The 72,089-nt window shown below is 35.5% G+C and overlaps 4 protein-coding genes and 1 pseudogene across 4 annotated transcripts; 3 read left to right on the top strand and 2 right to left on the bottom strand.

Moving 5' to 3' along the window:
• Nucleotides 1-4,121: 4,121 nt before the first annotated feature.
• LOC142847166 (olfactory receptor 8B3-like) lies at nucleotides 4,122-5,054 on the top strand. Its single transcript, XM_075967894.1, has one exon. The coding sequence runs from the start codon at nucleotides 4,122-4,124 to the stop codon at nucleotides 5,052-5,054; it is 933 nt and encodes a 310-aa protein (XP_075824009.1).
• A 14,101-nt stretch (nucleotides 5,055-19,155) lies between these two features.
• On the top strand, nucleotides 19,156-20,132 carry LOC142846677 (olfactory receptor 8B8-like; annotated as a pseudogene).
• Nucleotides 20,133-29,752: 9,620 nt separating this feature from the next.
• LOC142846676 (olfactory receptor 8B8-like) lies at nucleotides 29,753-30,712 on the top strand. Its single transcript, XM_075967522.1, has one exon. The coding sequence runs from the start codon at nucleotides 29,762-29,764 to the stop codon at nucleotides 30,710-30,712; it is 951 nt and encodes a 316-aa protein (XP_075823637.1). The 5' UTR covers nucleotides 29,753-29,761.
• A 23,709-nt stretch (nucleotides 30,713-54,421) lies between these two features.
• Nucleotides 54,422-55,348, bottom strand: LOC142847165 (olfactory receptor 8B3-like). The gene has a single exon (XM_075967893.1). It carries the CDS (start codon nucleotides 55,346-55,348, stop codon nucleotides 54,422-54,424), a length of 927 nt encoding a protein of 308 aa, XP_075824008.1.
• Nucleotides 55,349-60,905: 5,557 nt separating this feature from the next.
• Nucleotides 60,906-61,838, bottom strand: LOC142847164 (olfactory receptor 8B3-like). The gene has a single exon (XM_075967892.1). The coding sequence runs from the start codon at nucleotides 61,836-61,838 to the stop codon at nucleotides 60,906-60,908; it is 933 nt and encodes a 310-aa protein (XP_075824007.1).
• Nucleotides 61,839-72,089: the final 10,251 nt, after the last annotated feature.

Raw genomic sequence — 72,089 nt, 5'->3', positions numbered from 1 at the left:
AGTATTATATTATATTAATATATTTTAAGAACACTAATGACTGCACTTTACCCCCACTCCTCGCAAGTCTTTGGGGGAACTTCTCACTCTTAATAAACATAGTCTAAGAGCACCTTAGAGAATGGTTCAAATGTGGACTTATTTTTATTTTGGAGATAGACTGAGTACAATGGCAGAAACAATTTGTAGTTGAAGCTCTATGTAGGAAGAAATGTGCTAAGAAACATATAGGCAAAAGGCATGATATATTCTCTTTTCTTTTATAAAAGATCCTAAAAATATTTAACAATATGAGAATTTTATCGTTATCATAGTGACTGATGGTATGTAATATCAAAAAACTTACAAAACAAAAAATTTCTATGTGGCGATAATGCTTATACACAAGTAAATCACCATTTTCTTTGATGGATCTCATGTATTATCCGTATGTGCAATTTAAGAAATTGAAAGCTCTTGATTAAGGTCAAAGATAAGAATAATTTGAAAGTACATTTTTATGTATAAAATAAACTGACAAAATACCTCAGAGAGCAATGCAATGATAATATTTTCTTCTTAGAGAAATGGGCGAATATTTTAATGAAAAATTCATAATCTGATGTCAGGTGACAATTTTAATGTGTTATATGATAACTTTAGTGATTTTTTTTGTCTACTGTTCATTCAATTTTAAGTGCTTGGATGTTTGTTTAAAATATTTTTCCTTGCTTGTTTGATTTTTAGATGTTTTGAAGAAACACATTTATTCTTGGACCATTTGATGTCCAGTGACTCAAATAACAAATTTTGGCACATTTAGAAAACGTATTTACTTATTTATTTACTTGCTTTTGTGTTTATGAGTTTCTTAAATGTGTATTTATACATATTTTTGTATGTGCATCATTTTTATGCATTATCTTCAGAGGTCAGAATATGATGTTGGATGCTCTGAATCTGAAATTACAGATATTTGTCAGTTATCATATGGGTACTAAGTATGGAACTCTAGTTCTCTGTGGGAACATCAAGTACTTTTGACCAATAAGGAATTTCCATTGGGAGCAAATTCTTATGTTTTAATTAAAAATGTTCTGTTCTCACTGAAGAGCTCAGTTTGCTTGGCAACATCTTTTTTCCATTATGAATGGATTTATTATAACTAATTTTATGATTTTTTTCTTTTTATCACCACAACAATTCAACTGAAGACATGATTTTTTTATAATTTCTATTTTTAAAAATTACATAAATTAGATAAATAGCTAGTATCAGTAAATTCCTGGGATCAACACTCTTTCTAAAATGTATATAGACATGGTTAAACTCATCTATAAAGTGTTGCATCTAAGAACTAAACTAGAAACTAAAGGAGAAATGTCATGTAAGTATTGAAATGACTTAGAAATGTGACTTGGGATTCTACGGCTGTTGTTCGATGGGATAACTCACGCTTGGGTTCAGTAATATTCTGATCTTGATCTTGAACACAGAAAACAAAACACAGCAATAGATTAATTTTCGAAATTGGTGTGGGAACTCTCAGAATAGGCAATAACTTAGATATTTTGCTGGCATCCATGGTAAAAAAAAAGATAAAATAACAAGGAATACTGGGAATACAATCTGTGGGAATTTCCATCATGGATGAAGGAACAATGAGGAAAGAAAGCAAATAATAGATTTCCCTTAAGATATGAAGATTCTTGGAAGATGAGGCTCACTGTTGGCTCAAGCACAGTACAGTCCCTAAAGAGAAGTGCATGCGTTTCTTAAATGCCAAGTCTCTTAGGAACAAAAGATACATTCTGGTCTAGCATGTAAACAGTATCACCTCATATCTTTTTTTAAATATATATTTGGTGTCTGTGTCCTGAAATGAGATTGAGAAAACCTCTACTTTGTTCATAGCCAAGTACATCATGCTGGTGAACTATTCTAATTTTCTGGGATCTCATTTGGTGGTAAGTGTGATAAAAAAAAAGACAGTTCTTCAAATGATTCATAGGTATTTGATAAATTATGACAAATTATTGGTAATTCCAGGGTATAAGAAAATAAATTTGTGTTGTGTCTTTCTAGAATCAAGGTTTGGGGCTGGAGAGGTGGTTCAGTGGTTAAGAGAACTGGCTGTTATTCCAGAGGATCTGGGTTCAATTCACAGCATCCACATGCAACTTACAATTATCTGTAACTCAAGTTCCTAGAGATATGAAAACTTCATACCACTTCACACAAAAATATTTAAAAATGAATCAAAGTTTTGAAACCCTTCTAGAGACTCATAGAACCCTATAATCTCACATGGATAAAGAAATGAGATAAAAACTTTTCTCTCATGATAATGTAGGTTGAAATTTCTTTATGCCTATGTCTTCATTTTTTCTTAACACTATTATTGATATAGCTCCAAAATATACAAATAATAAATTATTGGGGACACAAAGGTTCTTGTATCACAGATAACTGGGAAAACCAGGAATGCTAAGAATGCAGAAATCTCTCTCCAGTGAAGGAGATAAAATAACTGTTTTCTGTTCAGTAGGCGGGGGTTTGATATTGTTAGTGACCTGGTGACGTTTTGGCTATCTGTGGAAGCAGAACACATCCACTGTTTGCTACGAATGCTCCAGAATGTTTATCCCAGACTCGTTCTTCCCTGTCTTTCAGTTAATATAACCCATCATTATGGGGGAAGTCACATATAATTTATAGCCTGCTGAGTTCTATACCATCTTGTTCACAGACCACACTAGATTTTAGACCTTTTAGCTATAGAACCCACCATCCTGGTCACAGGTACTGTGTAAAGGTGATTCTAAAAAGTCCTATTTTAAGCCTTGTTGTGCACATGAAATTTACATAATCATTAGCTAAAAAACAGGAGTGGGAATGATTGGTGCCTGGAAACTTTTTCCAAAATAGTGCTGTGTATTAAATATGCTGACAATAAACTGGCCAATCTGATCCAGGTGGACAATGTGAATCTGAACCAAAAGTTCATTCTCAAGTCTTTGTAGACAACTGCCTGCATTGTGACACTCAGCGTCCTCCTCAATAAAGGTACATGTTGTATTTGCTTTGAAACATTTATCAATTGAAAAGATCTCTAAAATAGAAGTTAATCAAACATGTCTTTTCCCTATATAGGCTTGAGTTTTGAACGTACAGATAGTGGCAATATATTTTAAAATGTTTTTTGAACAAAATTGAAGCATACAACATTCTAAATTATTTTAACTTCTTGAAAATTGTTGCTGCAGACTTAACTGGGATTCCCATTTGAATTATTTTTCAATTTAGCATGCAATGCTTGATTTCCAATTACCTGCACCCAACCCATGAGTGCTCTAGTCTCTCTTCATGAATGTAACTGCTTTTATTGCCCACACTGAGATTATAGCACTGTTTCCATTTGGTGTCTTGAGTTTTTCACTTAGGGAATATCTTGACAGTGAGTCCAAGGATCTCATGAATGCACTTTCATATCAAAGTGTGCAATTCTAAGAATCAATGACATTCCAAAAGAGTATCCTGGAAAAGAGAGTATAGGTTATTACAAAAGTTTCAGGAGACAAAAATATTGCAATGTCTCACTGATTAGGCTTCATCTTGATGGCCAACTCTCAAATATTTCTAGATTAATACATTTTCTTATAGCAACCATGGGATTTTAATCATTCCAAGACTCTAATTATATCTAAAGTTTATATTGGAAACAATGTTGCAGGTCCTGATGCCACCACAGTTATATCTGGATGAGGTTAGATCCAGGTGGCAAGAGCTTCTCCACTTATCCACCAATGGCTGAAACTATGACAAAATGATGAGATGAGGGTTGAGAATACTCACATACATTTCCTGCACAATCTGATTTGAATATCTGAGCAGTCATGATAGAATATGACAATAATGATGACAGCTTTATGGATTGTTGGTAAATACTCTGTCTTTTAATAGTCTAGTATGGGTATATCATTTCACAACACGGTTGCATGAACCTTAATTTCTGTGAACTTGGATATATAGGGATTCCCATCATGTAATTCACAAATATGATAAAACTTTGGGCAGTAGTTGTTTTTTGTCTCATATTGTCACAATATTCTTTTGTGTTTACAGATTATCTTAAAGAAAAAATGGGTCTGGAAAATGGTTCTTTGGTGAATGAATTCATTCTACTTGGATTGACAAATGACCCTGACCTGCAGTTACCACTGTTCTTACTGTTTCTATTAATATATATTATCACAGCACTGGGGAATTTGGCTTTGATCATTTTAATTGTGCTTAATTCTCACCTTTACACCCCCATGTACTTTTTCCTCTTTAACTTGTCTTGCATTGACCTCTGTTATTCCTCTGCGATTACACCCAAAATGCTGATGAACTTCTTAGTAAGGAAGAATGTTATCTCCTACAATGGATGCATGACCCAGCTGTATTTCTTCTGTTTTTTTGGCACCTGTGAATGTTATGTTCTGACATCAATGGCCTATGATCGTTATGTGGCTATCTGTAATCCACTCTTGTATAACGTTACCATGTCCCCCAAAGTTTGTTCTTATCTTGTGCTTGGTTCATACATAATGGGATTTTCTGGTGCCATGATTCATACTGGATGCACTTTAAGACTGATCTTCTGTGATGGTAATAGCATCAACCACTATTTCTGTGATCTTTTCCCTTTGCTTCAGCTTTCTTGCACAAGCACTTATGCCAACGAAATAGAGATTCTTATTGTAGGGGGGAAAGATATCATTGTAACCTGTATCATCATTTTTACCTCCTATGGCTTCATCCTCTCTAACATCCTTCAAATGAGATCCACTGCAGGCATATACAAAGCCTTTAGCACCTGCAGCTCCCACATTCTTGCTGTTTCTCTATTCTTTGGATCATGTGCATTTATGTATCTCAAACCCTCATCAGCTGGATCTATGGATCAGGGAAAAATATCTTCTGTCTTTTACACCATTGTGGTTCCCATGATGAACCCTTTAATTTACAGCTTGAGAAACAAGGATGTCAAAGTTGCCCTGAGAAAAACCTTTCACAGGAGGAGTCTTTGAACAAATTAAAATGTTTGGAACTATAGATTTGTTAATGAGCATTTTTATGGCTATAATCACAACCACTTTTTTAATCTATTTTTTAAATTGATCATTAGTAGAATATTGGGATATTTTTTTTCTTCCTGATGATTTTGGTATACATTTCCTTGATTTTTTGTTATTGGCAAAACTTGCTTTCATCATTTTAACTAACAATAACAGTAATTAATTAAACCTCTTTTATCATTGTCATCATGTGATGTATCGAAAACCAATCATCTGCCAATAGTTATACAAAGTACTCTTTCATTTTCCATGTATCTAGTGCCAAGATGGCTCTCATTCGTCAATGTAATAAAGCATGAATCCGATTCATTATTACTCTTTCATGGGCATCATTGTGTCCTTTCTTAATGCAAGTGCTTGATTACCCAGGTGTTTTCATTAACTGGCTATTAAATAAAACCTACATTGCATCTGTAAATACTATGCAATTGGCATTATTATGTCAGTCAGTTATGTTATATTGACTTCATAAATATTATCCAACTAATATTATGACTAATGTATTATATATATATATATATATATATATATATATATATATATATATGCCATTTATAGCCTTAGGGATTATAAATCCTCTCTACTCTTCATAAACTTTGATATAATTTTTATCCTTTAATAATGTCATCAATCAACAAGTTGGAGAATATTTGAAAATGTAAATCAACTTTTATTTTCGTGAGTAGAGTGAAGACAACTTCAAAAGCTATGTAATGAATAGTAATTGAAACATAATTGATGGATTCTTATGCCAATTCTAGAATGTGTAATGATGAGCAGTGCTACAAAATTATGAATGAATCTCTATCTTTGTTTCTTGTAAAACTGGGTTCTTTAAGCATCTTAAAACCATTTATTTGTAACTGCATTTTTATTTTTTGAAAAATCTCTCCACTTTTTTCCATAGTTACATTTCCTGTTGTAGGACAGATTGTTGTTTTTTAATCTCAACTTTCCTATTTTTTATTCTTTATTTTTCTTTATTATACCCATTATTGGTTAGACGAGATTGTATAACAATGTAGTGATTTGGATGATGGCTACAGGTATTGAATTGTGTTTGTGTGCATGCGTGTGTGTACTAATCTCTGACACATATTATTTCAATAAGTTTTCAGTTCATTTTCACATCATGACTATATTACTTCTTTCAGCAATTAGCATGTTTGAGATCTTTAATATATTCTACTTACTGACTTCCTGTTAATAGATGTGCTGGTAAACACATCCCTCTATTTTATTCATGTTACTTTTGCTGTGTAGCAATATTTTTGATGCAATCCTATTCATCATATTTTTGCTGTTGTGGTGGTGTGAAAGAAAATGACCCCATAGACTCATAGGAAATGACACATTAGAAAGTGCAAGCTTGCATTGTAGGTGTGGCTTAGGTGGAGGAAGTGCTTCACTAGGTAGGAGGGCTTTGATGTCTCTGGAGCTCAAGCCTGTCTTCTACTCACAGTCTCTCTTCCACCTGTCAAACAATATGTAGATTCCCAAGCTCCTTCTCCATTACCATGCCTGTTGCACACTGCTATGTTTTGTTCCAAGATGATAATGATCTAAAAATTGCTAGTTATTGAATTATTAAATACCTACTAATGAAAAAGTGAGACCATGAATTGGAAAGAAATCAAGGAGAATATTTGGAAGGGTTTTGTAGAGGACAGTGATGGGGGCAATGATGTAATTATGTTATAATTTCAAAATAAGTAGACAGCATAGAATAAATTCACCGCTGTAAACAAAATATGTACTATTGTTCAGGGTCATAGCAGGGGTCATTCTTGTGGATTCCTGGGAATTTCTCTAGTCCTAGGTTTCTTGCTAGCCCCATAATGGGTCCGTCAATAAAGATATCTCTTTCCTTGTTCTCTGTCTCTGTCCTTTCCCCATCTCTACCACCCTATTACCTCTAGATCTTCTTTCACATCCCTTTCCCCCATCACTCTCCCTTTCCACCTTCGCTTTTTCCCCCACACCCACACTCTCATTGTTCTCAGGAGATCTTGTCTATTTCCTTTTTCTTTCTTTCTTTCTTTTTTTTTCTTTTTCTTTTTCTTTTCTTTTTTTTTTTTTTTTTTTTTTTTGGTTTTTCAAGACAGGGTTTCTCTGTGGTTTTGGAGCCTGTCCTGGAACTAGCTCTTATAGACCAGGCTGGTCTCTAACTCACAGAGATCCGCCTGCTTCTGCCTCCTGAGTGCTGGGATTAAAGGCGTGAGCCACCAACGCCCGGCCCCCATTTCCCTTTTCATAGGGATCTATGTATGTTTCTCTTAGGGTTCTCCTTAATACCTACCTTCTCTAGAGTCATAGACTATAGTCTTTGCTTTACACCTTGTATTCTCCTATGAGTGGGTACATACCATGCTCATCTTTCTTGGGTTGCGTTACCTCACTAAGGATGTTTTTTTTTTGAGTTACATACATTTGCATGCAAATTTCAAGATGCCATTGTTTTATTACCTCTGAGTAGTAATCGATTGTATAAATGTACCACATTTTCTTTATCTTTCTTTCAGCTTAGGCGCAGTTAGGTTGTTTCCTGGCTCTGGCTATTAGGTTATAAAGAGAACTAATTGGATCTTTCTTTACTTTGTATGGTATAGAACTGTAGTTCTATAATATGCAAATAAATCAGGAATGGCAGATTACAAGTGACAAAATTTAAGTAAAGTGGATCTGACCAAAAGAGAGAATTAAATGCTATTCTCATAGTACTAAAGGATTTTAGAGAACATCTCAACATAGTTACAAATTCCAAATATGCATAAAAAGTTGTTTTTTATATGGAAACTGCTGAATTTATACCATGTGACACAGAATTGCCTTCATTATTTATTCATTTACAGGATATAATGAGGGATAGACATAACCCCATATACATAACCCATATCCAATCCCATATGGGTCTATCAGGTCCTCTAACATAAAATAATGTAGAAATTAATCAATTTTTGATTGGCAATATGCTGGAGGCTTCAAAATTCCATTTAAAAATTATGCTAATAGCAGAATGTTAAAAAAAGACTTTTCCATCATCTACCAAAAGACCAAAGAAATATAAGAAAATGTCTCACCTGTTCTTTATACTACTAAATATCATTACCTGCAGCAAGTATCCCAAAGAGTACTCAAAGGAATAAAATCTGGCATATGGTTTCATTCCATATTGTAGCCTTTGGAAAGCTAATATATATATATATATATATATATATATATATATATATATATCACTATTTATACATATTTAGGTTTTCAATGGGAAATTACTCTGAGTTCAGAGAAGGCTGATTTTGTAATTGCACATTTGCTACAAGGTATGACCATCATTGGTATACCTGTACAAATATAGACAATGCTCCAGAATATGTCTTTAAAAATTGAAACAATTTTTTGCTTATTATTACATAAAGCATATCACAGGTATTTCATACAATCCTACAGCTTAGGCAGTTATAGAAAGTTCAAGTCAAACTCTATAAGATATGTTAAATAAACAGAAAGATATTATAAATATCCCCAAAATAGATGGCATAATGCTTTATTAACTTTGAATTTTCTAAATGCTAATGAAAAAGACACAGCAGATGCAAAGAAACATTGGATAGTAGAAAAATCTAAGGAATTAAATCAACAAATATACTTTAAATATGTACTGATCTCAGAATGGAAATCAGGACATGTTTTATGTTGGAAAAGGGGTATACCTTCAAAATTGATCAAGATTTTATTTGAAGAAGAGACACCTCTTAATTAGGAGAGATGATAGTTCATTAAACACTATGACTGTTTAATCTAAACCAACATATAAAACAAACAAATGTTTTAAGTTTATCAAATATAACTTGCCAAAGAGAATCTCCCGAACATTAGGGTTGGGGAAGGGTTTTGTTTTTTGTCTTTTTCAGGAAAATGAAGACATCAGGCTAAGGAATCTGAAGACTACTGGACAAATGTGAGATCTGAAGAAAAATGTCAAATCATCCAGGGAAAATATCTCAAGAAAAAAATGAAATTGGCCAATTGTTACATCAAATTTCCAACAGTATAATTTCATGATTCCTCCCAAATGTTTGTTTCTGCTGTTCTCTACAGATATTTAATGCAAATGGGCTTTTTGTAGTACCAGTTCAGTTAAAGATTAAAGCTAGATTTTGGTAGGATTATGGCTCTCTCCTTCTTTAAACCCAAGCATCCTTATTAAAGTGAAATCCAAAGTCTCTGTCCCATGTCAGAAAAGTCACATGCAATGGGATAGAATAAAAACAAATATTTAATTACTATTTTATAGCTACTAATCTCATAATTCTTTAAGTTTATATTGATTATGTAACATCTTTCAGCTTTTCTAGCCAGCCAACAGGCAAGTGTTCTACAAGTATGCTGCCCCAACACCTCTATCCCATCCATCAGTCTCTGAAAACTACAAATCCCACTCAACCCACAAGCCCTCCGATTCCCTCTACAACCTCAGTAGACCTCTGAAACACAGCTTGCTAATATGCAGAGAGTACCAAAAGGTGAATGGTCTCCCACCTGACACGACACCCCACTCTTCAGGCCCTGCGTACTTGGGAAGAAACTCTAAGCTCCTCCCACACATGCCTTGTTTTCTCTAGCCAAACAGATGATGAGTTTCCTGCATACAGATTTCTCCAGTACCCCTGTTCCATTCATTGGACCCTGGAATCTAGAGGTCCCAAGGTGCCTCCAAAACCTTCTATAACCCTGCAACCTCAGTGGAACTCTGAAAAACAGTCTAATACTTTACTGAAAAGATCAGGATTGAAAACTCGGCCACTCCCTAAGCCCTCCCATACCACTTAAAAACCCCAAGCCCCTCACCTGCCTTCTTGGGATTCCCTAGCTAACCAACAGGCAAGTTTCATACAGGTATGGTGCTCCAACATTTCTATCTCATCTATCAGACAATAAAAGCTACACATCTACCAGAACTTCAAAGAAGAGCAAATACATATATTCCTCAATGTGTTCCATATGATAGAAACAGAAGAAACATTGCCGAACTCTTTTTATGAGGTTACAGTTACCTTGCTAACAAAATTACATAAAAACTCAACCAAGAAAGAGAACTGGAGAATTATCTCACTCATGAACATAAATGCAAAAATGCTCAATAAAATGCTGTCAACCCGAATCCAAGAACACATCAAAAGAAATCACTATGATTAAATCAGCTTCATCCAAGAGATGCAAGGATGGTTCAATATATGGAAATCTATCAAAGTAATCTACTACATAAATAAACTGAAAGAAAAAATCTTATGTTCATCTCAGTAAATGCTGATAAAGCAATCAACAAAATTCAGCACCCCTTCATGATAAAGGTCTTGGAGAGATCAGGAACACAACATATCTAAACACGATAAAAGCAATATACAACAAGCCAACAGCCGACATCAAATTAAATGGAGAGAAACTCAAAGTGATTTCACTAAAATCAGGAGTAAGACAAGGCTGTTTACTCTCTCCATATCTATTCAACATAGTTCTTGAAGATCTGTCTAGAGCAATAAGACAACAAAAGGAGATCAAGAGGATTCAGATTAGAAAGAAGTCAAACTTTAACTCTTTGCAGATGATATGATAGTATACATAAGTGACCCCAAAACTCTTAATAGGGAACTTCTATAGCTGATAAATCCCCTCAGTAATGGATCGGGATACAAGATCAACTAAAAAAAAAATTAGTAGCCCTCCAACATACAAATGATAAAGTGACTGAGAAAGAAATCAGAGAAAGATCACGCTTAACTATATTTACAAATTCCATAAAATATCTTGAGGTAACACTAGCCAAAGAAGTGAAGGACATATTTGACAAGAACATTAAGTTTTTGAAGAATATACCAGAAAATGGAAAGATCTCCCATGCTCTTGGATCATTAGGATCAATATAATAAAAATGGCAATCCTACCAAAAGTAATTATAGATTGAATGCAATATTCATGAAAATCCCAATACAATTTTAAGAGACCTTGAAAGAACAATACTCAACTTCAAATGGAAAACAAAAAAAAAAAAAAAAAACCAGGATGTCCAAATGAATCCTATACAATAAAGGAACTTCTGGAGATATCACCATCCCTAACATCAATCTGTATTATAAAGCTACAGTGATGAAAACAGCTTGGAATTGGCATGAATAAAGACAGACTGATCAATGGAATTGGATCAAATACCTACATATTAATCCACACACCAATGAGCATCTGACATTTGACAAAGAAGATAAAATTATATAACAGAGAAATGAAAGGAACTTCAACAAATGTTGCTGAAATACCTGGATGCCAACATATAGAAGAATGAAAAAATATAAATCTATCTCCATGCGCAAAAGTCAATTCCAAATGGATTAAATACCTCAATATAAATCTGACCACACTGAACCTGGTAGAAGAAAAAGTGGGAAGTAGCCTTCAATGTATGGTCAAAGGGGGCCACTTCCTAATTATAACACCAGTAACACAGACATTGAGAACATCAATAAGTTAATAGGACCTCCTGAAACTGAGAAGCTTCTGTAAAGCAAAGGACAAAGTCAATAAAACAAGAAGCCTGCCTACTAAATGGGAAAAGATGTTCACCAACCTCACATCAGACAGAGGACTGGTCTCCAAAATATATAAAGAACTCAAAGAATTAGATATCAAATTCCAAATAATCCAATAAAATGGGGGTACAGAACTAAACAGAGAATTCTCAACAAGAAGAATCTCAAATGGCTGAAAGACACTTATGGAAATATTTAACATCATTTTCCATCATGGAAATGAAAATCAAAATTACACTGAATACCATATTATACCTGTGAGAATGGCTAGAATCAAAAACACCAGTGATATCTTATGCTGGAGAGGTTGTTGAATAAGGGGAACACTGCTCCATTGCTGGTGGGTATTCAAACTTGTACATCCACTTTAGAAATCATTATGATGGTTTCTCAGAAAAATGGGAAACAACCTACCTCAGGACCCAGCTTACCACGTTTGGGCATCTTCCCTAAATATGCTCACTCAAACTATAAGGATATTTGTTCAGATATGTTTATAATAGTATTACTTGTAATAGCTAGATTCTGAAAACAACCTAGTAACCCCTCAGCTGATGAATGGATAAAGAAAATGTGGCACATTTACACACTGGAGTACTAGTAAGCAGTAAAATGTAATGACATCTTGAAACTTGCATACAAATTAATGAAACTAGAAAACCCATCCTGAGGGAGGTAACCCAGACCTAGAAAGATGAACATGATATTCATTCACACATAAGTGGATACTAGCTCTAAAGCAAAGGATATTGAGCCTATTGTTCATGAGAAGCTAAGTAACAAGAAGAACCCTAAGAAAAACATACATAGATACACATGTAAAGAGAAAATAGACAATATTGTCTGACAAATTTGGAAGCATGGGGGTGAGGGGAGTAGAAGGAGAAGTGGAGGGGGAGAAGAAATTGAGGAAATTTGATAGTCAAGATGGAGGAATGAAAGAGATGAGTAAAAGGAAAGATATGTTTTGATTGAGGGAACCATTTGGGTACTAACAAGAAACCTGGCACTAGAGAAATTTTAAGGAATCCACAATCCACCAGGATGACTCCAGCTAATACCCTATGCAATAGAGGAGAGAGTGCACGAATTGACATTGCCCTGTAGTCAAATTGATGAATATCTTAAATGTCACCATAGAACCTTCATCAAGTAACTTACAGAAACAGAGATAGAGAACTACATTGGAGCACTGGATTGAGTTCCCAGTGTTCAGTTGAAGAGTGAGAGGAGTGAGAATATGAGCAAACAGGTCAATACGATAATGAGGGCACACTCTGAAACAATTTACTTGGACTAATGAGAGCTCCCCAACTCCAGCAGGACCGGAAAAGAGCCAGTATAGGTCCAAACTAGTCCCTCTGAATGTGGGTAGCAGTTGTATGCCTGGGCCAGACTTCAGGGTCACAGGCATTGTCACCAGAATTTATCCCTACTTGTACTCACTTTTTGGGAACCTATTCTCCTTGAATAGATACATTGCGCAGCCTAGATATATTGGGGAGGGCCTTGGACCTTCCCCCCAATCAAGTACCTTACTTTGAGGAGTGAATGGGTGGGAGCATGGAGTGGAGAGGTAGGTGGAGGTAATGGGAGGAAGGGGAGGAGTAGAAACAGTTATTGATACGGAAAATGAAAAAACTTAGCTTGTCTTCTTTTTAAAAAATAAAGAAAAAATATAAAAAAAGAATAATAAGGAAATTCTTGTTAGTGATTAGTAACCTATTACTATCAGACTTGTAGTCACATAAGGTATTTTTTTCAAGGTCACATAGAGATGTAATTCAAATAGGTCATCTTCAAACACCTTAGAGGTATACAGAATATGGCATTTAAAATGTTTTAATAACATAGGTTCCATTTTCTTTTTTATATCATTGAGACATGTCTGCTCCTGGGAGTACCAGAAGCATTGGAGAAACCCCACTTGGAGTTTCTTTTGTTGGTGGCAATAGTAAGACACTGGGCAGGAAAATGTCCTTGCTTCAACTATTGACAGTATGCTGTCATACTGGGAGAAGCAGAAGAAATTGACTGCCAAACCATGCCCAGACAAGGTAGTAAAGTCCTTCAAAAACCCTATTTCATAGAAAAGTCTGTCATATATTCTAGGCTAGTAGGGTGATGATGGATGTCCCAACATTGCAGAGGAATTTTGTGTGACTGCCCAGGAAAATGGCTGTTTCTGTCTCTTCTCACAATTTTTGGAAGTAGCTTGCTTGCACTTCCTGATTACTCAGTGCATATTATTTCCTTTTTGCATCTCTGAAGTAGTTGAAGACTAGATACTTATGGTTACAGTTTTCCTTGTTTACCAGATGCAGAAAGCAAGTTATTATAGAAAACAAATTAGGTACAAGACTTTGAATTCATCAAGATAGCATAGATAATAGAGTATTTTCTCTGAAGTTGTCAAATGAAAATGGACTAGACATTGTTGACATATTTAATGCCTATATAAATTTTATATAGTCATCGTATTTATTGTATATGATTTTCTTATATGAGTTATAGTCTCCATTTTTATTTTAGACAATAGAGAATTATAGTTATATATTATTTATGTTTTAATAAATAAAACTTGCCTGAAGATCAGTACAAAGAAACCACACTAGTCAGCCTTACAGGCCAGGAAGTGGAACCACACAGTTAGGGTAATCACCAATCTGATTATAGGGAAATGACAGTTCGGGTACCCTCTACACTACTGTTAACAGTCTTAGTTGGGGGTCATCCTTATAGATTCCAGGGAATTTTGCTAGTTCCAGGTTTCTCTTTAACCACATAATGTGTCACACTATTAAGATATCTCTTTCATTGCTCTCTCACTCCATCCCTCCTCTAACTCAACCATCCCGTTCTCTCATGTATTTACCCCACATTCCCTTCCTCTTATTGTCTCTGCCCCAGTTTATTCAGGAGATCTCATCTGTTTCCCCTCCCCAGGAAAATTTATGTATCCTTCTAGAGTCCTGTTTGTTACTTAGTTTTTCTAGGGCTATTCACTCTCTTCATATCTATTCAATATTGCTATCAATTTCTTAATATCTATTCAATATGGTGCTTGAAGATCTAACTAGAGCTATAAGACAGAAAAAGAAAATCAAAGGGATACATCTTGGAAAGAAAGAAGTCATATTTCTGCAACTTGAAGATGATATGATAGTATACATAACTGATCCCAAAATTCTACCAAGTAACTCCTTAAGTAATATAGCAGGATATAAGATAACTAAAAAATAAATAAATAGCCCACCTGTATTCAAATGATAAACAAGCCAAGAAAGAGGTCAGAGAAACATAACACTTTACAATAGCCACAAATAACATAAAATATCTTGGGTTAACTCTAAGCAAACAAGTGAAAGAACTATATGACAAGAACTTTCCGTGTTTAAAGAAAGAAATAGAAAATGATATTAGAAAATGGAGCGATATTTCCTACACTTGGATAGATTGGATTAACATAATAAAAATGACTATCTTATCTAAAGTAATCTACAGATTCAATGTAATCCCCATCAAAATCACAACACAATTCTTCACAAATCTCAAAAGAACAATATTCAACTTTATATGGATAAATAAAATCTCAGCATAACCAAAATAATTGTGTACAAGGGAAGGAACTTCTAGAGGCATCACCATCTCTGACTTCAACTCTACTATAGAGTTACAGTAATAAAAAAGAGCTCAATCTTGGCATAAAAACAGACATGTAGTCCAATGTAATTGAATTGAAGAGCCTGCCATTAATCAACACACCGATGAAAACCTGATTATTTTACTTTTCAAATAATATTTTGATGTCCCTATATTATGGCCTGATTGTGTAGTGCAGTTTGTCCTGGGAGTGGCAGGACAGGCCATGCCGACATGACACTCACAGTCTTCTAGCCCTAACATCTGGAAGGTTTGCCTTACTGCGTCATGACACTTGATGGAATTTTAAAATATTTTTTCAAACACGCTGAAATGCTGGAGAACCTGGGTGATCTCATGCAACCCCTAAAAAGATGTGTGGGTCTAATATCTGAGCACACAGGTACTGAGAAAAAGTAGCCATATCAAAGAGTGACAGTTAGATCAGTGTTCACAGAGGCATATTGGAAATGAAAGAAACAGATAATCATATATAAAAGTAGAATTTTTCCTTTAATCAGAATGACCGAGGGGCCAATTTCTCTGTGTGGGTAATGATTGCTGGCACACAGCACAGGGACACTGATGACTTTATGCAGTGGAAATCCGTTTTTATAGAAGATTCCATCTGCAGGCCAGTTCCACAGCAGTGTCAAAGTAATAGGAACCCATGGAGGGAAGCTCCTTTGACTCTGCCAGTCCACAGGGGGACATTGGTGAAATCAACTTTCCTGTCCACCTAAGGTTTTCAGTCATTCACACTTAAGTGACAGTGTCTTACGTGTGTTTCCTATGCACTCCAGATGTTGTAAGACTGTGTTTTAATCTGTCTCATTTGAAAGCTAAGTATAGGGAGAGTTAGAGAAGGCATCTCACTGGTTCATAATTAGTTTAACTTACATGCACACATGCACGGAGTTATAATGAACAAATATACAAAAGAAATATAAAACAAGGAGAAATATATTTAAAAAACATATTTGCAAGAAATTCTTGCAAGAATACCTGAAGTGTGTTATGACATAATATGAAAATCTTTTACCTAGGGTTAAGAAACCCTGGGGGTAGACTCTATGAAATATTAACATTAAATACATGGTTTAAAAAGAACCTGAGACATAACCAAAATAGATTTCCCCTAAAGAGGAAGATAGCTGGAATATGGGAGTTACATATTGACTCAACTATGGAGGATGTATAATCCCTGAAGAGAAGAATACAGCTTACTATTAAGTCCCTAAGGAAGTAAAGGCACATCATGGGTAAGAGTTTAAATGCCATCACCTCATCTCCGTTTACATCTCCAATATATTTGCTTGGAAGAAGCTATGAAAGACTCTTGTTTATAACTAATTTTTTATGCAATTGATCTTACATGAGATGTTTGGGGTTCCTGTAAGAGTCGAGGATTACAAAAATAAAAACTGTTTGATTTTTCTTATTTCTTTTTAGTGGATCATGGCTATGATTATTAAATATCAAATCAGCCGGGTGATGGTGGCGCACGCCTTTAATCCCAGCACTTGGGAGGCAGAGGCAGGTGGATCTCTGTGAGTTCGAGACCAGCCTGGTCTACAGAGCTAGTTCCAGGACAGGCTCCAAAGCCACAGAGAAACCCTGTTTCGAAAAGTAAAAAATAAATAAATAAATAAATAACTGAATGAATGAATGAATAAATAAATAAATAAATATAATAGCAAATCAAAAAGGTGACCAGAGAACCCCCAAAAAGTATTTTTATTCAGCATCCTTTTCAGCATAAAAAGAACTCTTTCTTTGGAGCATGATACTATCTTTCTGGAATAAAAGGTACAAATACCAAGGAAAGTGTCTGTAAGATTTCTCTTTTAATCACAGTCCAGCTGACCTTGGTGAGCTCCCAATAGATCAGCTCCACTGGGACTGTGACTGAAAAAGCATGGGATAAAACTGGACTCTCTGAACATGGCGAACAATGAGGGCTGATGAGACGCAAAGGACAATGGCACGGGGTTTTGATCCTAAGTAAAGTGATGGCTTTGTGGGAGCCTAGCCAGTTTGGATGTTCACCTTCCTAGATATGGACAGAGGGGGGAGGACCTAGGACTTACCACGGGGCAGGGAACCCTGACTGCTCTTTGGACTGGAGAGGGAGGGGGAGAGGAGTGGGAGGAGGGGGAGAAGGGTGGGAGGAGGGGGCGAACGGTGGGAGGAGGGGGAGGGAAATGGGAGGCTGGGAGGAGGTGGAAACTTGTTTTTTTTCTTCTTTTCTCAATAAAAAAATAAAAAATAAAGATTTCTCTTTTAAATAAGGTAAGTTTGAAAACCTATTAATACTAAAATATTTAATTTTATTGCGTTGGGACCAATTAAGTCCTGGCTTTCAGCTGGATGTTGGGACTAATTGAGTCGTGGCTTTCAGCTGCTCTACCCTGCTAGAACCTTCTAAGTGAAGTTACTAGAAGCTGTGCCTAGTTAGAGGATCAGAGGATGGGACCTGTGGACCATTGAGTGCAGTGTATCTAAGTCTACATGGTGTTAATAAAGGGGCGGGGGGGGGGGAGCTTTGGTATCAGTGTTAAAAGGTCTGCGTGTCGGTCTGTCTCTGCGTGTGTATTCTCAACCCCCAGCCCCTTGCCCAAAGCTCGCGAACTAGGTTCTAGCTCACAGAACTTAGACACGGAGGCGCGGTGCGTGGCATTATTAAATACACACTAAAAATAAATCACATGTTAAAGGGTTTAAGTGTACAATACTCACGTAGACCACAAATTCTTGGTGAAATCACCAAAAACTCAGACTAATTCACATATGCTTCTCCTCTATGTTGATACACATTGTTGTGTTTGTGGAAGTATACCTATAATGAGGAGATAGCTTAAGGTGTATTTTCTTATCAAATTACCTTTAATTGATGTTAATATGTTGAGTATTAAATTTCTAAATCCTTTATATTTTGCAAAATCAAGCTTTCTTCCTTGAGAATTTTTCTTCCCCACTACCTCCATCAACCAAAATTCTTCTATGGATATAAAAATGTTAATAGAGGAGATGATGCAATATCTCTTCTAAAGTGAGTTAATTTTTGTTGCTGTTATTTTTGTTTTTTTTATATCTGAATAGCGGCTTTGTACCAAAATGAGTCCAACAATCAAATGTGTACTATTATGTCTATTATAAGTAATTTTAAGGCTCATAGGTTTCAAGAGAAATTGAGAGAAAAATATCCTAGATATATACACAGAGAACATTTTGAGTCATCAGAAGTGCAAGTTGTAGGGTCTTATTCAATATACGACATTTCCATTCCACATGGCAAGTTCTCAAAACTAGGAAGTTTTGTGACAATATCTGTATTATAACTAATAACAGACTTGATTTCTTCTGCTTGATACTGGAAATGATGGTAACAATTCAAATTATAATGAAGGCCAATCTGGTTTTAGGTTATCACCACATTGCTAGAACTTTTCCCTCTGTCAAGAAAAAACAGAAGCAACAATGAATGAAGTAGAAGAGAAAGGGAAATTTAGGTCCTTGTGCATTGATTTTTCTTTTTGTCCTTGAATTTTCAAAGAGTCAAATTAGCATATTAGGGCTAAGCTCTGAGGTGTATTAGTGAAACTCTCTACTATATTTTACCTCCTATATTTTACCTCTGAGATGCTAATAGAGGAAGACAATGTTGTTCCTTAATGTGGTAGCTCGAAAGGTGGGTTTAAAATTTTGAAGCTGCCTGGCTATTGACATTCAAACAAAAACTGACATTTGAAGAGGAGATGTGTTTTCAAATTCTCCTTTTCCTGAAATTTCACTTATTTTTCCTTCTCCACAGGATCTGGGAGAGAAGAATGGCTTGGGAAAATGATTCTTTGGTAACTGAATTTATTCTCTTGGAGAGAACAGACCAACCTGACCTCAAAACACCATTGTTTCTCCTTTTTCTGGTAATATACATGATCACTGCATTGGGGAATTTAACCTTAATCATTCTAATACTTCTAAATTCTCACCTCCACACCCCCATGTACTTTTTCCTTTTTAACTTGTCTTGCATTGACCTCTGTTATTCTTCTGTAATTATACCCAAAACGCTGATGAACTTTACACAAGAAAAGAATGTTATCTCTTACATGGAATGTATGACCCAGCTATCCTTCTTTTGTTTTGTTTTGTTTTGTTTTGTTTTGTCATTTCTGAGTGTTATGTGCTGACTTCAATGGCCTATGATCGCTATGTGGCTATCTGCAATCCACTCTTGTACAATGCTACTTTGTCTCCAAAGGTGTGTTTCTATCTAATGCTTGGTTCATATTTGATGGGATTTTTTGGTGCCATGATCCACACTGGCTGCATCCTGAGACTGACATTCTGTGATGGGAACATCATAAACCACTATTTCTGCGATGTCCTCCCTTTGCTGCAGCTCTCCTGTACTAGCACCTATGTCAATGAGATTGAGCTATTCATTGTAACAGGAAAAGATATCATCATGCCTATAGTCATTATCTTTATATCGTATGGCTTCATCCTCTTCAGCATCCTCAAAATAAAATCCACTGAAGGCAGATTCAAAGCCTTCAGCACCTGCAGCTCCCATATGCTTGCCGTTTGTCTGTTCTTTGGATCAGGTGCATTCATGTATCTCAAACCTACCTCAGCTGTATCTTTGGGTAAGGGAAAATACTATTCTGTTTTTTATACCATTGTGGTTCCCATGCTGAACCCTTTAATCTACAGTTTGAGGAACGAAGATGTTAAAATAGCTTTGAGAAAAACCTTGACTGTATTATTCTATAACTATCTATCTATATATATTATTCTATAACTATGAATCTATCTATAACTGTAAAACCATGGAGAGATTACCTGTTTGCTATATTTTAAGACGATATTTTTGGTGTAGGAGGTTCTTTTGTTATGTGTTGCTTTTATTGGCTAATATGTAAAGAAACTGTTTTGGGCCTGATAGGGCAGAATTTAGGTAGGCGGAGAAGACAGAACTGAATTCTGGAAAGAAGGGCAGAGTGAGAGACACCATGGATCTTTCTGCCTGAGATGGACGCTGGTTAAAATCTTGCCAGTAAGTCACAGTCACGTGGCGACACAGAGATTAATAGAAATAGGTTAAATTAAGATGTAAGAATTAGCCAAAAAGAAACTAGAGCTAATGGGCAAATACCTGTCTTAATTAATACAGTATCTGTGTGGTTATTTTGGGTGTAAGTTAGCCAAGTGGCCTGGACAAAAGGCGGGCCCTCTACTTGTAACATATTTTTATACTTAATATATTTCCTTGTGATATATTATATTTATTATGTTCTGTTTAAAATATTTTCACTTCAGTACATTAGTTTTCTCTCTTCTTACATTCATTGAAATTGGAAATTGTCTTATTTGAATTATTTTATATAGGCTTTGTTTTCTCACTGTGTGTAAAATTGATCATTTTATTTCGTTCAGAATAGCACTAAGTAGCACTTCCACTTCGTTCTTTGTTATTATAGACATTATCACAATACATATGTAGAAACTGAACAGTTTTCCCATTGACCAAAAAATAATAATAAGTTGTCTGTATGGCTATGTAAAGAACTGGTCATATTTGCCTTAGAAATGAAATATGGAAGCCTTTTTATGTCTCTGTGTTCTTTTCTTTTGATTCTCTACTGGAGAAGAATGTATTACCCTCTATTGACAGTATTTTATAGGTATTGATACTTACTTCCACATTGACCATTGTCTATGATTTATATTGCAGGTGTACTTAAAGTACGTAGAATACTATTCTAACCACATGTCTGATTTTTACTTTGTAAATATAAACAAGCACCTTTTTGCTAAAATATACTATTACAAACACAATATTGAAGCTCTGGAGATTAATAGTTTACCTAATTTCATAGAATTTTTAAAGAAAGTTCATGAACCTTTGGACTTTTTATTTCAAGCCTACCATCTTTTTAAATATACCTTCCACCTAAAATAAAATATGATGCCTCATTTAATCTGTGCTTGTTTTCTTTGCTGATGATTTATAAATTCTCCTATGCATTTTTTTGTGGCAATAATATTTATTAAGTCAAACCGTTGGCTCTTTCTTTTTTAAAAACAAATGATACATGTTTGCTGGTGAAGTTAAAGATGATTGATTTTATCAGGGGCCAGAGCACAAAGTGTATTAAGATAAGGTCAAAGATACAAACACAAAAAATATGAAATTTTTGTGTAAAATGTTAAGTAAGATTAAATAGCAAGTTGATCAGATTGTGTCTGGATTTTTAGATGGAGTTTTATATCTGATTATTTTAAGACTTACTTAAAAAGTTTTGCTTTATCATTATCTGTGATGAATGAAGGTGTGAAACTAATCTTTGCTGTCAATTTGACACATTTGAGAAGAAGCATCACCTAAAGAGACATTTAAGACTGACTGACCTTTAGGCAAATCTTTGTGAGTGTTCTTGATTGTTCCTTGATGTGGGTGGGCCCAAATCCACTGTATACATTACTACCCTTGTGCAGGCCGTGGGAAGTATAAGAAGGTGATTGAATGTGAGCCTAAAGAAGACAAATACTGAGCATCCCTCCACAGCCTTTGCTATAAGGTCCCTGCCTTGAGTTCCTGCTTTGATTTCTTTAAGTCATATATTAAGGTCCCAAGAATTCTAAGATGAAATAAACCCTCCCACTGCAAGCTGGTGTTGTTCTTGGTCTTTTATCACAGCAGAAGAAAGCAAAATAGCATAAACTAATAAGATTTTTAGAGAATTATTGAAAATGTAAATATTTTTGTGCAATTTTTTATGCAACAGCATTAGTAGACAAAATACATTGCAATAGAAATGTGATTTAGTGAAATTGAACCTAGGGGAAAAAATGGAAACACTTACTACTAGAGAAATATCTAGAAATACAAAGAATATACGAGTTTCCTGGTAATGACATTGACTTATGTTATTTAATACTAAAGAAAGCTTACGTCTGAAGTAAATTAAGAACTAGTGGGAGCCTAGGCAGTTTGGATGCTCACCTTACTAGACCTGGATGGAGATGGGTGGTCCTTGGACTTCCCACAGGGCAAGGAACCCTGATTGCTCTTTGGGCTGATGAGGGAGGGGGATTTGATTGGGGGAGGGGGAGAGAAATGGGAGGCGGAGGCAGGGAAGAGACAGAAATCTTTAATAAATAAATAAATAAAGAAAGAAAGAAAGAAAGAAAGAAAGAAAGAACTAGATAAAACTAAATTAACTCTGCATTTCTTGTTTTTTTCAACATTCTCATATTGAATTGACTTTAAAATCGTACTTGAAAAGTAAAGCAAATTTGAAAGTATGTATATGGAATAACTTATTTTATATTGTAGAAAAGTTCTTCTGGGAGAATATTTAGAGTTAATGAAGGAACATTAGAGGGACATAGTAAGACCAGGAAAGCGAGAGCATTACCCTAAGAAAGCATCTTCTTTCTCTCAGGAGACATCACAAGGGGAATTTGCATATGGAGATCTCATAGGAAAAGCTTGAGGACCAGAAATCCCATAAAAGACTCAGCCAGAGTGGCGTCCCACTCCTAGTGCTTTTCCTATCTGGAAGGGGAAAAGCTGTTATTATTTTTGCTTCTCTAGAGCCTATCTGTCTTTGCTAGACTTCAATTCTTTGTCTGTGCCAGGAAATAAGCTCAGACATCCCCCCTGAGATGATAGCTAGCACCCCAGTTACAGTTCATTTTCCTAACAAGGAAATGATAGGAAATGACTAAGATAATTTTTTTTTCATCTGCAGAATGTCACAGTTTAAATACTTTCCAGAATAATTAGAATAATTTCCTACTAAGTTTAGTGTTTTCTGCTTTACATTAAGAATTCCACAAGAAACAATAAAGTATGTATATAAAAATTGAATATGGATGGTATACTATCTCAGTTACTTCTATTTGCATCATGGTTAAATGCCAGACTTCGGCTCAACACAACTCAATTCCCATTGGAAGTTGAGGTTGTCCTCTGTAGAAGTAAGGAAAGTCCTTATTTTTCTTTTTTTTAAGATACAACAAATATTGCTCAAATTGTGTTTTGAATAAGGATGTATTGAAATAAGAAAATACTATTTGTAATATTTAAAACACTTTGCAATTCCTAAGGGTTGTGTCCACTCCTAAAAGTTTGCATTACAACTCAAAGCTAAAGAAAGTGAATTTAACTACATCACTTATCAGTCATTGGAATGCAGTTAAGTCTGATACATCTTCAGAAAGAACCATTTTCTTGCATAACTTACTTCTATACTTTATTGTTTCTTGTGGAATTTATTTTTAATAGCAAAAACATACTTTGCAAAATTTAAGAGAAGCAAAATTGGAGAGATTGAAATTAATTAATTAATTAATTAATTAATTATTTTAATCTGTTTATACACTGGGAGTTTTCCAAAAGTGTAATAGACCTGCTGACTATTTCCAAACATGTTGGAAAAAGGGATAATTCTTTGTTGTTTGTGTGTTAAGGAAAGTATAGATACTGTGAGAGAAAATATAATTACATTGACAGTGTTACAGCTGAGAGCTACAGTGGTAATGGCAAGTTCTGATTTGTCTTTATTCTGAAAAAAATGATATTTACACTTTAATGGGTAACATAATAAATTTAGACTATAGCAAAAATATTATTACTTACAGGTGGGATAAATTACATAACTATATTTTAAATGTAATTAATTAAGCATTCGCAGAGCAGGCTGCTGCTGGTCTGGGTTGATACTGCAAGAACATGACCAGTTGCACTCTGCTGGGAATCTGGGCAGTCAGATGTAAAACAACTGTGAGGTCTTCTTTAAGACTTAACTTTCATTACTGAGTTACCTACATGGTGAGCTTACCTAGATTCTGAAGGATTCTCTTTGTTACCATGTGTGTCTTGTAGTCCCCACCATGAAAAGCAAATAATTATTTGACACACACACATTCACACACACACACACACACACACACACACACACACACACACACACACACACACATATTTGTAATTATATATATGGATGAATGTATACACATTATATATACATATACACATGTGTACATATATAAAATGTGTTTGACAGACTTAATAAAAATTTCATTTAAAATTTGTATATTAATAATACTCCTGACAAAGAAATTAATCAAGAAAAAGAGGGCATGAATTTGAGAGTAAAAATGGTGGTACATGGGAAGGTTTGGAGGGATGAAAGAAAATGTAGAAATAATATAATTATATCATAATCTCAAAAATATTATAAAAAATAACACATAAATTGATTCATATATGCTATTTATTTCTCCTTTCTTTAGCCTTTGTTAAGAACATTTTACTTCTGTTTTTATTGAACCTAGAAAAATACATGTAAATATTCATGTGCATATATATACATTTGTACATATTTAGACACATATATAGACACAAACACAGGAATACATACTTAAAACCTTATGCTTATATGTAATAGATATGTAACTTCAACCATATGTCTGTCATAGGGACTTACTTCTCTGTCTTAGCTCACTAAGGTGAAGAAGACACTTCTCGTATTTAACCTTGGGTTCCATACAAACCACATGCTCACTACAAGAATAAATATATATTGACTCAATTGATCACTCTCTCTGCATACATATTTCTATAAAAAAACAAAAGTGTACACCATTTCAGAATTTTTAGAACATAAATAACTTTGAGATTCTACCAATATGCTATATACACCCACCAAAAACTACGCACAACATGTAGCAATATGTAAGTTAATTTGAGTTTTGGCATGTAGGATATTTACATTCCATATTATATAACTTCAAATGATGTAGTTTAAAATTAACCCCAAACTAATTATGTAAACATGTTATCGAGATCATCATGGAGTTTTTCCATCAGTTCACAGATTCATTTTCTGTCACTGTCACTAGTATGCTTCATCATTAATTTACATGAGGCCTCGATAAGGGAAGGGACTTATGGATTGTGCTTTTTGTAGAAAACATGCCTTCTGAACACAGAAATCACAGTAATTATAGGCAGCTGAGCATTTATCTCTCAAAGTGAGTTGGAGACTAGTGAATCATCAATATTAGAAACATTTTTGCTGAGTAGTAGAGTCAGCACTGTCCAAGATAAGTGTGGAGATATATGATAATGGTATGATAAAACACAGAAAAGGTGGTTTGCAGTTTTCCTCACAGTGTCTTATGTATTGGTCTTTCTGTTTCTCAAAAACCAATTGGAAACTCATGAGAGGAATTTCCTCCTTCATAAAATGCTGGCTCTCATACTTGGAGATGTTTACAATTAGCTTGATATCACAATTATATTAAAAGTGGTAGAATCAACTGAGAAGACAGTTTCACGTAAAGATAGTCTAGATCAAGTTGGCCTGTGGGCATAACTGGAGATCAGCTTGACTAAACTAATTGATGTGTGTGCCACTTTGGGCAGCACACACAATTCCTTAGGTTTGGGTCCAGGACTATGGAAGTGTGAACAAAATGAGATGACTATAGAGGTATATGCATTCAGTATTTCTCTGCTCTTATCTGTGATAATGACCAGCTGCCTCTAGTTCCTGCTTTGACTTATCCACAATGATAACCATTTGGTAACTTAAATTTGCTTTTCTAATTATGCTTTATCAAAGAAACAGAGAGTACATAAGGACAAAATGGCATAGTGACTTGGATAGAGCATAAGCTATAGAGAACAAATTTTATGTGAGTGGAGACTGCCATTCAGCTCAGTGTCTCAGAGTATTATTTGACATTCAGAATCAAGGAGTGCAGACATTACAAACTTCTTGACAAATAAGTCAATTTGTGATGGTTTCCAAAGTTTTGGCATAACTCATAAAATCAGAGTAAAACCTGATGTTGTATCCACAGTCTCATGGCTTTTGAGAACTCAAACAATGACCTAGGAGAGAGGATAAAATCTTTTAATGCTCCCCAACTTCAGAGAATCACTAGCAATGAGTACAAAAGCTTCAGCCTTCACCTTGACCTAGGAAAGCATCCAAGATGAGATCTTAAGTTTCAGTGCAGTCATCAGAAAGTGATTGGCAGTGTGGGCCAAACTCTTGATATATTTGCTGATATTCACATCTTGTGTTTTAATATATTTACCCACCCTTATTATTTGAAAAGCTAATAAATTCTGTCACTAATAAAGTAAAAGTAATGTGAAAGAAGCATGAGAAATGAGTTCAAGACCCCAGCCCTCACATGAAAAGCCAGCTATGGCTGTGTGCATATCTCCAAGATTTGGAGAGTCAGGCACTAGTCTAGCTCCATGATTAATATGTGATCTTGTCTTAAAGAATAAGAAGAATAGTGATAGAAGTGGTTTTTCTGTGGCCTTCATGCATACATACAGGCACACAAACCAAATATATAACATGACATACCCACTTATATCTATACACACAAAATTTAAGTAGTAAAAAGTTGAGGTAAATATAATTACACCATTAATTGATTTAATCTTTCTCCTTTTATGACCCTACCACTTTGTGTTCCTCATTTATCCCCAGGCTCCATTTGTAATGGAAAATACTTACATAACTGTGGTATAAACTAAATATATAAAAGAAAAATGTGATAGTTTTCCAAACTTCTTTACTGTTTGATAAAAACAGACGTTTCATATAACATTGTCCTACAGACCATAAATTATATATTCTTTTGCAGAAAAAGTTTGACAATACTTACTATACTGTGGGAACTATACTTTAATTCAACTTTAAATAATTTTCCTTTTCCAATTTGTAGGAAGGATTACAATTTTGATAATGGGTCTGACTGTGCAACACAGTTCATCATGAAAGCAAGCTTCTGGATAAGACAAGATGGAATGAAATTCATAGTTGTTTCCTGGTGATCTCAAAAGATTCAGTATATAATAATATGCTTCTTTACCAATATTTAAATGATTCATAATATATTCTAATAAATGAATTTACATATAGAGACAATATGAATATCTACATGAAACCCATGAACAATATTTAGATAATGTGAGAATATTTTACTAGAGCATAAAACAGAGACTCAATGACCACAAGATATGTGATATCTGACTTATTTACTATGAACAAATATAAATCAAAGGAACAAGATAGAATGACATTGCACTGGTTATTTTTTTTTTTTTGCAACAGGAAAGATGTAGCAACAATATTTCCACAGTAATCTCATCTGTAATCTATTACTAATACAACATAATGAATGATACCTGGCAAATTGTAGTTTGAACATTTCCACAATTTCTATGTCCAGTATTCTTAGCAGAACCAACTTTATATTTATGTATAGGTTTAAATATATTTTGAAATTAGAGTATTTTAAACTCATCATGGCATTATCTGGCCATAGCATTTTATATACCAAAAGCTCATTTATATGTGAAATTTCACTATTTCTCTTGTGCAGGGAAATATTTCATCCAATATTTTGACACAATAATCCAAGAAATTCCACAGTGTGTTTATCCTCCATAGGTTAACAAGAAAAACCATAGGTCACGAATCATAAAGTAACTTTTCCAAATTTTTATATTAGTGAGGAGATATAGGCTGAGAATTCAAACACAGAACCGTGCAAGAATGAGACTGTTGCTTTTCTTAATCTAAAGGTATAATAATACAGTAAATTAACACTCATGTAAAAAATATGAAATTATACAACATATAAATAGTGATTTTGGAGCCTGGAAAGTAGCTTGGTGGTAAAGCACTTGTCTAATATGTACAAGTTCCTAGGATACATCTAAGAGGACAAACAAAGGTAATTGGATTTTTTAAAAAAATGATTAAGGGAGATAATGCATTAAGTGTGTTACTATATTTATTTGATTTTTGAAAAAGTTATAAATCTTAGGAAATAGATTTTTAATATTAGAAATAAAGCACAAACAGAGATAAAGAAACATGCAATAAATTTATTTATGATAAGAAATTATTGGAAGATGGGATTTTAATATTGGCATGAAAGAAGTAAAATCCCCATAGAGATATTCAAGTCTGGTTAAAATATTCAATCTCTAAGGAGATAAAGGTGCACCATAGTCTAGCATATAAATGTATTCACCTCATTTTCTGCTTTTTTGATGTACTTATTGAGAAGATACTGATAAACTTTTTACCTTGATTATTTCAAGTGGAAAATGAAATGAAACCCATGTGAGTTTTCTGGAGTCTCACCAAATGACATGTGTGAAAAAGTGAGCACTAATAATTTTTCTTCTGACATTTCCATAGCTAGAGAGCAGTTTTATGAATTATGAGCAATGGATCAGAAGGCATTCTGGAATATAATTAATTTTTATTTTACATCATCCTTTTAAAAATCAAAAGAACTAAAGGCTCAGAGCCTAATATTACCCTTCTAGGACAACTGATGAATAACAATGATTAAGTTTTATCTCTTCAATAGGGTAAGTATTAAAATCTATTCTGGGTATTATTTTCTTTTTTATTGAAGATATTGGTTATCATTAATGTGCAAAAATGAAATATATGGTAAGTAAACATTTTACATTTAATTTTTATCCTTTAGCAAGCACTATAACATCCTTAACTGTTGTAATCACGCTGAATTCAGACTCTGAGAATCTGTTTATAATTTGCAATGAAATTTCCTTTCCATTTAGCCCATGTGCCTGACTTTTACTTCACGGGGCCATTAGTCATAATCCTACTCCATTTCTGTTTCAAAAACTTCTAGATTATACATATATAGTGGAAGATTATGGAGGATTTTTGTCAACTGTGATAAAAATTAGGTTTACATATGGTTTAAGGTTGAGAAGAATCATAGGATCCCCTTTTTCAAACTGTGTTCAATCTAAAGATACAAGTACAGTTCCTGGAGAGAAGATCAGGATGTCCAGAGACCGGGTAGTCACTCCATTTTTGGTGTCTTAGTGATATACATCTCCACTGATATATCTCATATTCCTCCACATTTATGAGGTTTATTGAGACACTGGCAGTAACTTAAACTCTAGTTCTTTCAAGTTTTTATTGGAACAGATTTCTTGACATTAACATCACACAGTTCAAACTGTGGTCAGCACCAAGTTTTTAAAATTTCTTCCATTATTAAAAGCAACCTTGGGGATTAAAGGCAAGATAGTAAATGGAATTCTATCCTGGTGCATTCCATTTCACCCTTCTCTCCTACTAGTTAATTAATCATATTAGCACAAAAGATATACAGGCTCAACAATGTACAGAGTTATAAATATTTTCAGCTTTATTTAACTAGATTCTAACTTGGAAACTGATTGTCATTTCACTTCATGATGGTGTGAGGTGGTTTCACTGATATCAGCTTATTCTTTGCAGATACCCCCTACTTATATCTCAACTTTGTAAGAAAAAAATTTATTGGAAGACCTGTGAGATTCTATTATGTCTACAGATTCTTGAACAAAGAATGGCTCTGGTAAATGGTTCTTCAGTAACTGAATTCATTCTCTTGGGGTTAACAGACCAGCCAGACCTCCAAATGCCCCTTTTCCTAATTTTTCTAATAACATATGTGATAACTGCATTTGGAAATTTGGCTTTGATCATTTTAATTGTGTTAAATCCTTACCTTCACAAACCCATGTACTTTTTCCTCTTTAACTTGTCCTTCATAGATCTCTGTTATTCATCTTTGATCACACCCAAAATGCTAATGAACTTTATACTAGAGAAGAACATTATCTCTTACATGGGATGCATGACCCAATTCTACTTCTTTGGCTTTTTTGCCATTTCTGAATGTTATGTGCTGACAGCAATGGCCTATGATCGCTATGTGGCTATTTGCAATCCACTCTTGTATAGTGCTGTCATGTCTCCAAAGACATGTTCCTATCTAATGCTTGGTTCATACTTCATGGGACTTTCTGGTGCCATGATCCACACAGGATGTGTCCTGAGACTAACCTTCTGTGATGCAAACACCATCAATCACTATTTCTGTGATCTTCTCCCTTTACTGCAGCTGTCCTGTACCAGTACTTATGCCAATGAGATAGAGCTATTCATTGTGACAGGAAAAGACATCATTGTGCCCACAGTCATCATCTTTACCTCTTATGGCTTCATCCTCTCCTCCATCCTCAAAATAAGATCCACTGAAGGCAGGTCTAAAGCCTTCAGCACTTGCAGTTCCCATATAATTGCTGTTTCTATGTTCTTTGGATCAAGTGCATTTATGTATCTCAAACCTTCTTCAGCTGTATCTATGGGTGAGGCAAAGTTCTCTTCCATATTTTACAGCATTGTGGTTCCTATGATGAACCCTTTAATCTACAGCTTGAGGAACAAAGATGTCAAAGTTGCCTTGAAAAAAACCCTAAACAGAATGTTTAGTCACAATCTACTGTTTTTTTAAACACAACACAGACAGGTTTTCTAAGTTTAATTTGGTGACAGCTTTATTTCATTGTGATTTCTTAATATGGGGAGTAAAATTGGATATTGATATTGACTTGTTTGTAACTATTTTACAATTCTTTTTAGCATATACATTTTATCCTAATCATTATACCTCCTTAAGAATAACATTTGATATATTTTAATTTGTTAATTATAATTATAGATATTAAACATAATTATGTTATAATTATACTTTATTGCCATTGTATATTTGTGATATTTATACTTCATTGCAAGACCGATCATATTTGCTACTTGAAATAGTTACTTAATGTCACACTCTGCCTGCTTTCTTGTCTTTGTTTGTCTACTGGGTGAGAAAATATCCCTTTTAGATTTGTATGTTGAATATATGTACCTTTCCATACTGACTTTTGAAACACTTGCACCTCATATGAAAATACTATTTAATAAACATTAACATGTGAGATGTGTAACATTAATTTAGAAATATAAACCTACACATTTAAATTTTAAAAAATATCTTCAGCATGTGATGGACTACTGAAGCTCAGGTAAGTCAAAAATTTACAAAATCATACAAGGATCCTTAATCAATCTTCCAGTCCTTGATTTTATGCCTCCCCCTTTACCCTATATTTTTAGTTTTATTACACTGAAATAAAACATAAGGTAACATGTCTTCCTTGGGGTTTTTCTGTTGAGTGTTGCTATAGAATCTCTTTATTGATTGTGGTTTTGTTACATTATTATTTCCTTATGAAACAAGTTGAATACTTGTTTTTGTGGGAAAAGAAGATGCCCACTGTGTTAGTGGATGATTGACTTAAGTCAGAATATTAGTTATCATACAAAAGAGTTCCAACCAAAATGATTCAGGTGCCTTTTAGCTGAGCAAGCAGTTTTTTTTTTTTTTGGCAGAGAATAGATTGTACAAAGTTTATATACTGTGAAAAACAAACTCTATCAGGATAGACAGTAATTTGGGGGAACAAAAGTACTGAAAACAACTTGGAAGAGCTAAATCCTAAACTAAGAAAAAATCTAGTAACTATCCTCAAAATTTTCTATTTTGTAGGTTTTTTTGGTTAACTAGAAATTTTGAATGTATTTATAACTTCTGCTGCTCCACACAATAAATGTAAAAGGTGCCTTATGTCATGTTTCTTGATTTTGATACCTTTACAAGTCTTCAGTTGAGCAGTGGATTCTTCGATACCATATCTGCTTTAATTGCATGCCATGTGTATTGCAACAATAAGATCAGGTCATTCAGGCAGAGTAGGCAGTTGCTCCACTCCCCTAGTTTGTGTTCAATGACATTGCCTATGGAAGATCCAGACATTAAGAGAGTATTCCATGCCTAGTTGTACTCTTTCTACTTTCTTTTTTGTATGTGTGGGTCAAAAGGAAAATAACTAGGACCATTTGATCATGAATCTATAAGGTAAATGCAGAGGCTGCTTCCAACAGAATCATAAAGGAGACAGGAGAAGTAGGTAAAGCCACATTCACAGAGAACAGAGAAGGCTCTGAGGTGCTAGTGGTTCTCAATTCATAGAAATTCATGGTGTCTCTAAAATAATTGCTCTACACACATGGAGGTATACATTATTAATATCTACATTTTTAAGGGTGACTAAAAGACTCCAATAAGGTACCAAATTTGGTCAATACTCTCTATCAAGCATACGATATATTAATTTCCAACCAAAGATACAGAATAACATTTAAGAATTTTGGAATGTTTTCCAAGTATAAATGTCTCATCTAGGTAATGACCCATTGAGGAAAAATAGGCAATCTAGATCATAACAAGGAATGAACTATTCTTTATTTTTTTATTGAAAGAAAAAAAAAGAAATTCCCGCCTCCTCCCAGCCTCCCATTTCCCTCCTCTCCTCCCACTCTTCTCCTCATTCCCCCACTCCTTTCCCCCTTCCCCCACTCCTCTTCCACTCCCTTGCCAGTCCGAAGAGCAGTCAGGGTTCCCTGCCCTGTGGAAAGTCCAAGGTCCACCCCACTCCATCCAGGTCTAGGAAGGTTAACATCCATACTGGCTAGGCTCCCACAAAGCCAGAACATGAAGTAGGATCAAAACCCAGTGCCATTTTCTTTGGCTTCCCATCAGCCCTCATTGTCCGCCATGTTCAAAGAGTATGGTTTTATCCCATGCTTTTTCAGTCACAGTCCAGATGGCATTGGTGAGCTTCCAATAGATCAGCCCCACTGTGTCAGTGGGTGGGTGCACCCCTTGTGGTCCTGACTTCTTTGCTCATGTTCTCCCTCCTTCTGCTCTTCATTGGGACCTTGGGAGCTCAGTCTGATGCTCCAGTGTGGGTCTCTGTCTCTATCTCCATCCATCGCCAGATGAAGGTTCTATGGTGATATGCAAGATATTCATCAGTATGACTATAGGATAGGGTCATTTCAGGTTCTCTATCCTCAGCTGCTCAAGGACCTAACTGGGGACATCGCCCTGGGCACCTGGGAGCCCCTCTAGGGTCAAGTCTCTTGCCAACCCTACGATGGCTCTATTAATTAAGTTATGTGATTCCCTGCTACTCTATCCAACCTTCCTTTCTCCCAATCATCCTGTTTCTCCAAGTTCTCCCCATTCTCCCCTTCTAACTTTTCTCTCCCTATCTCCCCTTACCCCCGTCCCACTCCACACCCAAGTTCCCAAATTTTTGTCCGGCAATCTTGTCTACTTCCCATACCCAGGATAACAACTATATGTTTTTCTTTGGGTTCACCTTCTTATTTCGCTTCTTTAGGATCATAGATTATAGACTCAATGACTATTATTTGTGGCTAGAAACCAATTATGAGTGAGTACATCCCATGTTCCTCTTTTTGGGTCTGGGATACCTCACTCAGGATAGTGTTTTCTATTTCCATCCATTTGCATGCAAAATTCGAGAAGTCATTGTTTTTTACCACTGAGTAGTACTCTAATGTGTATATATTCCACACTTTCTTCATCCATTCTTCTATTGAAGGACATCTAGGTTGTTTCCAGGTTCTGGCTATAACAAATAATGCTGCTATGAAGATAGTTGAACAAATGCTTTTGTCATATGATAGGGTATCTCTTGGGTATATTCCCAAGAGTGGTATTGCTGGGTCCAGGGGTAGGATGATCCCGAATTTCCTGAGAAACCGCCACACTGTTTTCCAAAGTGGTTGCACAAGTTTGCATTCCCACCAGCAATGGATGAGTGTATCCCTTTCTCCACAACCTCTCCAGCAGAGGCTATCATTGGTGTTTTTGATTTTAGCCATTCTGACGGGTGTAAGATGATATCTCAAAGTTGTTTTGATTTGCATTTCTCTGATTGCTAAGGAGGTAGAGCATGACCTTAAGTGTCTTTTGGCCATTTGAACTTCTTCTGTTGAGAATTCTCTGTTCAGTTCCATGAACCATTTTTTAATTGGGTTAATTATCATTTTAATGTTTATTTTCTTGAGTTGTTTATATATTTTGGAGATCAGACCTTTGTCTGTTGCAGGGTTGGTGAAGATCTTCTCCCAGTCAGTAGGCTGCCTTTTTGTCTTAGTGATAGTGTCCTTTGCTTTACAGAAGCATCTCAGTTTCAGGAGGACCCATTTATTCAATGTTTCCCTTAATGTCTGTGCTGCTGGGGTTATACATAGGAAGTGATCTCCTGTGCCCATTTGTTGTAGTATACTTCCCACTTTCTCTTCTATCAGGTTCAGTGTGTTCAGATTGATATTGAGGTCTTTGATCCATTTGGACTTGAGTTTTGTGCATAGTGATAGATATGGATCTATTTTCATTCTTCTACAGATTGACATCCAGTTATGCTAGCACCCTTTGTTGAAGATGCTTTAGTTCTTCCACTGTATGCTTTTAGCTCCTTTATCAAAAATGAGGTGTTCATAGGTTTGTGGGTTAAAATCCGGGTCTTCTATACAATTCCATTGGTCGACTTCTCTGTTTTTTAATGCCAATACCACACTGTTTCCATTACTGTAGCTCTGTAATAGAGTTTGAAGTCAGGGATGGTAATGGCTCCAGAAGTTCCTTTATTGTATAAGATTATTTTGGCTATCCTGGGTTTTTTTGTTTTTCCATATAAAGTCGATTATTGTTCTCTCAAGATCTGTGAAAAATTTTGATGGGATTTTGAGGGGGATTGCAATGAATCTATAAATTGCCTTTGGTAGAATTGCCATTTTTATTATGTTGATCCTCCCAATCCAAGAGCAAGGGAGATACTTCCATTTTCTGGTATCCTCTTCAATTTTGTTCTTCAATGCCTTAATGTTTTTGTCAAATAGATCTTTCACTTCCTTGGTTCAATCTGTTGATTTCATTGGTTAAGCAATAAAGAAACTGCCTTGGCCCATTTGATAGGCCCACTCTTAGTTGGATGGAGTAAACAGAACGGAAGGCTGGGAGAAAGAAGCTGAGTCAGGGAGTCGCCATGATTCTTCTACCCCACGCAGATGCAGGTTAAGATCATTCCTGGTAAGCCAGCTCGTGGGCTACAGCAGATTATTAGAAATGGGCTAGTCCAGGTGCGAGGGCTAGCCTAGAAGAGGCTAGATAGAAATGGGCCAAGCGGTGTTTAAAAGAATACAGTTTCAGTGTAGTTATTTTGGGTAAAGCCAGCCGTGGGGGCGGCCGGGTGCCAGGGACGCAGCCCCACCACTCCTTACTACTACAGTATCCTCTTCAATTTTGTTCTTCAATGCCTTAAAGTTCTTGTCAAATAGATCTTTAACTTCCTTGGTTAGAGTTACCCAAAGATATTTTATGTTGTTTGTGGCTATCATGAAAGGGGATGCTTCTCTGATTTCCCTCTCTCCTTCCATATTCTTTGTGTATAGGAGGGCGGCTGATTTTTGGAGTTGATCTTGTATCCTGCCACATTACTAAAGGTGTTTATCAGATGTAGGAGTTCTTTGGTGGAGTTTTTGAGGTCGCTTATGTACACTATCATATCATCTGCAAATAACGAACGTTTAACTTCTTCTTTTCCGATACGAATCCCCTTATGTTGTCTTATTGCTATTGCTAGAATTTCAAGCACTATATTAAAGAGGTATGGAGACAGTGGACATTCTTGTTTTGTTCTTGATTTTAGTGGGATGGCTTTGAGTTTTTCTCCGTTTAATTTAATGTTAGCTGTTGACTTGCTCTAAATAGCTTTTATTATATTTAGGTATGACCCTTGTATACCTAATCTCTCCAAGACTTTTACCATAAAGGGGTGTTGAATTTTGCCAAATGCTTTTTCAGCATCTAATGAAATGATCATATGGTTTTTTTCTTTCAGTTTATTTATGTGGTGGATTACCTTGATAGATTTGAATATGTTGAACCAGCCTGGCATCCCTGGGATGAAGCCTACTTGATCATAATGGATAATTTTTCTAATATGTTCTTGGATTCGGTTTGCCAGTATTTTATTGAGAATTTTTGCGTCGATATTTATGATTGAGATAGGTCTGTAATTCTCTTTCTTGGTTGGGTCTTTGTGTGGTTTTGGTATCAAGGTAACTGTAGCTTCATAAAAGGAATTTGGCAATGACTCTTCTGTTTCTATGTTGTGAAATACATTAAGGAGTATAGGTATTAGGTCTTCTTGGAAGTTCAGGTAGAATTCTGCATTGAAACCATCTGGTGCTGGGCTTTTTTTTGGAAGGGAGATTTTTGACTACGGTTTCTAGTTTTTTCGCGACTAACAGGTCTATTTAGATCATTCGCCTGGTCTTGGTTTAGCTTTGGTATATGGTACTTATCTAAAAAAATGTACATTTCTTTTGCATTTTTTAGTTTTGTGGCATACAGGCTTTTGTAGTAAGATCTAATGAGTCTCTGAATTTTTTCTGCGTTTGTGTTTATGCCCCCCTTTTCATTTCTGATCTTATTTATTTGCGTGTTCTCTCTCTGTAGTTTAATTAGTTAGGATAGAGGTTTGTTGATCTTGTTGATTTTCTCCAGGAACCAAATTTTTGTTTCATTGATTCTTTGGACTGTTTTCTATGATTCTATTTTGTCGATTTCCACCCTCAGTTTGATTATTTCCAGTCTTCTATTCCTCCTGGGCGCATCTGCTTCTTTTTTTTTTTTCTAAAGCTTTCCGGTGTGCTGTTAAGTCTCCGATGTATGCTTTCTCCATTTTCTTTAAGTGGGCACTTAGTGCTATGAACTTTTCCTCTTAGCACTGCTTTCATAGTGTCCCATAGGTTTGAGTATGTTGTCCCTTTATTTTCATTAAATTCAAGGAAGACTTTAATTTCTTTCTTGACCCAGGTGTGGTTTGGTAGTTGACTCTTCAGTTTCTATGCGTTTGTAGGGTTTCTGGGGGTAGCATGGTTGTTGCCTTCTAACTTTAATTCGTGGTGATCTGATAAGACACAGGTGGACACTGATATTTTTTTGTATCTGATGAGGTTTCCTTTGTTTCTGAGTATGTGGTCAATTTTTGAGAAGGTTTCATGACCTGCAGAGAAGAAGGTATATTCTTTCCTATTTGGGTGGAATGTTCTATAGATGTCTGTTAAGTCCATTTGCTTTGTTACCTCCAGTAGTTCTCTTACTTCTCTATTAGGTTTCTTTCTGATTGACCTGTCCATTGCTGAGAGAGGTTTATTGAGGTCTCCTACTACTAGTGTGTTTGGTTTGATGTCTGCCTTGAGTCCTAGTAATATTTCTTTTACATAAGTGGGTGCTTTTATATTAGGGGCGTAGATATTCAGAATTGAGAATTCATCCTGATGAATTGTTCCTGTTATGAGTATAAAGTGTCCATCTCGATCTCCTCTGATTGATTTTAGTTTGAAGTCAGTTTTGTTAGAAATTAATATGGCCACACCTGCTTTATTCTTAGGACCGTTTGCTTGAAAGACCTTTTCCCAAACCTTTACTCTGAGTAGATGCCTGTCTTTGTGGTTGAGATGTGTTTCTTGTAAACAGCAGAACGTTGGATCCTGTTTTCGTATCATATCTCTTAGCCTGTGCCTTTTTATAGGTTAATTGAGACCATTAATATTAAGTGATATTAATGACCAGTGGTTGTTTACTCCAGATATTCTTATCGTTTTTGGAAGTAGAATTTGTGTCTTCCTTCTTTGAGTTGTGCTGGTGAAGGGTCGCTAGATGCCGCAGTTATTATAGGCAGTGTTGGCAATGTTGGATTCCTTGGGTTGCGGTTTTCCTTCTATTACTTTCTGTAGGGCTGGATTCGTGGCTACATATTGTTTAAATTTGTTCTTATCCTGGAATGTCTTGTTTTCTCCATTTACAGTGAACGAAAGCTTGGCTGGGTATAGTAGTCTGGGCTTGCATCCATGGTCTCTTAGCTTCTGCAGTACATCTATCCAGGAACTTCTGGCTTTCATTGTTTCCATAGAGAAGTAAGGTGTAAGTCTGATCGGTTTACCTTTATAAGTTACTTGGCCTTTTTCCTTTGCAGCTCTTAATATTCTTTCTTTAACCTGTATATTTTGTGTTTTGATTATTATATGGCAAGGGGATGTTTTTCTTTGATCCAGTCTGTTTGGTGTTCTGTATGCTTCTTGAATATTCAAAGGAATATCTTTCTTTATGTTGGGAAAGTTTTCTTCCAGAATTTTGTTAAAAATATTTTCTGGGCCTTTGAGTTGTGACTCTTCTCATTTTTCTATTCCTATTATTCTTAGATTTGGTCTTTTTATTGTGTCCCATAATTCCTGAATGTTTTGTGATTGGAATTTGTTGGCTTTGCAGTTTTCTTTGATCAGTGCATTTATTTTCTCTATGGTGTACTCTGAATCTGAGATTCTTTCTTCTATTTCTTGTATTCTATTGATTGTGCTTGTTTATGTAGGCTTTGCTGGTTGACCTAGATTTTCCATATCCAGCTGGTCCTCAGTTTGTGTTTTCTTCCTTGCTTCCATTTCAGTTTTCAATTCTTGAACTGTTTCCATTACCTGTTCGATTGTTCTTTCTTGGTTTCCCAGGGTATTATGTACGTATTTACTCATTTCTTCAAATTTTTGGTTATACTTTTCCTCCATTTCTATAAGGGCATTTTTCACATGTTGTTTAAGGGACTCTATTGCTTTCATGAAGTCAATTTTTTCCACTTCTTTTGTGTTAGGGTGTTGAAGACCTTCTGTTGTTAGATCATTGGGTTCTGGTGTTTTCATGCTGTTTTTCAGATTATTGGGTGAATTCTTTCCTTGGAGCCTGCCCATCTCCTCCTATCGATGCTATCTAAGTGGTCTGTTAAAACTGGTTCAGGTTTCCCTGCTGGCCAGGGGCTCCTCTTACAAAATGCCCTTGTTCTGTTTCCTGGTTCCTGCCGGGGGGCCAAATCCCTCTCACCCCTCAGAAGAGTCTTTAGGAATAGGGCCCGGCTCCTCCTTTGCCAGGGACCTCGCCAACCAAAGGCCTACCTCTTTGATTTAATTGTAGTGGGGCGATCTACTCTCAGTGTTGCGCTTGGTCCCTACAGCCTGTGTCTGCTGCCACGATGGTTCCTGCCACCTGTGGCCTGTTTCCTCTGCTGCCACTCGGGTCCCAGCCTGTCCCCACCTGCTGCGGAGCATGTCCTCCATCCACCTAGGCCATCCGGGTTCCGTCCGCCTCCGCCGTCCAGGTTCTGTCCGCCTCCGTCGTCCGAGCTCTGTCCCTACATTGATAGATTTTCATATGTTGAACCAGCCCTGCATCTCTGGGATGAAGCCTACTTGATCATAATGGATAATTTTTCTAATGGGTTCATGGATTCGGTTTGCCAGTATTTTGTTGAGGATTTTTGCACCGATGTTCATGAGTGAGATTGGCCTGTAATTCTCTTTCTTGGTTGAGTCTTTGTGTGGTTTTAGTATCAGGGTAACTGTAGCTTCATAAAAGGAATTTGGCAATGACTCTTCTGTTTCTATATTGTGGAATACATTAAGGGGTATAGGTATTATGTCTTCTTGAAAGTTCTGGTAGAATTCTGCATTGAAACCATCTGGCCCTGGGCTTTTTCTGGTAGGGAGGTTTTTGATAACAGCTTCTAATTCTTCGTGACTAACAGGTCTATTTAGATTGTTCACCTGGTCCTGGTTTAACTTTGGTATATGGTATTTATCTAAAAAAGTGTCCATTTCTTTTGCATTTTTTAGTTTTGTGGCATACAGGCTTTTGTAGTAAGATCTAATGAGTCTCTGAATTTCCTCTGTGTTTGTGGTTATGTCCCCCTTTTCATTTCTGATCCTATTAATTTGCATATTCTCTCTCTGCCGTTTGATTAGTTTGGATAGGGGTTTATCAATCTTGTTGGTTTTCTCCAGGAACCAGCTTTTTGTTTCATTGATTCTTTGGACTGTTTTCTGTGTTTCTATTTTGTTGATTTCAGCCCTCAGTTTGATTATTTCCAGTCTTCTACTCCTCCTAGGTGAGTCTGCTTCTTTCTTTCTGGAGCTTTAGGTGGGCTGTTAAGTCTCCAATGTGTGCTTTCTCTTTTTTCTTTAAGTAAGCACTTAGTGCTATGAACTTTCCTCTTGGGACTACTTTCATAGCGTCCCATAAGTTTGAGTATGTTGTTTCTTTATTTTCATTGAATTCAAGGAAGACTTTAATTTCTTTTTTTATTTTTTCCTTGATCCAGGTGTGGTTCAGTAGATGACTGTTCAGTTTCCATGATTTTGTTGGCTTTCTGGGGGTAGCAATTTTGTTGAATTCTAACTTGAATCCATGGTGATCTGAAAAGACACATGTGGTTACTAATATTTTTTTTGTAACTGTGGAAATTTGCTTTGTTATCGAGTATGTAGTCAATTTTTGAGAAGGTTCCATGAGTTGCAGAGAAGAAGGTATAATCTTTCCTATTTGGGTGGAATTTTCTATAGATGTCTGTAAAGGACATTTGATTCATTACCTCTATTAATTCTCTTATTTCTCTGTTAGGTTTCTGTATGATTAACCTGTCCATTGGTGAGCGAGGAGTGTTGAAGTCTCCTACTATTAGTGTGTGTGGTTTGATGGCTGCCTTGAGTTTTAGTAATGTTTCTTTTATGTACGTGGGTGCTTTTATATTAGGGGCATAGATATTCAGGATTGAGACTTCATCCTGATGAATTGTTCCTGTTATGAGTATAAAATGCCCTCTCCATCTCTTCTGATTGATTTAAGTTTGAAGTCAACTTTGTTAGAGATTAGTATGGCCACACCTGCTTGTTTCTTAGGTCCATTTGCTTGATAAGCCTTTTCCCAGCCCTTTACTCTGAGTAGGTGCCTGTCTTTGTAGTTGAGGTGTGTTTCTTTTAAACAGCAGAATGTTGCATCCTGTTTTTGTATCCTATCTCTTAGCCTGTGCCTTTTTATAGGTGAGTTGAGTCCATTGACATTAAGTGATATTAATGACCAGTGGTTGTTAACTCCAGTCACTTTTTTAGTAGCAGAGTTTGTGTGTTTTCCTTCTTTGAGTTGTGCTGGTGAAGGGTCTCTAGATGTCTGAGTTATTGTTGTCATTGTTGGACTCCTTGGTTAGTGATTTTCCTTCTATTACTTTCTGTAAGGCTGGATTTGTGTCTACGTATTGTTTAAATTTGTTTTTGTCCTGGAAATTTTTGTGTTCTCCATTTATAGTGAACGAAAGCTTGGCTTGGTATAGTAGTCTTGGCTTGCATCCATGGTCTCTTAATTTCTGCAGTACATCTATCCAGGACCTTCTGCCTTTCATGGTTTCCATAGAGAAGTCGGGTGTAAGTTTGATAGGTTTACCTTTATAAGTAACTTGATCTTTTTCCTTTGCAGCTCTTAATATTTTTTCTTTATTCTTTATGCTTTGTGTTTTGATTATTATATGGCAAGGGGATGTTATTTTTTTTGATCCAGCCTATTCGGTGTTCTGTATTCTTCTTGAACCTTCATAGGTATATCTTTCTTTAGGTTGGAAAAGTTTTCTACTATAATTTTATTGAATATATTTTCTGGACCATTGAGCTGCACTTCTTCTCCCTCTTATACTCCTATTATTCTTAGGTTTGGTCTTTTTATTGTGTCCCATATTTCCTGAATGTTTTGTGATGAGAGTTTGTTGGACTTGCTGTTTTCTTTTATCACTACGTTTATTTTCTCTATGGTATCTTCAGAATCTGAAATTCTTTCTTCTATCTCTTGTATTCTGTTGGTTTTGCTTGTTTCTGTAGTCTCTATTCATTTACCTAGATTTTCCATGTCCAGCCAGCCCTCTGTTTGTGTTTTCTTCTTTGCCTCTATTTCAGTTTTCAAGTCTTGAACTGTTTCCATTATCTGTTTGATTTTGTTTCCTTGGTTTCCTAGGGTATCATTCACCGATTTATTCAATTCTTCAAACTTTCTGTTATACTTCTCATCCATTTCTATAAGGGCATTTTTTACATGCTGTTTAAGGGCATCAATCACTTTCATAAAGTCAATTTTTTTCTACTTCTTGATTAAGGTGATCATGTCCTCCTGTTGTGAGTTTGCTGGGTTCTGGTGGTTTCATGTTGTTTTTCAGATTGTCGGGTGAATTCTTGCATTAGCACCTGCCCATCTCTTCCTCTGAATGCTCCCCTATGGATCTTCTTTCATAGGATCAGGTCTCCTTGCCTACTGAGGTACCTTCCCAGTTATGGCACTTCCCCATGATGGCTCTCCTGGTGCTCCAGTGATGTCTCTCCTGGTGTCAAGATCAGGTCTCTGTGCTGATTGGGTAGCTAGTAAACAAAGCGCCTACCTTGCTTGCTGCAGGCAGGCTATTGAAACAAAGGACCTCCTGCCTGCCCAGCTGCCCTCAGGATTCGGCCCCTGTGCCCAGACAGCCCAATTTATTTTCTGAAAGATAATAGTTGTTTTCCTTTTCTCAAAAAGTAAGAATTAATCATCTTATTCCTGAAAAAGTTAATATAACTGAGCTTATTCTCCAAATACTTCTCTAAAGCTTAAACTCTTCATTTTAGCCAATCATTTTCCACCTTTTCTGACTCAAAAGCATATCCATTGCTTCAGAAGAAATAAAAAACTCAAATTGACAGAGTAACTAGAGAGATCCCTACTGAAAGATATTTTATTCACAGTGCTTGCAGAGATATAAGTGAGAAACTTGTGTTCTACTGTGGAACCTTTCATGTCTGATGTGTAAAGGTGATATCTTCCAGTGGAGGATGGGATGACCAAAGTATAAACATAATATAACTGACAGTTTCTGAAGGCCAGTGCCATGTAAGTCCCGTCACTTCCTTGATACATGATGTAATGTAGTCATTATTAAACAGTAATATTTCTACACAGGAAGAAAAGGTGAAAATGATCATATTTTCAAATACATAAACTACTGTATTAAATTTCTAATATACATGCAAAAGACAAAAAGATAAATTAAGTATGCTAATGGTAAGGAATGCGAGTCATTATCTTTAAAAAGCAGAAATAAATTATTCACATGAGCCTTAACTTTTCTTGATTCTACTAACGGCAACAACAATAAAGAGAAAGATAATGACCACACAAAGGAAATAATGAAACTGACTTCTCCAGTGTTGTAACTGCATGACAAAGGACACTTTTTCAGATTAACACTTTCTCTTACTTAGTGTCTTTATTAAGGCACCTTTAACATCTTTGTTCCTCAAGCTGTACATTTAGGTATTCAGCAGAGGAACTGTACTGGTATAAAAGACAGATGATATTTTCCTTCATTCATTGACATGGCAGAAGATGGTTTGAGGTACATAAAGGCACCTGATCCAAAGAATAGAGAAACAGCAATTATGTGGGAACTGCAGGTATTAAGGGCCTTGAACTTGCCCTCAGTAGAGAATATTTTATTTATTTATTTTATTTCTTTAATTAATTTATTTATTTTTATTTTTTCCATTCAAAAATTTACACTTCCTCTCCTCCTTTTATTCCCCTTTCTCCCACTCTCCCTCCTCCCTCCCCCTCCCTCCTTAAGAGAGGACAGTCAAGCCTGCCCTGTGGGAAGTCCAAGGCCCTCCCCACTACATTCAGGCCTAGGAAGCTTTGCAGTCAAACAGACTAGGGTCCCAAAAAGCCAGTACATGCAGTAGAAATAAGACCCAGTGCCTTTATCATTGGCTTCTCAGTCAGCTCCCCATTGTCAGCCACATTCAGAGAGTCTAGTTTGATAGCATGCTCATTCAGTCCCGGTCCAGCTGGATTTGGTGAGCTCCCATTAGAACAGGCACACTGTCTCAGTGGGTGGAACAACCCCTCACGGTCCAGATTTCCTTACTCATCTTCTCCCTCTTTCTGCTCCTCATCTGGACCTTGGAATCTCAGTCCGTTGCTCTGATGAGGCTCTCTGTTGCGGGTCAAAGATTCTATGGTGATATTCGAGATAACCATCAGTGTGATAGTAGGGCAAAGCCAGTTCAGGCATCCTCTTTTCTGCTGCCCAAAGACCTAGCTAGGGACATCCCCAAGGACACCTGGGATCCCCTCTAGAGCCAAGTCTCTTGCCAACACTAAAATGGCTCCCACAAAAAAGGCATCTTACTGAATGGGAGAAGATCTCCATCAACCCCGCATCAGACAAAGGTCTGATCTCCAAAGTATATAAAGAACTCAAGAAACTAGACATTAAAACTCTAATTAACACAATTAAAAAATGTGGTACTGAACTGAACAGAGAATTCTCAACAGAAGAAGTTCAAATGGCCAAAGACACTTAAGGTCATGCTCAACCTCCTTAGCAATCAGGGAAATGCAAATCAAAACAACTCTGAGATACCATCTTACACCGGTCATAATAGCTAAAATCTAAAACACCAATGATAGCCTATGCTGGAGAGGATGTACAGTAAGGGGAACACTCATCCATTGTTGGTGGGAATGCAAACTTGTGCAACCACTTTGGAAATCCGTGTGGTGGTTTCTCAGGAAACTGGGAGTGAACCTACCTCAGGACCCAGCAATTCTACTCTTGGGAATATACACAAGAGATGCCCAATCATACTACAAAAGCATTTGTTCAACTATGTTAATAGCAGCACTATTTGTAATAGCCAGAACCTGGAAACAACCTAGGTGCCTCTCAATAGAAGAATGGATAAAGAAGGTGTGGCACATATACACTTTAGAGTTTTACTCAGCGGTAAAAAACAATGACATCTTGAATTTTGCATGCAAATGGATGGAAATACTTTACTGAGTTAGATAACCCAGACCCAAAAAGATGAATATGCTATGTACTCACTCTTAAGTGGTTCTAGCCATAAATAAAGGATATTGAGCCTATAATTTGTGATCCTAGAGAAGCTAAATAAGAAGGTGAACCCAAAGAAAAAGATATAGTTATCCTCCTGGATATTAAAAGTGGACAAGACTGCCGGGCAGGGGTTGGGAGCACGGGGGTGGGGGAGGATGTAGGTAAGGGTATATGGGGAAATAGAAGGAAGAAGGAGAGGATGCGGAGAGCTTGGGGGACCAGGATGGTTGGGAAGGAGGGGGTGGGTGGATGTGGGAGCAGGGAAGTAGATATCTTAATTAGGGGACCATTTTAGGGTTGGCAACAGATTTGACTTTAGAGGGGTTCCCAGGTGTCCAAGGAGATGTCCCCAGCTTGTTCCTTGGGCAGCTGAGGCAAAGGTGCCTGAACTGTCCTTATCCTATAACCAGACTGATGAATATCTTGCAAATCATCATAAAACCTTCATCTGACAATGAATGGAGATAGAGACAGAGACCCACATTCAAGAATTTACACTTTCTCTCCTCCTCCCATTCCCCTTCCGCTCCCCCACTCACCCTCATCCCTCCTGTTCCCACCTTAAGAGAGGGCAGGGAACACTGCCCTGTGGGAACTCCTGAAAGACCACCTAAATGGGTGTCACATCTGAGGGATCGCCCTTTACCCAAGACAGAATCCAGGCCACTGGATGCAAAAGCAAGAGGAAGTTTAATGTTTACACAGGCGTCTGTGGTCGCTTCATCCAACCAACTGGATGAGCAGCTAGCTGAATAAGCACGAAGCAGCAACAAGCTTTTCATTGGTTCCTACACGGGCTAGGGTCGAGTTTAGGTCAGGGCTGTTTATCCCTTTGCACGTTCAACTCTCTGGGTATTTTGACAGACTGTCGCAGTGGTTAGCTGTCTTCCTGTTGGCCCAGTTTCTACAGAGCTACCTAACCGCAAACATCCTGTTCACCGGGGCCCTATCTGCTTCGCTAAAATTTGATTTTCTAAGCTTATATAGGTGACTTAATTTTAACCGTGCTACATGCTGGAACGGAGGTCTCTCACTCCAAGGCCCTCCCTGCAACATCCAGCCTAGGAAGCTTTGTATCCAAATAGACTAGGGTCCCAAAAAGTCAGTGCATGCAGTAGAAACAAGTCCCAGTGCCTTTATCAATGGCTTCTCAGTCAGGCCCCATTTTCAGCCACATTCAGAGAGTCCAGTTTGATAGCATGCTCATTCAGTCCCGGTCCAGCTGGATTTGGTGAGCTCCCATTAGAACAGGCACACTGTCTCAGTGGGTGGAACAACCCCTCGAAGTCCAGACTTCCTTGCTCATCTTCTCCCTCCTTCTGTTCTTCAACTGGACCTTGGGGGCTCAATATGTTGCTCTGACGAGGGTCTCTGTCTCTATCTCCATCTGTTGCTGAAGGAAGACTCTATGTTGATATTCGAGATAATCATCAGTGTGATAGTGGGGCATGGCCAGTTCAGGTACCCTCTCCTCTGTTGCCCAAGGGCCTAGCTGAGGACATCCCTGTGGACACCCAGGATCCCCTCTAGAGCCAAGTCTCTTGCCAACCCTAAAATGGCTCTCTTAATGTAGATATTTTCTTCCCTGCTCCTATATCTGCCATTCCTCCATCTCCACCTTTCCACTCACCCAAGCTCTCTCCAGTCTTTCCTTTCTCCTTTCTTTCTCCCCCTCTCCCCTTCCCCCACCCTCACCCCCACCCCTATGCCCACTAAAAAGAGTTTTAACTCCTTATGTTCACCTTCACCTCAGTTTATTGATGAGTGTAATTCAGGAAATATACAGCTTGTGTTTTACACTCAAGGAGAGCAAAGGGGATAATTATCTACAACCCAGAGAAAGACCCACAACACCCATGATATGAAAGGTTGATAACAGCATAGTCCTGAACTGATAATTTAGAGGCCTGGGTCTCTTAACACAGAACAGAAAGTCTAACTCCAGACCTAGGCCCATAGAAACTGCAGCATCTAGTATATGTGCTATCTGATCAAGAGTCATAAATTTACCCCGAATGTTTACATAAGTTGCCTGGTTATGTGGTAACCTCTAACCTTGTTGGGAGAAAAGCTTGTAACAATCTATACCCTATTTATAATTTTATTGAAAACAAACCTTTTAACTCTTTCCACTGCCTAAAAGTTTAGCGTAGCTCACTATCTTTCCCCTCTGGAATTCCCTGATGATTTAATTCCTTTCTTAACTAACATTCTCCATTAAGGAGCCCACCAGAAATCCACCAGTCACTCCATCTTTGATCTGACTTCTCCCCACCCACCCCGTGTGTGTGTGTTTGTGTGTGTGTGTGTGTGTGTGTGTGTGTGTGTGTGTGTGAAAACTCTTACCTGATTTCTATGGAGCAAAAGAATTTTAGACCTGGAACCTTCTAGTACTGGGGAATTGATGGTTTTAGTGATATATAAGTGGTAACATTTGTAAGGGGAGAACTAAGAACAATGTAGAATAAAAAGGGAAACTGAATAGAGAAGAATTAAGAAAATGGACAGATGTTTCCCATTGTGATTATACTTCTTTACCCTCAAATTTTTACCGCCCCCCCCTTTTTTGCTCATCTTGGTATCTTTAATTGACCACTGAACAGAATCCTTAAGGCTGTAAACTTTTAGGGCTCTTGTAACTTCTATACACAATAGAATCTGCAGGCATACGAATCCACAGAAACTGTGACAACATGCACAAGTACTTCACACGTTTAAACCAGATGAGATCTCAGTACTGAAGAAGTCCCAGTCACTAGCCCAGAAACTATCTACAACTTATAACTGTTTCCAAAACAGAAACTAGTTTTCTTCAACAGACTCACTGTATATCAAATATCAAACCACATATGAGGGCAGGTTCCATAACCATAAGCACATGGTCAACACACACACACACACACAAAAAAAACCCTTAATTATTGTATTTTGATGGTTTTTAGTTCATAATGATGGGTTTGGACATTTTTCATTTTATTTTTTGTGTACTATCAATTTTTCTCTTAGTACTGCTTTCATAGCATCCCATAGGTTTGGGTATGTTGTGCCTTTATTTTCATCAAATTCTAGGAAGTCTTTTATTTCCTTATTTCTTCCTTGAACCAGAGGTGGTTCAATAGCTTACTGTTGAATTTCTGGAGGCTTCTCAAAAAAACTAGAAACGAAAATAGCACATAATTTGTGATATTGGTTCTAGGGAATGCACATTCACATTCATTGTTCCTCTTGTTACAATGGACAGAAAATGCAATCAAGCTAGATGGCCATCACCTGATAATTATGTATAGAAAATGTAGTAGATAGACACAATGGAATATTACACAGGTCTAAAGAAAAAAATAAAATTCATTTATCTTTGAGGCTACAAAATTTTCATGTATCATAAAAAGCTTACTCATTAATGAAAAGACATTCAGCTTCCTCCCATGTTTTTAACTATAGTAAATATTAAAAATAAAATGTATACATATTCAATCTTATGATAATTATATCTGAATTTTTGTGACACTTATGATTAAACTTAGGGTATTAACTCTTAAAAAAAATTCTCCATGTTCAAGTTGCATCTTCGCTTCTGTGGTTTTTGTTTGTGTTGCTTTTCTACTTCCTATTGACTATACAATGTTCATTTTCTTGTAAATGTTGAAGTGACCTGCTAACTCACTGAATCTTCACCATCGCTTGTTTTTATCTATTTGCTATTTTTTTTTTAAAACCAAGATCTGCAGAATTAGGATCTGTTGGTACCTTTGGTTTAAATATTCCTAGTGACTAATGATTGTGAGCACTGTTAAAATGCACATTGAAACTTTGCATGTTTCTTTGTAGGCATGTATATGTAATTCATGGCTTTTTTTTAGCAGGTTGTCATTGTGAGGTTAGAAAACTTATCTGTTTATTTTATGGTTTTAAAATATTTTCTTCTGCTCAGTGCTAATGCAATTACTTTTGTTCTTTCTGTGACAAAAATTCATGGTAATAACAAGTTAAAGAAAAGATGGTTTATATTTGACTCATGGAACAAGATAAAGAGTTTCGGGGAATCAAGGTGGCAGAAGTGATGGACAGCTAGTCATACTGTGTCTAAAGTCAGAAGTGAGAGAGGATTGTTGCTGCTCAATTTAACTTCTTTTTATTTATCTTAGAAAGCTGCACATGGAAAAGTACAACCTAAAGACATCATGTATCTTTCAACCTCTACTAACTCAATCTAAAAATTCCTGGACAACAGTTGTCTCCTAGGTAATTATAAACCCATTCAAGTTGACAGAATAAACCCTCATAAATGGACAGTTTGGCTTACATGAGGGAAGTTTCCCCATAGTGAGAGTCCTCTATTTTTCTATGACTGCCTGTGTTTTTCATGTTACTGTACAGAAGTCATCACTACAAATGCAGCTGTGAACTTTTGGATGTGTATTTTCTTGTAAATACTCTTATTTTTTAAATCTTGACTCTGTATATTTGACCCACTTGGAGTAAGGGATATACAGTGTCTGTAAGGTTTGAATATAATTTTTTAATACCTACATTCAGGTTTCTTAATTGAAGATACTGTCTGTACTCTCTAAGAGATGGTCTTAGAAACTTTTTCAAACCCTTTGTTTTTTAACTCTTTATCTAAGATCTTTTTTCTGGCTCTCATACAATTTCTCTGATTACCTGCCTTTATTTTCATACCACTTTGTTTAATTTTTTCCTCAGGTTTCTGGTTAGCTTTAAAATTTAGAAGTGAGTGTAATCTAGTTTTATTGTTTTTTGAGTTGGACTTGCATATTCAGAGTCAAATGAGATTATTTATGAATATTAAGATTGAAAATGTCACTGAGATGTCATAGATAGAGCAATGACTCTACAGATGTCTTTGGAAAGACATCTTAACAGTGTAATTTTTCTGACCAATAAGTAAAAGTTATGCTTCTGAGTGATTATATCTCATTAATTTCTTTAAACAAAATTTTGTTATTTTGTTCTACAAACTTTAATCAACTCTGTGGTTAGTTCATGAGTATTTTCTTGTGTGTGAATATGTATGTATATGTATGTTTGTGAGTGTGTATGTATATGATTTGTGCATATTCCAGTGGGTGTGGGTGCACAAATATAAGCAGGCACATAGGTATTTGCTGGGGGGATAATGCTTTTGTATGCAGTAAAGATTTGTCACGCATATTTGTTTAATAAAATATTGATTGGCTAGTAGCCAGGTAGGAAGAATAGACAGAGAAACCAGACTAAGGGAATTCTGGAAAAAGCAAGGCAGATATCCAGTCACCAGTTAGATCAAGAGGAAGCAAGATGAAAATGCCTCACTGAGAAAAGAGACAAAGGCATGTGGCTAAGCATAGATTAAAATTTAAGTTGTAAGAGCTAGTTTAAAATAAGCCTGAGTTAATAGGACAAAGCCTTATATTATACTTAATATAAGGCTGGGACCATGCAGGATGGAAACTTCCACCTACATTTCGGCAGGGGAATGTGGATCTGTACTTGAATGACTGTGAAAGCAAGATACCACCAAGGCATGTCTAAGTCATGAACACATTTATTTTGTACTTATGCATAAACTTCTTTGAGCAATGTTAAGAAATTTTTAATGTGCAGATCTTTCAGGTCTTTGATTATGAATAGTACAGTAATTCTTCAGTATTTTATTCTTTGGAATTTTTTATATATAGAATTATAATTTTCATTGTTAGTAAATACATATAAAAATTATATGTATAATTATATGTATAATTCGCAGCTCAGTGGCGAAGTATTCACTAGCTCAAGTGAAGCCTCTATTCATAATAATTCTTCTAAGAAGATTTGAAGAATTTAACTGAGACAAGACTTCACTGAAAACAGAAGAGATTAAAAATGAGGCTCTATAAATGGTATAAAATTTTTCTCCTAATACAGTATTAATACAAAATAGTTGTTTTTTTATTTTTATTGAAAAAAATTTCTGCCTCCTCCCAGTCTCCCATTTCCCTCCCCCTCCTCCCACTCCTCTCCCCCTGTCTCTCCAGTCCAAAGAGCAGTCAGGGTTCCCTGCCCTGTGGAAAGTCCAAGGTCCTCCCCCTTCCATGCAGTCTAGGAAGGTGAGCATCCAAACTGGCTAGGCTCCCACAAAGCCAGAACATGAAGTGCCATTGTCCTTGGCTTCTCATCAGCCCTCATTGTCTACCATGTTCCGAGAGTCCGGTTTTATCCCATGCTTTTTCAGTCCCAGTCCAGCTGGCCTTGGTGAGCTCCCAATAAATCAGCCCCACTGTGTCAGTGGGTGGGTGCACCCCTCACGGTCCTGACTTTCTTACTCATGTTCTCCCTCCTTCTGCTCCTTGGAAGCTCATTCCGGTGCTCCAATGTGGGTCTCTGTCTCTATCTCCATCCATCGCCAAGATGAAGGTTCTATGGTGATATGCAACATATTCATCAGCATGGCTATAGGATAGGGTCATTTCAGGTTCCCTGTCCTCAGCTGCCCAAGGAACTAACTGGGGACAGTTTTATTGCAGCTCACAAATCGATTCAACCGTACTGAATATTCCCTTCATTCCTTTAATAGACATAAGTGAAAATTACCCCTTAGGTGTGGGGATCAGGTTGTCTCTGCCTTAGATGTGTCCAGATTGCTCTACAGTTTTATTTTGCCTCTGTGGATACACTAATGTGAATTACAGTTTGTACTATAAGTATTAATTACATACACTTGGGTATTTATGTTTGTGTAAGTTTGTTGACTGTTCTTGTAACTAGCATTCTAATCATAGATTTGTAACACAATTTATTGGAAAAAATCAGGATATATACATGCATATATAAGTATTGTAATGGCTACATAAATCATACAATATAGAAAATTTTGATGCAATGACCATTTTATGATGGTCATGTGCTTATGTAATTAAAGTACGGCCATTACTTTTCTTATTATTCCTTCATACATTTTTTTGTGGTAGTCAATTTTACCCCTAGGATTAACACATATTAATCAAGCACTCGGCACTGAAATATATCCTCAGTTTTTTTTTTTTTTTTTTTTTTTTTTTACTCTGTGTGGGTTTGCTAAATTAGCCATGGTGGTCATGGACTATTCCTACTTCATCATGTGTGGATAGATATACCTTTTAATGATTTTTATATACACAAATTTCTTATCCTGACTATGCTGAAATAATTTCCTGGCTTGCTTTATAGCTGTCAGATATAAGTGAAGCCTCATTACCTCCATATTGCCCAGGTGAGAACAAAGAAAAGGTGGACAGTGCAACAATCTTGTGTTAGAATAAAAGTTGTTTTGTCTTTACCACTCCTGGGACACTTCACTGCAACAAAAACCGACAAGTGTCCATTCTACTGAAGTCTACACAGTCATATCTGCCCGATGTCACATGTGTTTGCATCATGGATTTGTTTTACCACTTTTCATGATGCTACACTGGTATGTGAAATGAGATCCTTATGCTTAGACAGGGATAGATTTGTTGTTTTATTTTAAAATCATTACACAAGATTCCACTGTATTCCCACACAGTATGGAGGGCAGCTTTTATTTAATATGAAAAGTCTTGCCACAGTTATTATAATGTTTCATGTTTCAGGTGAATAGCTTAAAAAGCCTCTTAACTATAAACAATTTATTTACACATATTGATTTATAGAAAAAGAGAGCTCTTTAAGACTTATGTGGCAATAACATCTGTCCTTGATAACTTTATTATAGCAATTCCATTCATATTGGTGATATTTTGTTCAGTAGCAGAAAAATCCCATATGTGAAACCCATATGAAAGTTAATAAAAATGAGATAGTTTACTTCTCTCCAGATGTTCCTTTGGGCTAAATATTATTTATTTATTCATTTGTTTGTTTGTTTATTTAAGATTTCTGCCTCCTCCCCGCCACCGCCTCCCATTTCCCTCCCCCTCCACCAATCAACTCCCCCTCCCTCAGCAGCCTGAAGAGCAGACCGGGTTCCCTGCCCTGTGGGAAGTCCAAGGACCTCCCACCTCCTTCCAGGTCTAGTAAGGTGAGGATCCAAACAGCCTAGGCTCCCACAGAGCCAGTACGTGCAGTAGGATCAAAACCCAGTGCCATTTTTATTTATTGTCAATTAACTTGACATACCCAGAGATATATTTTTAAACATATCCAGAGAGATGTTAAAGTCCTCACAATATTTTAAGAAGTTCCAGAAAAGAAAAAAGGTATAGAAAGAGTCTTCCACTACCTACCCTGTACTTCTTCCTAAATAGTGTCTCAATGACCACTTGCTCTTTATTCCTTGACATAGCTCTCCTTACTATACTTGGACCTAACAAACATAGCCTGTCTTTATTTCTCAATAAACAATCTTCATTACTCAAAACATTGTTAATGCAGGGTCATTGTGGTTATAAAGAATTATATGAGATTAATAAAACAAAGAAATATTTGCAGAGCTATACATAAGGAAGTTAAGATTCAGATGATAATATGATTTTTCAGAACCCTTCATTGATTCTTTTTAGGGAAAGACACTTATTTACTCACTGTATATCTTCTTGGCTTCAATTTCAATAACTTTTTTTGGCACTATTTGCATCCCATATGTACTTTTCTTTAATTACTAAGCCCTTAAAACATTCATGTAATTCCATTTTCAACTTTGTAGATGAACTCCATTCCCAATGGCAAAAAGAAAAACAATAACAAAAGGAGTAATAAAATAAAGTAACCACTGAAAGAACAGTAGCCACGTGTACCCAACAGACAAATAATAATAAAGTTTTAAAGAAAAAAATAAAAAATAAAATAAAAAATAAAAATAATAAAGTTTTCAAAGCTGAAATAACTCTTATGTTCATATTTCATAATAACAATAAAAATATTCAAAAATTATTTGAATAAACAATATGCTTGAAACTTGAAACTATTAGGCAATTCTGCAATTTTTATTAAGCTATTGATTACCAATAAATAATACCTAGTATTGGCAGCTGAACAGATATGTTGTTAGGGTACTTTCCAATGGAAAATGTATAGAAAGAACAGAATCATATGTTTGAATACTTATTGAAAGACAAACATTCAAAATGAGAAACCCACATACAGTGGACAATGGCATGCTCATACTATTTCATTTGTCATTTTGAAGATCTATTTTAATTTATAAGAGGTAAAAAATAACTGTAATGAATGGAAGTATTAGGTAAGTTCCTTTAGTGAAATTATTTTTAAATAAGAAATATAGTTGAAAATGTTAGAACTGATTAAAATTTTAAAAAAGTATGAAAATATTTTTTACATATGGAAACAATATGTAAAAGACTCAAATTTCTTTTTATTATTAAAAGGAAACAGTTTAGTTTCATAATTAAGACAATTGGTTTCTGCCTGTACAAATCTAAAAAACAACAACAAAAAAAACATAGAATGTTTTCTAGAAAAAGGTAAATTCTTCTGTTGAAATATTTTCCATAAATAAAAACTATCTCAATTCTGAAAACAAGAGGTGTAAAGAGAGCACCATACAATCAAACGTTCCTGAGGGTTTTCCTAAAGGCAACTTTAATATCTTTGTTCTTCAAGCTGTAGATTAAGGGATTCATCATGGGAACAACATTGGTATAAAAGACAGAATAAATTTTTCCTTCATTCAGTGATTCAGCTGAGGAGGGTTTGAAATACACAAGAGCACCTGAACCAAAGAACAGAAAAACTGCAATGATGTGGGAGCTGCAGGTGCTGAAGGCTTTGGACCTGCCCTCAGAGGAACTGATGTGGAGGATGCTGGAAAGGATGAACCCATAGGAGATAAAGATAGTTGAAGTAGGAACAATGATGTTAATGCTTGCAGCCACAAAAATTACAAGATTGTTAACATATGTGCTTGAGCAAGAGAGCTGGAGCAAAAAAGGAATATCACAGAAGTAGTGGTTGATGGTATTGGTATCACAGAAGCTCAGTCTCAGCATGCATATGGTGTGAGCTATAGCATTAGAAACAGCAATAAAGTAGGAACCAAACATAAGATTCAAACATAGTTTAGGAGACATGACAACATTATACAAGAGTGGATTGCAGATGGCCATGTAGCGATCATAGGCCATAGAAGTCAACACATAGCATTCAGAAACAACAAAGAAGCAAAAGAAAAAGACTTGAGTCATACATTCCATGTAAGATATGACTTTCTCCGTTAATACGAAGTTCATCAGCATTTGGGGAGTGAACACGGAACAATAACAGACATCTATAAAGGACAAGTTAAAGAGAAAAAAGTACATAGGAGTGTGGAGGTGAGAATTCAACCCAGTCAAAATTATCAAACACAAATTTCCCAATGCAGTGACCAGATACATTCCTAGGAAGAGAAAGAACAAGGGCATTTGAAGTTCAGGTTCATCTGATAGTCCTACCAGAATGAATTTGGTCACCAAAGAGAAATTTGCTGAGTTCATTCTTCTTTAAGGGAATCTGTGGACACAGAAAAAAGAGATTCATTAAAGGATGATCCACACTCATCATGGATCCTTTTTAAGTGTGACAGGTATGTTAGAAGTGTTTCTTCTAGCCTGGACTACTCCTATAGAATCACCTTGTGTAGTCACAATCTTAAGTTAGAAAACAATTGATACTGAATTCAATTATTATTTCTAATATAATATATTACAAGATAAAGAACACAGTAAGAAGAATTTGTTGTTTTTCTATCTCCAGTCTTCTCTCACTAGAGTCATCCCCAAAACAGTAAAATTGGAAAGAGATGCCTGGATGGTCATTGTTGGTTGCTGGGGCAGTTTTACTTCTAACTGTGGTACTAATGAAAAACATGTGCCTATATTAAAGCTAAAAGAAAAGGAGAGTCATACAAAGAATGTTTCCTGGCCCCTTGTCACATAGTCATGAGATCTCAAAGGCTTAAATTCTATCAATGATGGAGAAGTCCAGTGGATTTGAAACATCTAATGACCACTAACACCTCTTTACACTCTCTGCTTTTTTTTTTTTTTTTTGAGATAGGGTGTCTTGGTAACTTTTGGAGCCTGTCCTAAGAACTGGTTCTTGTAGATAAGGCTGGCATAGAACTCACAAGATCTGTCTGCCTCCACCTCCCGAGTGCTGGGATTGATTAAAGGCGTGTGCCGTTTTTGCCCACACTTTTTACACTCTCTGATTGACCTGAATGGTTTCATCTGCCATTTTCACATGGGTCTCTCGTTGCCCATGAAAAAAAAAAGAAATTTTCTGAAGCCCATCATATATTTAGAGAGACATAAACAGTTTGGATTCATAAACAGTTTGGGGGTAAAGAATACCTCAGAGGAGTTTAGGGATAGAAAACTTTAATCAGAATATATCATATGAAAAGCTCTCTTCAATAAAATAAAAAAATATGAAAATTCATTTTAAAAAGACAGGAAAGAAGGAGGGCTAAAAGTATACCTGAAATTCAGAAGCTGACAGTTTTCAGTCTAAACCTTAGAACAGTCTTATTTTCCAATTTATCCCTGTTCATCTGGATAAATATTTCATATTCAAAGTTTTCAGAACTTTGGATTCAAAGAAGATGTACTCAGGACTTAATTCTCTTAGACCAATTCCTGAATTGCAGAACATTATTTATGATTAAGGCCTTGTGTCTTTTCTGGAAGCAGAGAAAAGATCCTTTAATCTCAGGATGTATGTGTTTATAAGCAGGGCAGAAGAATGTCAAGGCTGTCTCTCAGGAGAACATTTAAATTAAAGAAGGAGTAGAGGAAAATGTATTACACCCTGAATCATGATCATTATTTCCTGAGGGACCCATAATTACACTCATCCTTTCTATTTACTCCAGAGAATGTACTGCCCCCAGTGTAGATATCGAAATTGACTCGTGCCATTCCAATTATCTTGAGATCTGAAGGAAAATCTGAGTTTGGGGCTTTTCTTTTCTTGCTTCCTGCAGTAAGTGAGAATTGCCCAGACATCTTGCTGCTGACTTACTCTATTCTGTTTCTGAAAGTTGCAGAATATTGTAGGAAGCCACTTCCTGTGTTGTCTTACAAGGAACAGTACAGGTGCTATTTTTAAGGAATATATTTCTGAACTAGAATGATACCTGGAAACACGCAAACATGGCAGGAAAAATCTCATGGGACCTTAACCCCTGAGGAGGAAATGAAGACAAATGAAGAATGCTGGGAGTGGACAAATAATCTTTGATCTGGGTAAAAACCTACTCCAATAGGCCATCGCATTACAAGTGGTCAATAATGACCTCATACAAAGAAGCAGCACTAAATGTAATGAGAGTTTGTATTTATATATTTAGGAATATATATTAATGTATATGTAACAATAATTATGGAAATACAAAAACTGAATTTAGAAGAGCAAAGGGTATTGCATAAAAAGGGTTAAAGGAGATAAAATAAAATGGAAAAATAATGGAATTATGTGTTTTCTTGAAAAATAATATTAAAATAAGTAAAAAAAAATTTAAAAAGGTTTGATAAAATAAACATAACTGTATCAATTTCCCAGCTCCCTTTTCTTACTCCAAACAGTGCCTTGTTTATCAACTAAATCCCTGAAAGTTAATGTGACCTGTCCAGCAGGCCACGTAATTCGTGGGCCTCGAGTTCAGGATCACCTGGGTAGGAATGGGGGGAAAGAGAAAGAGAACCAAGCGCGTATAAAGAATGACAGAGTCAGTCTGAGATGCGTCTAGGTTCCGTTTATTGCAAGTAGGGGTTTATTCTTATAGAATGGTTCTGGCAGGGAGGGGTAAGGTTAGAGGGGAATGGAACTATTGCGCCCTTGGCCAAAGGGGAAGTAATTGTTTTGTATCTTTCTGAACCATCTTGTGGCTAAGCCATTCCAAGAACTGTGTCACAACTGAATGTGCTTTCAGCAGCGGGCTGCTCTTGCAGCAAGCTGTCCTTGCAGAGAGAATGAGGAAGATTGACCAGTATATTTGGTCGGGGGCTTGTTGGTCCCCAACATTAATGCACTATTTTTCTTTTATTTTTTGTGATATATGTATATATACATAAACATACATACATGAACCAATATGTAAATTAATCCAATCTCAGTAAGACAACCACAATATCTATCCTTTGTATTCTTTGTGAATCCTACATACATACATGTAATTATATATGTGCAAATGACAGAAATGTAGGGAAAAAAAGAGTCCTAAAAACACAATGGTAAAAAGTAACAAATGAGACATGAGAAGGTATGCTCATGAGTCACAGATTTTATATGAAAATCTTATTTTTCATATTACTATTTAAAATGAATATATATACAATGTTATTTTTATGATAAATCATCTTGACTTCAAGTTACATATGTAGCATCATCAAATGTAATATTCATATATAAAAATTTAAAGTGCTGTTATTTACTGTAAAATATACAATGTATTAAAAATAAGCCTTTTATTTGAAAGAGTATAGATTTAAAGAAATGTGTATATTCTCTTAGGAAGATTGCTGGTAAACATTATACACTTGGAAACACATGCAAACAGGATGTATTGCAAATTTATGTAGTTCACACCATGCAATAAAAGTACATTAATCAGAAAACATAAACTTCTGTTTTTTTCTAAGCTGAAGGACATGTTCTTTTTTTCTCTCTGGAATCAATAATACTGTGACACTTAAAATTGTCTTTCTACTCGAAAGTAAATTATACACAACTATTAAACAGATTCTCAGATGGCTTCTCTATTATGAATCATTACATGCTTCTTCAAGGACCACACATGTTCTTCTTATTTTGTACATAGATTTCTCCATGGATATTGACTGGAGACTTTGACTTTAGTTCATCCAACCGAGACTGAATTGATTAAGAAAGAAGATGCAACATATGTTGAACTTCATTAATTCTAAAGAGTATCTAATTTGTGCTCCTATTCACCTACACATTTGAATGAAGCATGTTAAATAAAAATTTAACAATTTGTAATTTATTTAGATACTCTTAGAAAATTTTATGACTACTTTAAAATTACTATCTTGAAAAGTTGTTCCTTCTGTCCTTCTATAACTGCACCTCCGTGAATGTTGCTTTCTTAAATGGTGCAACACTAACTCCCAAATGTGTGTCCTCCTGCACTTACTTGAAATCCTAGATGAGAGTCTAGTAGGGTTGCAAACTTTAAACCTATTCCCTGAAGAAAAATTCTTAATTTCAACTTAAATTGATCTATTCCATTTGAAATGTATAAGATTCTTTTGAAAGCTTATGTATCTCAGTGGCTAGTGAATGTCCCATACTAGTTTTAATGTGTAAAAGAAAATTAAATTGACCAATCAAGGTACTACCATCTTAAGCTTGAAATCACAGAAGCCAATGAATTATTTGGGCTAACCTGCAGTCTCAGACATTTTGTTCAATGTAGATAATCAGAAAGATGGATTGGTAGCCAGATACAGAAACAGATATTATGTCAGTTTATCAACATTTTGTAGCCGTCAAAATCAACAATGATTTGCCTCCATGTTATAAATATACACAAACAGCACTCACAGTATAGCTAAGCCAGTAGCTGTGCCTTTTGTGTCCTGCCAATATCAGTGAGTTTCCTACACTATGTAAGAAAGGCCAGAATGCTCAGTCAAGTCTTTCCACCATTGTCAGTGGAGGATACTTCTGTCTTACTCAAAAAAAAAAATGTGTAAGATTTTCTTTTGATTTTAGTGTCTTCCTTATTAACTTGAGAAAGAATACGGTATTGGAACATAGTTTTTCTTAATTTTATTTGTTTTCTTTTAATAAATATACTCAGTTACACTCTGTATAAATTACAAAGACCCATTCCCTCTAAAGAGTTTTTAAAAAAATCCCCTTTCATTAGCACTTTATTCATGTTGACAAATCTTCATAAACAGAACCTGTAGCACAGTTGGATAAAGTTACAATAGAACTTTACCATTTTCGCTACTTCTTCTCTGTGATGTTATAATGTGGTCATAGAGTTATTTAACAATAATGCTAATGGAATCCTTGGTTGTTTTCCCTTATTTTGCATTGGGAATGTGTTATTGAAATGAAATTTGGAACATTTGCTCTCTTCTCTACATCCTCTACTGGGGAGCAAATTGTCTCCTTTAATTGCTAATATGACAGATACACCAGGCTTCCTAAAGACTGTCACATATACCTCATTTCGTACCTTCATTAATGTGTTATATTTCTGCTGTACAAGTTTGTCATATCTACATGCAATCATAACAACACAAGCTGTGTTGTTATCATCTGCTTTTTATATGTGCAGTTTACTAACACTATAAGAAACTTAAGACACTGAACAAGAAATGAAAATACTAAATAATGTAAAGACCTCCCATGCTAATGGATTGGCAATTTAATATTGTGAAAGTGTTCATCATTCCAAAAAATAATCTACAGATTCACTAAAATCCCATGGTAAATCTTCATAGAAATGGAAAACCCATGAGCACTCTTCCCATAAACAAACATATAAAAACAAATCAAATGAATGTTGGCTGTGTTTTATGTAGAATTTTTAACAATTCTGAAATGGCCTTAAATAAACTTTGTCTAGTCTGTGTAATTTACACAAAGAGTGATTATGATAAAACAAAAATATTTATTAGCTCTGTATTGCTAAATTTTCCTTGACCAAAATATTAAACAACCTCTTAAGGCAAGATATTTTGTGACAATAAATAAGCGCACCTATGTCATAAATATGAATTTACTCTTTAACAACTGAGAAAAATAATCTACATTTTAGAAAACTGTTTCAGAGACTCATTGAGTAAAGCTCTTGATCCACAAGCATTAGGGCCTGAGTCCTTAGAATCCATAGAAAGTCTAATGCGATAGTGCAAATCTGACATCTCAGTGTTACTAAGAGAAGAATTTTTAAATGTGAATGGGCTAGTAATATGGGAAATCCATCAGTGAAGAAAGAGACATCCTATCCTAAACAGATGAGAAAAGAGAACTAGCACACAAAATAAGAGGCAAAAAGAAAAACTTGCACAATCAGAAGATCCTGCTGATCAAGGTTTTCTTCAGAGCAACTTTAATATCTTTGTTCCTCAAGCTGTAGATTAAAGGATTCATCATGGGAACCACATTGGTGTAAAAGACAGAATAGATTTTCCCTTCACTCATAGATCCATCTGTGGAGGGTTTGAAATATACAAATGCACCTGATCCAAAGAACAGAGAAACAGCAAGAATGTGGGAGCTGCAGGTACCAAAGGCTTTGGACCTGCCCTCAGAGGAACTGATGTGGAAGATATTGGAAAGAATGAAACCATAGGAGATAAAGACAGTTGAAGTAGGAACAATGATATTGATGCTTACAACCACAAGAATCAAAAGCTCATTGACATATATGCTTGAACAAGAAAGCTGGAGCAAAGGAGGAATATCACAGAAGTAGTGGTTGATGGTGTTGGCATCACAAAAGGTCAGTCTAAGCATGCATGCAGTGTGAGCCACAGCAGTAGAAAATGAGATAAAGTAGGAACCAAGCATAAGGTTCAAGCATAGTTTAGAAGACATGGCAACATTATATAACAGTGGATTGCAGATGGCCATGTAGCGATCATAGGCCATTGAAGTTAACACATAGCACTCAGAAACAGCAAAGAAGATAAAGAAATAGAGTTGGGTCATACATTCTGTGTATGTAATTACATTTTTCCTTAATATAAAGTTCATAAGCATTTGAGGAGTGAACACAGAACAATAGCAAATGTCTATAAAAGACAAGTTAAACAGAAAAAAGTATATAGGGGTGTGGAGGTGAGAATTCAGTACAGTTAGAATTATCAAACAGAAATTTCCCAATGCAGTGACAAGATACATTCCTAGGAAGAGAAAGAACAAAGGCATTTGAAGTTCAGGTTTATCTGTTAGTCCTACCAGAATGAATTCGGCCACCAAAGAGAAATTTGCTGAGTTCATTCTTCCCTAAGGGAATCTGTGGACACAGAAAATAGAGCTGCATTAGAGGATGATCCATATTAGTCATGAGTCCTTCCCACCTGTGAGGTCTATGCTGGAAATTTTCTAGTTCTGACTAATACAAATTCAACTGGTGCTGTCACTAGCAGATTACTTAATATTTTTCCAGTGGTACCATATTTTATATTATTTATGAAAAATTTAAAGAATACATCAGTACTGATTCAACCCTCTTCTATCTCTTGTCTTTATATACTACCATCTGAAGAACAATAAACGTAGAAGCAGATTCTTGTATGCTATATTGATGCTTGCTGTTGAAGTTCCAACTTTGTTGTGGTATGAATAAAAAAAAATGTGCCTAATCTAAAACTAAAAGAAAAAGAGAGAGGCAAGGAGAGAGTGTTTCCTGTCCCCTTTGTCACAGAGTCATGGCTCTGGAAAACTTGAATTCTGACCATGAAGGAGAACCCCCATAGAGATAATGCAACTTCAGTGACAGCTAACACCTCCTACCATTATCTAATCTTCCTGAATCCTTTCTTCTGCTGGTTTTACTTGAGTCTCATTTGATGAATGAAAAGGGTGATACTTGTTCAAGTCCATAATATATTAAGAAAGGCTTAAAGAATATGAATTTTAAATGGAGGGAAGATAAGGAGGATCTCCAAAGAGTTGAATAGAAGAAACTGTTATCAGGATATCTTATATGGCAAAAAAAATCTATTTTTGACAAAATAAAAATGACACAAATATTTAATTTAAAAAGGAAATGAAGAAAGGAAGCAAAAGAAAGAATGAACAAAAGAAAAAAGACTTTGTATCACTTAAATTCAGAAACTCACAATTTTTATTCCATATCTTGAAAATCTCTTACTTTATCCTTGCTCATGGGTATAAATATCTCAGATTCAAAGTTTTTTGTTCTTTCCATTCAAAGAAGTTTGACCCAAGACTTAATTTTCATGGACACATTTCCAAATTGCAGAACTTTATTTCTCATTAAAGCTTTGAATCTTTTCTGAAAGTAAAAAAGAATGAAAGCAAGGAAGTAACCTCGGGATATGTGTGACTATAAGAAGAACAGAAGAATGTCTAGACTCTGCGTCAGAGGAGAGCAAATAAATCAAAGAAGGATCTGAGGATAGGGAATTACACTCTGGATCATGATCCTAATTTCCTGAGGGACCCACAATTATACTCATGCTTTTCTTTCACTCTAGAGAACATGCATCCTCCAGTGTTGATAGAGAAAAAGACTCTTGCCTCCCCAATTATTTTGAGATCTGATGGGAAATCTAAGTTTGGGTTTCTTTCTCTCCTGCTTCTGTAGTAAAGTGAGAATTAACCACAGGTCCTGCTTCTGACTAAATTCTGTGTCTGAAAATTGTTGAGTGTTGTATTGAGTCATCTTCAGTGCTGAACTACCATAAACATCAGAGATGCTATTTAAAAAGTACTCTCCTGAACAAATATGATACTAGGAGACCTGCTCACATGGAAAGTGGAGATCTCAAGGGCTCTCAACCCCTGACAAAGAACTAAGGACAATTGAAGCATTTTGGAAGTGATACAAATAGTCTTTTATAGGGAAGAAAAATGCTCAAGATGGTTTTCTAAAATCAAGGGATCAGCAATGAACTCATAAAAAGAAGTGAGTAACATTACTTGGACTGATTGATTGATTATATTTAGGAATTTAGGAATATGTATGTATATTCTAATTCCTAAATATACATATATATTACTAGGAATATATGTTATATATATATATATAATATGTAAAAACAATTAAGGAAATAAGAAACATTGAGTATATAGAGAGAGCAAGAAGATGTGCATGGGAAGGTTTAGAAATGGGGATAAGTTGGAGACTGGAAAGGAAATTGAAAAAATTATGTAATGATATTTTAAGTTTAAAAAAAGAAAAAAAAAGAATATTAGATAAATAAAACTCTAAAATGCTTTAATAAAAAGAATAAAATAAAATATAAATGGATTGTTTTTCCAGTTCACTTGTTTACTCCAAGCATCCACATGTTTACCAATTAATTACCTCCAAATTAACTAAATAAATGATCTCTTTTTTATTTTTATTGCTACATTTATGTAAAAATATGTAAATCAGTCCAGCATCAGTAAGACAAACATTATTTTTATATCTGGTTGTTAATAGATTTTATAAATATGAATGAAATTTTATATATACATATGATAGATGATATGAATGTATCAGAAAAAAGAGGGCTAATAAACACTGAGGTATAGACATGGAAAATGAGAAGTGAAGAGGTGTGGTCAATGGTTTTATATGCAAATATTCTTATGTCATATATTTCTATTTACAGTAAATATATGATGCCAATTTTAAAGGTTAATAATCTTTGCCTCAAATTACTTATTAAACAGCATTACATTTAATATTCATACATAAAACTTCAATCACTTTTATTCAATGTAAATCATCTAAGGTATTTATAAATAAGCCTTTCAAGACTTGAAAAATACAGGTTTGCAAAGTGTGTTTGTTTTTAGAAAGACTGCACACAGACATTATAGACTTAGAAACATATACAAAAATGGACACATTACCAATTTTTGTAAATTACATCATACAATAATAAGTATATTAATCAGGATGCACAAGCTTTTGAATGTTCTAAGATGAAAAAACAATTTCTTTTGTCTCTATGATATAATAAATATGTGACAGTTAAAACTGGTCTTTCTACTGGTTAGTAAATTATCTGCAACAGTGATGAAACTGATTGACAGATAGCTTGTCTATTTAATGAGTCATTCCAGATAACTTCAAGGAACTCTCATGTTCTCTCCCCCCTCCCATGTGTGTTAGTGTGTCTGTCTGTCTGTCTATCTGTCTGTCTTGCTCTATCATCTATCTATCTATCTATCTATCTATCTATCTATCTATCTATCTATCATCTATCTATCTATCTAATCTATCTATCTATCTATCTATCTATCTATCTATCTATCATCTATCTATCTATCTATCATCTATCTATCTATCTATCTAATCTATCTATCTATCATCTATCTATCTATCTAATTATCATCTATCTATCTATCTAATCTACCTATTTATCTATCATCTATCTATCTATCTATCTATCTATCTATCTATCTATCTATCTATCTATCTATCATCTTTTGATTAAAGCTTGTTCCCTGGCTATTGGCTTGACTTTGGGCTTCAGTTCATCCAACTAACACTGAATTTAAATTAAGAGAGAGGATGCAATACACATAAGTTTTTATTTATTCTAAAGAGTATCTAAATGTGCTTCTATTGGCCTTCACATGATCATTTATCTTTTTTGAGATTTTTTTTAGATATTATTAGAAAACTGGATTACTACTTAAAGAGTACTATTTTCAAAAGGTGTTCCTTTTTGTCCAACTAAAACTGTACCCTAATAAATGCTGCTGTTCTTAAATGGTGCACCACTAACACCAAATATATGTCCTCTTGCACTTACTTGAAAATCTGCATGAGACTCTTCTAGGGTTGCAAGCTTTGTATCTGTTCCATGCAAAAAAGGTAATAATTTCAACTTAAATTATTCCCTTCCATTTGAAATGAATGAAGTCTTTTTTTTTAAATTTAAGTATCTTAGTAGCTATTGAAGGTTCCCTACTAGTTTTAATGTGTTAAAAATAATTAAGTTGAGGCTCTTGCCAACCCTAAAATGGCTCAACTTAATTATTTTTAACACATGGGAGAACATGAGCAAGGAAGTCATGACCGCGAGGGGGGCACCCACCCACTGAGACAGTGGGGCTGATCTATTGGAAGCTCACCAAGGCAGCTAAACTGGGACTGAAAAAGCATGGGATAAAACTGGAGTCTCTGAACATAGCGGACAATGAGGGCTGATGAGAAGCCAAGGACAATGGCACTGGGTTTTGATCCTACTACAAGTTCTGGCTTTGTGGGAGCCTAGCCTGTTTGGATGCTTGCCTTCCTAGACCTAGATGGAGGGGGGAGGACCTTGGACTTTCCACAGGGCAGGGAACCCTGACTGCTCTTTGGACTGGAGAGGGAGGGGAAGGGGAGTTGGGTGTGGGGGATGGGGGGAGGGGAAGGAAAAGGAAGGCGGGGAGAAGGCAGACATTTTTAATAAAAAATAAAATAAAATAAAAATAATTAAGTTGAACAAATGAAGATAGCACCACTTTAAACTTGAAATCACAGAAGCTTATGAAATATTTGGGTTAAGTGGTATCCCTAGACATTTCATTCAATATAAATAAGCAGAAATATAGATTGGTAGCCCCACACAGAAACAGATAGACCAATAAAGAGTTATATCAATTTATTAACATCTGGGAACTATCAAAGTCAACACTGACTTTCTATACAACATCCTGTGCATACCTTTTTTAGTATAGCTAAACCTGTATCTGCACCTTTTGTGTTCTGCCAATGTTGGTGCATTCCTACACCATATAAGAAAGGTCAGGATTGGTGGACTTCAGAATCCTCACTCAACACATCTCACCAAACTCAGTGAGGATTTGTCTGCCTATTGAAAAAAAACCTACAAGAATTTCACTGGTTTAATGTCTTCAACAGTAACTTGAGAAAGAATATGTTTTGGGCTATTGTTATCTCTATTTGCTTTTAATAATTATGCTTAGGTATTTTCTGGATAAATTACAAAGGCCCATTCACTCTAAGAGTTTCAAAAGAATCATCTTTCATTAACACTTCATTCCCATTGACTAACCTGTACATGTTGACTGTAGCCTCCCATTATTGTTTTCCTCCTAGTCAGAATTGTATTAATCTGGAAGACGAATGACAACAGATGCTTTTGTGGATGTGGGAAGAAAAAATCCTTATAAACTGTTGATGGGAATATGCATTAGCTTAGCCAATATTGAAACCAGTCTGGAGATTTCTTAGCAAATCAGAAACAGATCTACAATATGAAAACTCATACTGTACCATGAAGAACGTCCCCAAAGGAGTTTATAGCTACCTATTTTGATATATGCACATTCAAATTTATTGGTTTTCTAGTCACAAAAGCCAGGAAAAGGAATCAATCTAGATGTCTGTCATCTGATTAAAGGATACTGAAACTGTTTTATATACACACAATGGAATATTATTCAGGCATGAAGAAAATTAAAATTTAATTTAAATTTAAGGAGAGAAAAGAATCCAATTTTGTCATATTTTGCTTATCTGTTAATGAAAGGACATTCAGTTTCCTTCCCTGATTTCTCTATTGTAAATAATGTGCTATAAAATGTAGTCATATTTATTCATATGAGAATTATATTTTAATTTTTGTAGTGTTGAGGCTCAAGCTTAAAATCTCACACACATGTTCTAACTTCAAGTTACATCTTCATATCTGGTATGACCATACAGCATTCATATTCTTGTATATTGAGATGAGGTTCTAAATTACTGAATCCTCATTGACATTTGATTTTTCTGTTATTTAAAATACCAAAAAGAAAGATCTGCAGAATTAGCATCTGATGGTAACTTTGGTTTAAATGTTTTTAATGATTAATAATGGTGAGCAATGTTATTGAACTCATCGACAATTTTCATGTTTTTTTGTAGACATGCATATGTAATCCATGGCTTTTGTAATTAGCAGGTTGCCATTGTGAGGCTATAAGAGTTATCTTTATAGTCCATGTAAAATATTTTCTTTTGCTCCGTCCAATGCAGTTACTTTAATCATTGCTCTGACAAAATACATGGCAATAACAACTAAAAGAAAAGGTAAGCATTGTATGGCTCACAGACAAAGGTAAAGGACATCATGATGGGAAATTGAAGAGACATAATTGATGAGCAGCTGATCCTAGTGTGTCCAGAGTCAGGTATGAGAGTTGTCGGCCTCATATGTCCTCACATGTCCTTCTCATTGTGTCTAAATGACAGCCCATGGAAAAGCGCAACCTACAGCCCGTGTGTATCTTTCCACTTGTATTAACTCAGTCTAAAAATTCATGAACAACATGACCAGGAGGTTGTCTCCCATGTGATTTGTAATTAGAGACATGCTCAAGTTATGGTATAAACACTCATACATGGACAGCTTTACTCACATGAGAGAAATCTCCACTTGGTGAGACTACTCTACTTTTCTATGACTGACTTTTGCACAGAAAAACAGAAGTCATTGTACAGAAGTCATCACCACATGTGGGGCTGTGAATTTTTGTTCCCGTGTTTTCTTGCAAACGCTTTTATTTGTAAATCTTGTAATTGTGCATATGACATACTTGGAGTAACTATCATACTCTGTTTTTAGGATCCAATATAATTTTTTAATGTCTACATTTAGTTATCGTAACTAAAAAAACTCTTTCTCCCTACCCCGAGAGATGGTTTTAGAAACTTCTTCAAACCCTTTATTTTTAAACATTTATCTAAGATCTTCCTGGGATTTCGGTGTTATACCATTTCTCTGATTACCTCTTCTTATTTTCATAACACACGCCTTTGTTTATCAAGTTTCTGGCTATTTTTAAAATTTGGAAATGGGAGTAATTGAGATTTTTATGGCATATTTAAAACCTGTTGAGATTCTTTATGAATATTGAGCTTAAAATATCACTGGGATATGATAGAGATAGCACTGATTCTATAGATGTTTTTGGAAAGTATTGATAGCCTAACACTAGTAAGTTTTCTGAGCAATTAACAAAGGCTATGCTTCTAGGTGCTTATACCACTGCTTTTAAAGCAGAATTTTGTGTTTTTTCTACAAAAACTTCAGTAATTTTTAATAATTACTTACTCTACATGTATGTGTGGGATATACATGTTCCTGTGAATGCAAAAGTGCATGCAGGCACACAAGTGTTCAAGGGAATGTGCATCTGTGTTTGTATGAATGTGAAAGCAAGATATTTATCAAGAAAATTCTAAGCTATGAGAGAAGCATATTTTGAGTATTTATGCATCATCTTCCTTCAGCAATATTATGCAATTTTTATTTTAGAAATCTTCCACATCTTTGATTATAAATAGTGTAAATGAAGACTATGATTTCATTTCCTGGCCACCCAGACCTGAATAATCACCCAGAAATTATGTTGATTACAATACTGTTTGACCAATGCCTTAAGTATGTTCCCAGTTATCTCTTACTTACTAAATTAACCCATTTCTATTAATCTATGTATCACCATGAGGTTATGGCCTACTGCTAAGATTCCTGCATCTGTCTCCTTTGAAAGCTACATGGTGTCTATTCAATTCTGCCTACTTTCTCTATATATATCTTGATTTCCTGGCTGGCTCTATTCGGCTATGTCATAGGCCAATGGCTCAGATCATAAAGTGGAAAATCCCACATTCAGAATAGTACAGTAATTCCTCAATATTTTATTCTTTGTGTTTCTTTTTGTATACAAAATCATTAAGATCCTACCCGGGTGGTGGTGGCGCACGCCTTTAATCCCAGCACTCGGGAGGCAGAGGCAGGCAGATCTCTGTGAGTTCGAGGCCAGCCTGGTCTACAAGAGCTAGTGCCAGGACTGGCTCTAAAACTACAGAGAAACCCTGTCTCGAAAAATTAAAAATAAAAATCATTAAGATCCTTAATAAATTTTCACTGTTAGTTACTGGTAAAAGAAATTAATATGCCACTTATGCAGCTCAGTGGAAAAGAACTCAAAGGCACAATTGAAACCATGGGTTTGACCCCAGCCTGGAATCATAATAATTGATCTAGGAAGCATTTGAAAAGTTTAATTGTGAGAAGACTTCATTAAAGTTAAAAAATAAAACACTATAAAAAGAATGAAAACATAAAATAAATATTATACTTTGCAAATCTATTCAAATAGATGGAACATGACCTTTCTTCCTCTAATAGACATAAGTGAAAATTATCCCTTAAGTGTGGTAAATAGGTTTTCTCTGCTCTGGACGAATGTATATTGCTGTACAGTTTTATATTGCATCTGTAGGTTTGCTTCCACGAGATCCATTTCTTACTATAAAGGATCATTACATACACATTAGTGTTTATTCTTCATGTTTGCTTAAATTTGTTCATTATTTATATAAATAATAATATAAGTTTTGTAACAACATTTTGTTCGGAAAATCAGGAAATATACATGAGTATATAAATATTTTATATACTTAGATAAAGCATACAATATAGAAATTTTGCTTAAATGAGAAGTCTATAATGGTTATGCACATATTTAAATAAAATAAAGTTCATAACCCTGGGCCTAGATTCCTCCTTAGTGTATTTTCTCAGTAATCAGGTTTAACTACAAGGTTTAAACATTAAGCAAGCACTGAGCACTGATATATTTTCTCAGCTTTTGTGTTATGTAGGGGTTTGCTAAATTACACATGGTGGCCTTGACCTCCTGAGTTTGCTCCATTAAACATGGATACACATATCTTTTGAGCATTATTCTCTCCATCAGTCTCTTATCCTATCTATGTTGAAATAACTTTCTGGCTACTGTTAGGTGCAGAGTTAAGTGATGCATCAGTTTTTCTTAATTATCCAAAGTGAGTACAAAAAGCAGTGTAACGTACACAATCCTGCATTAGAAGAATGTTTGCTTTGTTTTGAACTATCTTGGAACACCTCACTGCAACAAACACTGGCAGAGATATACAGTCATCCCTGCCTGTTGTCTTAGGCATCTGGGCCATGGATTGTTTTTTACTACAGTTCATGGTCCTACAGTGCTATGTGAAATGTTATCACTCCCATTATCCAGTGAGAGATTTGTTTGTTGAAATGCACAGGAGTCCACTGTTCTCCCACACAGTGTGGGGAGCAGCCTCTATCTAAAATCAAAAGGCATTCCACAGTTATTGCAATTTTTATATTGAAGGCGAATAATTAAAGATAAATCCTTACTATAAACATTTCATCTACTCATGTTTATTTGCAGAAGAGGAAGTTTTTTACTAAAATCTGTTCATCAAGACTTTTGTGGAGATTATGTCTGTCCTTGATATATTCATTGTGCCAACACAATCCATTTTGGTGATATTAAGTTGATTTTGAAGGGAAATTCCAGATGGGAATTACATATTTAAGTCAATTTTTATGTAGTTATTTACTTGGCCCTTCTTGTTTTAGGTTAAAATTTTCTTTATTGTCAATTAACTTGAGCATTTTAAACTATCCAGAGAGATGTTTCAGTGCTCCCAATATTTCCAGGAAGTTTCAAAAAAGATAAAAGAAGTCATAAAGAGACAATTCCATTGCCTGCCCTTTGCTGTCTGAAGCCTTCTTCCTGAATTGTGTCTCCGTAATCACTTGCAGTTTATTCCCTGACTTAACTGTACTCACTCTACTTGGAATTAATAAATGTAGCCCGTCTTCATTTCCCAAATAAAGCAATCTTTATTCCTGAAAACACTATTAATGCACAGTCATTGTGGGCATTAAGGGTAATATGACATTAATAAAGCTAGGAAAATTGCTTCATAGCTATACAAAAGGATGTTAAGATTCAGATAGCAATGTTATTTTCAGAACCTTATCAGTGAATATATGCAGAGAAAGCTTCTCATTTACTCACTGTCTAATTTGTTCCCCATTTAATAACATTTATTGGCACTGATTTGGTCCATAACTTCTTTTCTTTAATTACTACACCTGTAAACCATTATCCCATTTTTTAATTTTGTAGATGAATCTTTACTGTAATAAAAAACAACAGTAAAAAAAATAATCCAAAATAAAGTAACAACTGCAACAATACTAGACACATGTACAGTTAATACGTACAAATAATGATAAAGTTTCAAAGCTGAAATATTATTTTATGTTCAAATTGCCTAAAAATAATAACACAAATATGCAAAAAAGTATTTGAATTGATAGTATGTTTGAACCTGGAACCATTAGGTAATTTTACACTTTTCATTCAGCAATTGATTTCCAATAAATCAAATCTGTCACATTGGCAATTCACAGGGATATGTTACTTTTCAATGGAAGATATACAGAAAATAGCAGAAACAGAAGATTAACTTACACATTCAAAGACATAGGTTCAAAATGAGAAACCCACACACAGTAGAAAATGGCATCCCAATATTACTTCATTTGATAGTTTAAAGATATCTTTTAATTTATAAGAGGAAAAAGAATTTTGTGATGAGTGGGTGTAACAGATAAGTCTTTTTAATGCCTCTATGTTTAAATAAGAAATAGAATAGAAAGGGTGAAAGTAAAAAAATTGAAGATAGCAAATCTTGGTGAA

The sequence above is a fragment of the Microtus pennsylvanicus genome, chromosome 3 (genome assembly GCF_037038515.1).
Source record: "Microtus pennsylvanicus isolate mMicPen1 chromosome 3, mMicPen1.hap1, whole genome shotgun sequence".
Classification (NCBI taxonomy): Eukaryota; Metazoa; Chordata; class Mammalia; order Rodentia; family Cricetidae; genus Microtus; species Microtus pennsylvanicus.
This window is presented reverse-complemented; position numbering and strand designations above follow the sequence as displayed.

What these genes read in the sequence shown, in the direction of transcription:
- LOC142847166 (XM_075967894.1), top strand. Translation starts at nt 4,122, where the DNA reads ATGGGTCTGGAAAATGGTTCTTTGGTGAATGAATTCATTCTACTTGGA.
- LOC142846676 (XM_075967522.1), top strand. Translation starts at nt 29,762, where the DNA reads ATGGCTCTGGTAAATGGTTCTTCAGTAACTGAATTCATTCTCTTGGGG.
- LOC142847165 (XM_075967893.1), bottom strand. Translation starts at nt 55,348, where the DNA reads ATGAACTCAGCAAATTTCTCTTTGGTGACCAAATTCATTCTGGTAGGA.
- LOC142847164 (XM_075967892.1), bottom strand. Translation starts at nt 61,838, where the DNA reads ATGAACTCAGCAAATTTCTCTTTGGTGGCCGAATTCATTCTGGTAGGA.